Source organism: Ranitomeya imitator, chromosome 2 (genome assembly GCF_032444005.1).
Source record: "Ranitomeya imitator isolate aRanImi1 chromosome 2, aRanImi1.pri, whole genome shotgun sequence".
NCBI lineage: Eukaryota > Metazoa > Chordata > Amphibia > Anura > Dendrobatidae > Ranitomeya > Ranitomeya imitator.
In genome coordinates this window covers 312,366,745-312,438,833 of record NC_091283.1, presented here as the reverse complement: position 1 = coordinate 312,438,833, position 72,089 = coordinate 312,366,745, and the positions used below count along the sequence as shown (strand labels likewise).

General features: G+C 46.2%; 1 protein-coding gene across 2 annotated transcripts; it reads right to left on the bottom strand.

Annotated features, from left to right (window-relative positions):
• Window positions 1-31,856: 31,856 nt before the first annotated feature.
• LOC138663400 (uncharacterized) lies at window positions 31,857-69,688 on the bottom strand. 2 transcript variants are annotated; one of them, XM_069749582.1, is made up of 14 exons: window positions 69,593-69,688; window positions 62,181-62,236; window positions 49,972-50,121; window positions 49,663-49,842; window positions 49,456-49,579; window positions 49,275-49,372; window positions 48,984-49,074; window positions 34,155-34,213; window positions 34,009-34,083; window positions 33,855-33,929; window positions 33,651-33,722; window positions 33,356-33,563; window positions 33,112-33,268; window positions 31,857-32,997 (listed from the first exon to the last, which is right to left on the bottom strand). In XM_069749582.1, the coding sequence occupies exons 3-14, from the start codon at window positions 50,041-50,043 to the stop codon at window positions 32,124-32,126; spliced, it is 2,085 nt and encodes a 694-aa protein (XP_069605683.1). In that variant the 5' UTR covers window positions 50,044-50,121; window positions 62,181-62,236; window positions 69,593-69,688; the 3' UTR covers window positions 31,857-32,123. The 2 variants fall into 2 exon arrangements, with proteins under 2 accessions (XP_069605683.1, XP_069605682.1); XM_069749581.1 differs by lacking the exon at window positions 62,181-62,236 and having other exon boundaries at window positions 31,907-32,997; window positions 69,593-69,662.
• Window positions 69,689-72,089: the final 2,401 nt, after the last annotated feature.

Below are 72,089 nucleotides of genomic sequence, written 5' to 3'. Positions count from 1 at the left end.
GGGCCCTGTGGGAGGCTCTTGGGGGCTGTGTATCTCTCTAGGGCCCTGTGGGAGGCTCCAGGGCTGTAGTGGACTTTAGGGGCGGATTTTCTCTGGAATGTTGTAAGAGGCTCTATGGGCCCCGGGGGTCTCTCTAGGGCCCTGTGGGAGGTTGGAGTAGACAGTAGGGGGCCGTGCATCTCTCTAGGGCCCTGTGGGAGGTTCTAGGCATCAGTGCGTCTCTCTAGAAACATAAGGATGAATGACCTCGGGGAGATCAAAACATCCAGCACTGTGGAGACACCATCACGTGTTTCTCAACACAGTGATCCAGAACGCTGCCCCCATCACTTATGGGAAATATGCAAATGCAAGTAGAAAAGCCGCGGAGACACCATCACTTGTTTCTCAATGCAAGCAATAAATAGCCAGGTCTTTCACCGGGAAGGAAAAACCACAGGAAGGGCAGCATCCAAAAAAGGAAAACCACCTATGCCAAAACATGGTATCCATCCACAGACAACTGTTTCGGGGTATTTGCCCCTCATCAGTGTGGAGTAGGAAACTGGCTATTAGGAGCAGTGCTTAGTAAAAGGACTATAAACATAAGGATGAATGACCTCGGGGAGATCAAAACATCCAACACCACGGAGACACCATCACGTGTTTCTCAATGCAGTGATCCAGAACACTGCCCCCTCCCTTATGGGAAATATGCAAATGCATGTAGAAAATCCACAGAGACACCATCACGTGTTTCTCAACGCAAGCAATAAATAGCCAGGTCTTTCACCGGGAAGGAACAACCACGGGAAGGGCAGCATCCAAAAAGGAAAACCACCTATGCCAAAACATGGTATCCATCCACAGACAACTGTTTCGGGGTATTTGCCCCTCATCAGTGTGGAGTAGGAAACTGGCTATTAGGAGCAGTGCCTAGTAAAAGGACTATAAACATAAGGATGAATGACCTCGGGGAGATCAAAACATCCAACACCGCGGAGACACCATCACGTGTTTCTCAATGCAGTGATCCAGAACACTGTCCCTATCCCTTATGGGAAATATGCAAATGCATGTAGAAAAGCCACGTAGACACCATTATGTGTTTCTCAACGCAAGCAATAAATAGCCAGGTCTTTCACCGGGAAGGAACAACCCCGGGAAGGGCAGCATCCAAAAAGGAAAACCACCTATGCCAAAACATGGTATCCATCCACAGACAACTGTTTCGGGGTATTTGCCCCTCATCAGTGTGGAGTAGGAAACTGGCTATTAGGAGAAGTGCCTAGTAAAAGGACTATAAACATAAGGATGAATGACCTCGGGGAGATCAAAGCATCCAACACCGCGGAGACACCATCACGTGTTCCTCCATCTTGTGCCAGTCATTACACTGGCTACCCATTCGCTACAGGGTCCAGTATAAACTCATCTCTCTCACCCAAAAGCTCTCCGCAGTTCTGCACCGCCTTATATCTCCTCTCTCATCTCCGTCTATCGCCCTACACGTGCCCTCCGTTCTACAAATGACCTAAGACTAACATCCCCCGTAATCCGAACCTCGCACCTCCGTCTCCAAGACTTCTCTCGAGCTGCGCCAGCTCTCTGGAATGCACTTCCCCAGACGATCAGACTGATACCTAGCCCCGACCTATTCAAGCACGCTTTAAAAACCCATCTCTTCAAACAAGCCTTCCACATCAACTACTCAGTAAACTAACTTTGTCCTGTTCCCTCCTTCCAAATATTATCTGCATGTGAATCTGCACCCTACTATTCATCTGTCTCCACACCCTCCATGCACACGATAACTGCACTTGATACTTGACTATTGCACTTAAACACACGGACTGATGACCGGATGATGCAGCTTCATATGAAAATCCCTATTTATTATAATTGCCAGACCTGAAATAACAAGCACTTTTCACCTATTGTGTCCCCCCATTTCCTTGTAGATTGTAAGCTTGCGAGCAGGGACCTCACCCCTAATGTCACTGTTTAAATTGTCTTAACTTATACTGAATTTATTGTCTGTACATGTCCCCGCTTAATTGTAAAGTGCTGCAGAATATGTTGGCGCTATATAAATAAAAATTATTATTATTATTATTATTATTCTCAACGCAGTGATCCAGAACACTGCCCCCATCCCTTATGGGAAATATGCAAATGCATGTAGAAAAGCCGTGGAGACACCATCACGTGTTTCTCAACGCAAGCAATAAATAGCCAGGTCTTTCACCGGGAAGGATCACTGCGTTGAAAAACACATGATGGTGTCTCCACGGTGTTGGATGTTTTGATCTCCCCGAGGTCATTCATCCTTATGTTTATAGTCCTTTTACTAGGCACTGCTCCTAATAGCCAGTTTCTTACTCCACACTGATGAGGGGCAAATACCCTAAAACAGTTGTCTGTGGATGGCTACCATGTTTTGGCATAGGTGGTTTTCCATTTTGGATATACCCTTCCCGTGTTTGTTCCTTGCATCACCAAGAACAAACCCAATTCATCATTTCAGCCAGTGCATATGTCATAATATGCTCACAGGATTTTCTCTTCATATCAACTATTAAAACAAAAACAAACATCATTAGACATCAACAAATGGCAAAACTGTTCAATCACACTTCTCATGGAATGTTCCAAACCTTTTATCTAATTAGTCCATGAGGGAATACAGGCATGGTATTGGAGGAGACAAAGGGGCGGGTACAGTAGGGACTTTGTTATCAGGTGTCACTTCTATCCTTCCAACCTCTTATTTCATTTGTTGACACCCTCCTGGGCCTGGTGGTTTTCAGTGTGCCTTTTCTGCTCAAATCTTGCCATCTTCTGAACAAATCACATGTAGAAATGCCATCTATGTCCTGAAATGGAACTCCACTAGCTATCAGGTCACAAAACAGCTCCTTTCTGCTTTTTCTAATTTGGAAATTATCGTCTTTCCTCCTCTCTTGATCTACTCTGTCTACTGTGTAATTTCTTGACACTTTTGCCTTCTCTAGAGCAGATAACTGAGAAATTAAACTGCATGCTGTATATGGTGAATAATGGGGATTTGTAAGCAGCTAGGGCACATTCTATGAACTTATTTTTCATCATTACTGTCATCACTGCAGCATCTGGCCCCTTCCAATCCTCGACAACAGCAAAGTGATCCTTCATATCCGGCAAAGGATTGCGAGTTATACCACCTATACATGCGATTTCTCTCAGTCTCTGCACTCCATCTGCAAGAGATTCCCATCGTGTTTGTGGTATTAATTCAATAAGAGAATCATAAACTTGTGCCACAGAATCCCTCACCAAATGCAATAGGGAAAAATTCTCTGCAGTGTCCCCTGCACATCTCATTTTTAGACACACCATGGGATCAATACAAATACTACCAATTCCTATGCCCTCAAGACAGTTCAAGATTATCGTATCGGCTCCAAAATCCCATAACCTGAGAATCAATGTTAATAAATTCTCTCCTGCTTGCTGCCTATACCTGGTGGCTAATTCTGTTAGTTCCCCTGCTGTATAATTTCTAGTTTCCTCTGTCATGGCGGACTCTGCACCAACAGCTGCATCTCCTGCATCCATCCTATCTCCCCTACGCTGAGTGACTTCTCTCTTGGTCTTTGTTACTACAATAGGTCTGGCATGTAATTCTACCTCATTTTCTAAGTCATCACATTCTAACAAATCTGACCATTTCCCATGTGTAATCATGGTTCTATCATGTACAGTATGACTATCTGACACTGGCTGCTGTCTCCTCCTGCGCTTATTCTTATTCATATTTTTTATCACATATTCTTCAAAACTCTTTTGCATTTTATTATGCTGTTTCACTTGATCTCTCAAAGCTGATCCTTTGCACTATAGCTGTATGCAGCTCTAAACGCAAGTGATCAATCTCCTCCTGCAAAAAAACCACGACCACTAAGAAAAAAACCACGACCAAGAACTCTAAAATATGATTTAAATAATCCACATTACATTTATTAAATAGCCAGGTAAAGGTGACAAAAAGGAAAAGAAGGGGTTACAACCACTAGCACATGCCAGAAAATAGAACGCTCACAGGATATACAAACATAACACCTCTAATAAAATACGCTTTATAACTAATTATCATGCCCAATTCTCGCGCATGAAAGAATGCCTCCAAAAAGCATGGCCCATCCTACAAACGGATTCCATTCTTAAACAGATCCTCCCTGAAAAACCCAGTGTGACTATCCAACGCTCAAAAAATCTGAGAGACTATCTTGTTAGGAGCCACTACAAGGCGGGCTCAGGACCGAGATTTATTGATGGTGTGGGTCTGAGGTGTGGATGCGTTCCTTGTGGCCAGTGTGTCGCCTGTTCCAATGTAGATCGCACGGACACATTTACAAATTCCTCTGGATCAAGGACATATGCAATTAGGAAGCATATCACATGTACCACCAGAAATGTAATTTATTTTGCTATGTGTCCGTGCGGTCTTATATACATTGGACTCACTATACGCCAACTTAAAGTACGCGTACGTGAACATGTTCCTGGAATTGAGGCGGCCGCCGGCCGACAACGCATCCACGTTTAGGACATTACCTCGCTATTTTAAGTTGTATCATGACTGTGATAGTTCTGCACTTAGGGTCAGGGGGATAGACATGGTTGACCCGGGAATTCGCGGTAGGAGAATCCGTTCCAGACTGGCACAACAAGAGACCAGATGGATCTGGACTTTAGATACTGTCCACCCAAAAGGACTAAACGAGAATATTAGCTTTGTACCATTTTTTTAAAGTGCTGTTGGTTAGAATATATACACATGCCTTGGTTTTATATTTACTTGTTTTGTCTTTTTATCTTCAGTCCCACCAATTATTATCCTTTTGCGATGAATTGATTGACCTATTATGGACATATACGGACTCTACTATGTACAGGGACTCTGTTCATCTATATATGCTGTGAAGCTTCTACATCCATGGATGCGGGATATTGAATTTTAAACAATCCTCGGCTGCTTTCTGTGATATACGTTGTCCTGTATGGCATTATATGTTGTGGAATATGTACATATTATAATTTGTATTTTCTTTATATTCTGTATCATGTTATAGTGTTATTAGTTTAGATCAGACCTGGGCAAGATGCGGCCCGCGGGCCGCATGCGGCCCGCCTGACTATTGTAAACGGCCCGCCGCCACCGCTCAGCCAGCCGCCAGAGACAGTGCAGCAGCTGCTGCGCGTCGCTGGTTCCCCTTCCCTTCAGCCACTCCAGCGCCTGTGCGCCCTGCATTCCAACCCCTGTCCGTGCGCCTGCACCTGTGCGCCCTGCATTCTAACGCGCTGACACTTCTGCATCAGGGAAGCGCCAGCAGCGGCGGCGTCACTAAGCGTGACACAGGCTGCTGCGCTGCTCCGTTGCGCGCCAGACACCGGTGTTCTATGCGTGCGGCTGTACTGTGGACACTTGTACCGGTGGTCGGTGGTAAGTGCTCCATGCCGCGGGGACCGGGTGATGGAGCTGCCTGGTGCCTGCCTGCATGCATGATAGGGAGGGGGAGGGAGCAGCGGCCAGCCCTGGGGGGAATGCGGATGAGGGCAGCACAAACAGGACATTATGGACCTGTGGGGGACATTTATCAGGAGTCAGGACAGTATGATGGGGGCACAAGTGACAAATCAGGACAGTATGGGGGCACAAGTGACAAATCAGGACAGTATGGGGGCACAAGTGACAAATCAGGACAGTATGGGGGCCCAAGTGACAAATCAGGACAGTATGGGGGCACAAGTGACAAATCAGGGCAGTATGGGCCCCATACTGTCCTTATTTGTCACTTGTGCCCCCATAGTAAGATAGCATATGTATACTGCAGTATTGGGTAAAAATTAGTTAATTATATTAGTCCGGCCCTCTAAAACCATCCAGATTTCTCATGCGGCCCCATGGCAAAATTAATTGCCCACCCCTGGTTTAGATGGTAATATTCTATTGGACTGAGATCCTGGGGTAGGAATTATGTCCTTTTATTCCGTATTACCTAGCGATTCATTTACCATTGCTATATCGTGAATGTGTTATCCACACTAATTCAATCTTACAGCGCCTTATCATACTGACAATTTATGTATCCAGTTACCATCAGCTGTAATTCCTTTAAAAGATTACCATACTCACCAGTCACGGCACGCATGCGCGCCATGGTCCTGGCTCGCCCGTCGGCTTGCGGCATCTCCCTGTGTCTCAGTGGTGATCATGTGCCATGACGTCACTCGACACATGACGCCGCCGAGCGTCCTGTCACCATGACAGCGCATGCATCACAGGAAGTGAAGGTGATATCCTGGATCTCACATATCGGCCGTTTCTATGTAGCGTGGTCTCCACAGCAACAGGTCGCTTTACGTCCCCGGACATTTGCCCATTAGTGAAATCGCGATGTGATTGGTTCCTGGGGCTTTTTAACTGGTGCACTTCCCCTTCCCTCCTCACCCCTTGAGAAAGGCTACACCACCGAAACGCGCGTCGGGGAGGATGCTCGCAGACATATTCCTGGCACCTTACGGGTAATGATATCAGCTCTTGTAGCGGTTTCCTCTTTCCCCCTCACTTTTGATATATATCTTATGGGCTAGGCTCTATATATACATCAGGCTATATGGGAAATGTGCAATATATATATGTGACAATACTGCAAACTATGATACATGTCCCTGTAAGCCTATATTACTGACATGTTTGTATGTCCTGTGAGCGTTCTATTTTCTGGCATGTGCTAGTGGTTGTAACCCCTTCTTTTCCTTTTTGTCACCTTTACCTGGCTATTTAATAAATGCAATGTGGATTATTTAAATCACATTTGGGAGTTTTTGGTCGTGGTTTTTTTTCTTAGTATTTATCGCCTGTGCGACTTTTTCCTTTATTATGTCCATAGCAATATTATCACAGTATCTTTACATTGTAATCTAGTTGATACAGTTTCTGTGATTTTTCTCTGCTCTTATGAGGTATTTTGTCCTGCAAACTTTGCAGTGCCTGGACACATACCCATCCAACGGCCACTGCTGTTTTTTGCTCCTTTGCATCATAACTTGAGAGATCAAATTTTGCAGCCAAATCCTGGGGATTTGCTAAACGATGTCCCACCATATACTTATTACATTCCTATGCTATTGGGGTCCACGGTCCTGACAACACCCATTCCAGCAAGGATCTAACACTACTCTCACCTGCTTTCCCAGTCTTAACAAACTTATTCAATTGTGCAAACATTTTTATTCAAGACAAAATCCCACTTCTGACACCACATGTTTTGTTAAGGTTAAAAGAATTGTGATGAATAAATGCTCACATGACAATTGAATAAACTAAAATGAATTTACTTAATAAAAGGTAATAAATATAAACAGTCACTCAAAATAACACATAATCAATAAAGTCATAAGTCATACATTACATTAGCATAGTAGGAGTTCATCACTGATCGTCCAGGAAGCAAGAGACCGGGCCCAAGCACATATCCTCTGTTATATCTCTCCAGCTACCCGAGGTCTGTCCAGCTCCCACATGTGGGGAATGATGTCACCAGTCTATTGTCCACTGGCAAAGTTAAGATACCTTCACACATAACGATATCGTTAACGATATCGTTGCTTTTTGTGACGTAGCAACGATATCGTTAAGGAAATCGTTATGTGTGACAGCGACCAACGATCAGGCCCCTGCTGGGAGATCGTTGGTCGCTGAACAAAGTCCAGAACTTTATTTCGTCGCTGGATCTCCCGTGGACATCGCTGGATCGGCGTGTGTGACACCGATCCAGCGATGTCTTCACTGGTAACCAGGGTAAACATCGGGTAACTAAGCGCAGGGCCGCGCTTAGTAACCCGATGTTTACCCTGGTTACCAGCGTAAAAGTAAAAAAAAACAAACACTACATACTTACCTACCGCTGTCTGTCCCCGGCGCTGTGCTCTGCACTCCTCCTGTACTGGCTGTGAGCGTCGGTCAGCCGGAAAGCAGAGCGGTGACGTCACCGCTCTGCTTTCCGGCCGCTGTGCTCACAGCCAGTGCAGGAGGAGTGCAGAGAAGCAGAGCGCCGGGGACAGACAGCGGTAGGTAAGTATGTGGTGTTTTTTTTTTTTACTTTTACGCTGGTAACCAGGGTAAACATCGGGTTACTAAGCGCGGCCCTGCGCTTAGTAACCCGATGTTTACCCTGGTTACCCGGGGACTTCGGGATCGTTGGTCGCTGGAGAGCTGTCTGTGTGACAGCTCTCCAGCGACCAAACAGCGACGCTGCAGCGATCCGGATCGTTGTCGGTATCGCTGCAGCGTCGCTTAATGTGAAGGGGCCTTTACATCCCCTCAATCCCCAATGAAACCTGATTTACCAGCTTTTTGCAACTGGAGGAGGGGGCTTCATGTAGGACACATGGCAGTAATTCAGCAACTGGGGGATGGGCCTCTGAACACATGTGGGGGAATTATATATATATATATATATATTCATATATATATATATATATATATATATATATATATATATATATATATAATTGAAACCATATCAATAGCTCTATAATTTGCATTAATTAATTGGAGTGTTGAAATCATTTAAAATATATAACATACTAAACAACATATCATTATGTTATTGAGTATGTATAACAATATTATTATTTATATTATTATGAGCATTAAATTATTTTGCCAAACAATATGAAAAGAAGAAAGAAGATCTTATTAATATGTTTACTTTGAGGGTTCCAATCAATGTCTGTCACCCTCAAAAGGGGGAATTGTTAAATATTAATTATTCTTAGTCTCAATTCTGTACTGAACACATTATCGATCGCTGACATTACAAAAGCTATTTATGTATACAGTATATAGCTCAGAGTATAAGTTAACACCATATAGAGAGAACACGTGGTTTTGTGGGACATATATAATTATATCTCTTTGGAGGGAGGGGGCTGTCACGTGGGGGCTGTCAAGTCACAGAAGGAAGGAATAACTGGTAGCCATGATGACTTCAGACTTCACACTGACAGACTGCTTTTACCATTCAGAACTTTGGCAAAGATGTGGAACAAATGCTGATAGGAACAAATGGACAATCTGTTCGTAACTATTTCATCTATTTCATGTTTTGCTGCAATGTGGTTTTTCTGTGGACAATTCAATAAACCACATTTTTTATGAAAAAATCATGACATTTTTCTTTAAGAGTAAGCACCTGGTGAATAGTCCTGTTTAAATAAATGTGCAAAATAAGCATATTTAACACTATTTACCTACCCATAGCCTGTTACTATTCCACTCCACCACTCTTACTTGCTTCAGTATTTTCCTCTTATTCATCTCCTCCTACATGTTTCATGCTACTTTTTGATTCATGATGTTTTACTATGTGTATTAAACCCTTGAATAAAATTATATATTTTTTAATATACCTCTTTTCAGTGGTATGCTTGGTTACTTGGTATCCATTTTCTAGGCTCTACAAAGGGAAAGTAGAAAATGGCTTGAGAAAGTCCGGATGAACGGTCCAAACACGGGTTATGTTTACAAAAACAAGCATACAATATCTGTTCACTTAATCCTTTTAGGGCAAGTGAATCCATTCTGAAAATCCACTCACTTTCTCTTCTCAGCATATTCCTACCATGATCTCCCACCTGGGACTAGGTTTGACCACTTCTATCACAGAGAAGCAGATTGTATTCATCTCCCATAGTGTGTCTCTCTCAATAGTCTCGCTAGTGGGGTATCATGATCATTTATGTCTCCCAAAGGTTCACTCTCCCTCCTAAACTCTCTCCATTTTCCCCAGATAATCCAAGGGACAGAGATATGTGGCTACGTAGACGACGCCCGCAGTCTTACAATTTGAGAAGCCCCTCTGTTCTCCCAGTGGATGACCTTGTGAAAGATTTGTTGGATCTCATCCATTTACATAAATGAGTCTCCACACTTATAGAATCCACAAGTCTTCCTATCCAGCTATGTACCCCCATATGTAGTTTTATTGTGGAGACTGTGTACAAAATGATCTCTCATAGATTGCCCTCTCCTATAGGTGATTATGGAGGTAGTCCCCACCATCTCCCTAGGGTCCGGATCCATTCTTAGGATGTCCTAATGTCTCCTAAGTACATTCTGGACATAGTAACATAGTAACATAGTTAGTAAGGCCGAAAAAAGACATTTGTCCATCCAGTTCAGCCTATATTCCATCATAATAAATCCCCAGATCTACTTCTACAGAACCTAATTGTATGATACAATATTGTTCTGCTCCAGGAAGACATCCAGGCCTCTCTTGAACCCCTCGACTGAGTTCGCCATCACCACCTCCTCAGGCAAGCAATTCCAGATTCTCACTGCCCTAACAGTAAAGAATCCTCTTCTATGTTGGTGGAAAAACCTTCTCTCCTCCAGACGCAAAGAATGCCCCCTTGTGCCCGTCACCTTCCTTGGTATAAACAGATCCTCAGCGAGATATTTGTATTGTCCCCTTATATACTTATACATGGTTATTAGATCGCCCCTCAGTCGTCTTTTTTCTAGACTAAATAATCCTAATTTCGCTAATCTATCTGGGTATTGTAGTTCTCCCATCCCCTTTATTAATTTTGTTGCCCTCCTTTGTACTCTCTCTAGTTCCATTATATCCTTCCTGAGCACCGGTGCCCAAAACTGGACACAGTACTCCATGTGCGGTCTAACTAGGGATTTGTACAGAGGCAGTATAATGCTCTCATCATGTGTATCCAGACCTCTTTTAATGCACCCCATGATCCTGTTTGCCTTGGCAGCTGCTGCCTGGCACTGGCTGCTCCAGGTAAGTTTATCATTAACTAGGATCCCCAAGTCCTTCTCCCTGTCAGATTTACCCAGTGGTTTCCCATTCAGTGTGTAATGGTGACATTGATTCCTTCTTCCCATGTGTATAACCTTACATTTATCATTGTTAAACCTCATCTGCCACCTTTCAGCCCAAGTTTCCAACTTATCCAGATCCATCTGTAGCAGAATACTATCTTCTCTTGTATTAACTGCTTTACATAGTTTTGTATCATCTGCAAATATCGATATTTTACTGTGTAAACCTTCTACCAGATCATTAATGAATATGTTGAAGAGAACAGGTCCCAATACTGACCCCTGCGGTACCCCACTGGTCACAGCGACCCAGTTAGAGACTATACCATTTATAACCACCCTCTGCTTTCTATCACTAAGCCAGTTACTAACCCATTTACACACAATTTCCCCCAGACCAAGCATTCTCATTTTGTGTACCAACCTCTTGTGCGGCACGGTATCAAACGCTTTGGAAAAATCGAGATATACCACGTCCAATGACTCACCGTGGTCCAGCCTATAGCTTACCTCTTCATAAAAACTGATTAGATTGGTTTGACAGGAGCGATTTCTCATAAACCCATGCTGATATGGAGTTAAACAGTTATTCTCATTGAGATAATCCAGAATAACATCCCTCAGAAACCCTTCAAATATTTTACCAACAATAGAGGTTAGACTTACTGGCCTATAATTTCCAGGTTCACTTTTAGAGCCCTTTTTGAATATTGGCACCACATTTGCTATGCGCCAATCCTGCGGAACAGACCCTGTCTCTATAGAGTCCCTAAAAATAAGAAATAATGGTTTATCTATTACATTACTTAGTTCTCTTAGTACTCGTGGGTGTATGCCATCCGGACCCGGAGATTTATCTATTTTAATCTTATTTAGCCGGTTTCGCACCTCTTCTTGGGTTAGATTGGTGACCCTTAATATAGGGTTTTCATTGTTTCTTGGGATTTCACCTAGCATTTCATTTTCCACCGTGAATACCGTGGAGAAGAAGGTGTTTAATATGTTAGCTTTTTCCTCGTCATCTACAACCATTCTTTCCTCACTATTTTTTAAGGGGCCTACATTTTCAGTTTTTATTCTTTTACTATTGATATAGTTGAAGAACAGTTTGGGATTAGTTTTACTCTCCTTAGCAATGTGCTTTTCTGTTTCCTTTTTGGCAGCTTTAATTAGTTTTTTAGATAAAGTATTTTTCTCCCTATAGTTTTTTAGAGCTTCAATGGTGCCATCCTGCTTTAGTAGTGCAAATGCTTTCTTTTTACTGTTAATTGCCTGTCTTACTTCTTTGTTTAGCCACATTGGGTTTTTCCTATTTCTAGTCCTTTTATTCCCACAAGGTATAAACCGCTTACAGTGCCTATTTAGGATGTTCTTAAACATTTCCCATTTATTATCTGTATTATTAGTTCTGAGGATATTGTCCCAGTCTACCAGATTAAGGGCATCTCTAAGCTGGTCAAACTTTGCCTTCCTAAAGTTCAGTGTTTTTGTGACTCCCTGACAAGTCCCCCTAGTGAAAGACAGGTGAAACTGTACAATATTGTGGTCGCTATTTCCTAGATGCCCGACCACCTGCAGATTTGTTATTCTGTCAGGTCTATTAGATTGTATTAGGTCTAAAAGTGCTGCTCCTCTGGTTGGATTCTGCACCAATTGTGAAAGATAATTTTTCTTGGTTATTAGCAGAAACCTGTTGCCTTTATGGGTTTCACAGGTTTCTGTTTCCCAGTTAATATCCGGGTAGTTAAAGTCCCCCATAACCAGGACCTCATTATGGGTTGCAGCTTCATCTATCTGCTTTAGAAGTAGACTTTCCATGGTTTCTGTTATATTTGGGGGTTTGTAACAGACCCCAATGAGAATTTTGTTACCATTTTTCCCTCCATGAATTTCGACCCATATGGACTCGACATCCTCATTTCCTTCGCTAATATCCTCCCTTAAAGTGGACTTTAGACAAGACTTTACATAGAGACAAACCCCTCCTCCTCTCCGATTTTTACGATCCTTTCTAAACAGACTGTAACCCTGTAAGTTAACTGCCCAGTCATAGCTTTCATCTAACCATGTCTCGGTTATTCCCACTATGTCAAAGTTACCTGTAGATATTTCTGCTTCTAGTTCTTCCATCTTGTTTGTCAGGCTTCTGGCGTTTGCAAGCATGCAGTTTAGAGGATTTTGTTTTGTTCCAATCTCCTCGCTGTGGATTGTTTTAGAAATGTTCTTACCTCCCTTCTGAGTATGTTTTCCTGGATCTTCTTTGTTCAAGTCTAATGTTTTTCTTCCCGTCCCCTCTTCTTCTAGTTTAACGCCCTCCTGATGAGTGTAGCGAGTCTTCTGGCGAATGTGTGTTTCCCAGGTTTGTTGAGGAAACACATGGACGTGGTCATGTTTTCTATCAAACGTGCCAATAAGCCTTATAATGTCATTTTGGGAGCTGCCTTCTTTTTCCTTTTTTTTATTCAGTAAAAGGGACTGTCTATTCTTATTTTCTCCAAAAGTGTGGACTGAATCTAGAATATATTGGGGATAACCTTTATCCCTTATCTGGCCATACATCTCACCTGCTTGTCTATGAAATTCCCGGATACTAGAGCAGCTCCTCATGAATCCGAGGAATTGCCCTTTAGGTATACCTTTCTGAGGGGGCTGGGTGGTGACTGTCCCACTTTAGGAAGCTGTTGGTACTTTTCCAGCTCTGGAGTATCACACGAAACGGAGGATGCGCGTCACTTCTGGCCCGGGCGCTCCAGCACTTCGCATCATTTCCGGGCATGTTCTATGGAACTTGGCGCGCCTTCCAGTATGCTTCTATCTATGAGTCCCAGTGTGGAACACATGTTGTGGTGCGGAGCATGTGCAGTATGATTGAATCTTTGTGTTCATTCAACAGATAGTGAGGGACTGTTTGAGGAGTGGTCTGGACAAGTGGGCTACTGAAAAGGACCCTCCGATACATGACACATGTTTATCATATATCATGAGCTGACATCATTATATTGGGCCTCCTGATGATGTGGCAGGGCGAAACACGTTGAGGCACACTTTGATGGATGAGTGCTAATCTTGTTGTTACCCTGCTCACATTGCTCCATATTTAATACGTTATCGGTGTGTCATAATGGGGTGGTGCTAGTTGTGGATACTAAGGATCCATTTAATAACGGAGCCTCCAAACAAATGGGGTTTATTATATTTTTAAACCTTTTGAGCTGGCAAAGTGTTGGGCTTTAATATATTTATAGGATATTAGAGGGACAGCGGCCGAGCAGTGGGGGCGCCAATGTCGAATTAATAGGGTGTCGAGCTCCTCTGACGGGCAGAATTCAGTGAGTAGGGCTGGATTCTGTTCATCTTATGTTATCAGTAGATGTGCGAGAGACGAGAGGCCGATGACCGCAGTGTTACCGCGTGTGTCCGGGGTCAGTTCTACAGGGGGATAGAGAGCTGGGGGGGTCTGTGAGCGAAGCTGGAGGTACACGGGTGTATACAGCGTACACAGAGGGGGTCTGCGACCGAAGCTGGGGGTATACAGGTGTATACAGTTTACACAGGGGGGTCTGTGACTGAAGCTGGGGGTATACGGGTGTATACAGCGTACACAGAGGGGTCTGCGACTGAAGCTGGGGGTATACGGGTGTATACAGCGTACACAGAGGGGTCTGCGACTGAAGCTGGGGGTATACGGGTGTATACAGCGTACACAGAGGGGTCTCCGACTGAAGCTGGATGTATGAGTGCATACAGTGTACACAGAGGGGTCTGTGACCGAAGCTGGGGTATACGGGTGTATACAGCGGACACAAGGAGGTCATTGACAGAAGCTCGGGGTATACAAGTGTATTCAGTGTACACAGGGGGATCTGCGACCGAAGCTCGGGGTATACAGGTGTATACAGCGTACATGGTGGGGTCTGTGACCAAAGCTGGGGGTATACGGGTGTATACAGTGTACAGAGGGATCTGCGACTGAAGCTGGGGGTATACGGGTGTATACAGCGTACAGAGGGGTGTGCGGCCGAAGCTGGGGGTATACGGGTGTATATAGCGTACACAGAGGAGCCTGTGACCGTAGCTGGGGGTATACGGTTGGTCAGTATACAGGACCCCATACTAACAGAGCTCCGCTCAGTTCATGCCTTGCTCTGCTCCGTACAGACATGGCTCCGCTCCGTCCACCTCATACACACACGGCTCCGCTCCGTACACACACGGCTCTGCTCTATCCACCTTATACACACACGGCTCCACTCCGTACACCTCGTACACACGGCTCCGCTCCGTACACCTCGTACACACATGGCTCCGCTACATCCACACTGTAAACCCCTCCTGACCCCACACATAATGATCTTCCCCTCATCCAGCACCATGACGAGCACAGAAGAGTCCAGCATACACTGAGGCCCCCTGATCATGTGACCCCTGACTCCTCCCCTACTGTGACCTCATCACAGGTCCTGTGCGCACAGAACAGCCATAGAAATCTCAGGCCACGGTGGGCCTAAACTGTATGGTCTCCTTCCAGGTCCTGACTGCAGCCCATACAGTCTAGCCGACTCAGTAGCCTCACTCCTCCCCTCCTATGACCTCAACCCATGTATAGCTAGCTGCTCTGAGCGCACAGGACCTGTAATGAGGTCACAGGAGGGGAGGAGTCAGGGGTCACATGATCAGGGGCCTCAGTGTATGCAGGACTCTGCTGTGCTGGTTGTCATGGTGCTGGATGAGGGGAAGTTTATGTGTGGGGTCAGGAGGGGTTTACAGTGTGGATGTAGCAGAGCCGTGTGTACGAGGTGTATGGAGCAGAGCCATGTGTGTACAAGGTGTACGGAGCAGAGCCATGTGTGTACGAGGTGTACGGAGCAGAGCCATGTGTGTACGAGGTGTACAGAGCGGAGCCGCGTGTGTACGAGGTGTACAGAGCAGAGCCATGTGTGTACGACGTGTATAGAGCAGAGCCGTGTGTGTACGAGGTGTATGGAGCGGAGCCATGTGTGTGTGAGGTGTACGGAGCGGAGCCGTGTGTGTACGGAGCAGAGCCATGTTTGTATGGAGCAGAGCCGTGTGCGTACGAGGTGTAAGGAGCAGAGCCGCATGTGTACGAGGTGTATGGAGCAGAGCCGCATGTGTACGAGGTGTATGGAGCGGAGCCGTGTGTGTACGAGGTGTAAGGAGCAGAGCCGCATGTGTACGAGGTGTATGGAGCAGAGCCGTGTGCGTACGAGGTGTAAGGAGCAGAGCCGCATGTGTACGAGGTGTATGGAGCAGAGCCGTGTGTGTACGAGGTGTAAGAAGCAGAGCCTCATGTGTACGAGGTGTATGGAGCGGAGCCGTGTGTGTACGAGGTGTAAGGAGCAGAGCCGCATGTGTACGAGGTGTATGGAGCAGAGCCGTGTGTGTACGAGGTGTATGGAGCAGAGCCGCATGTGTACGAGGTGTATGGAGCGGAGCCGTGTGTGTACGAGGTGTAAGGAGCAGAGCCTCATGTGTACGAGGTGTATGGAGCGGAGCCGTGTGTGTACGAGGTGTATGGAGCAGAGCCGTGTGTGTACGAGGTGTATGGAGCGGAGCCGTGTGTGTACGAGGTGTAAGGAGCAGAGCCTCATGTGTACGAGGTGTATGGAGCGGAGCCGTGTGTGTACGAGGTGTATGGAGCAGAGCCGTGTGTGTACGAGGTGTATGGAGCGGAGCCGTGTGTGTACGAGGTGTAAGGAGCAGAGCCGTGTGTGTACGAGGTGTATGGAGCAGAGCCGTGTGTGTACGAGGTGTATGGAGCAGAGCCTCATGTGTACGAGGTGTATGGAGCGGAGCCGTGTGTGTACGAGGTGTATGGAGCAGAGCCGTGTGTGTACGAGGTGTATGGAGCAGAGCCGTGTGTGTACGAGGTGTATGGAGCAGAGCCGCATGTGTACGAGGTGTATGGAGCGGAGCCGTGTGTGTACGAGGTGTAAGGAGCAGAGCCGCATGTGTACGAGGTGTATGGAGCGGAGCCGTGTGTGTACGAGGTGTACGGAGCAGAGCCGTGTGTGTACGAGGTGTAAGGAGCAGAGCCTCATGTGTACGAGGTGTATGGAGCGGAGCCGTGTGTGTACGAGGTGTAAGGAGCAGAGCCGCATGTGTACGAGGTGTATGGAGCAGAGCCGTGTGTGTACGGAGTGGAGCCGCATGTGTACGAGGTGTATGGATCGGAGCCGTGATTATAATCAGCCTTTGGGGGCTAAATGGTTTTCTATCCTTGACCTTAGAGGGACTTATAATTTGATACGCATCTACAAGGTTGATGTGTGGTGATGGGAGAGCGTGCTCAGTACTTGATCCGGGTATTTGGGGGTCACACTCACGTGTTTACCGCCTATTAGACGGCCAGTAAGCACTCGGGGATTGCCCGCCATACACAGTAATGACATAAACATGTTGGCTACTGGCATTACTCTGACCGCCCGCCGCATAGTACCATCAAGTCTGTATAAGACCTGGTGACGCCATGTTTGGAGCATTGTACACGGACATAGTGTAGGGAGAGATTCTGCTGGTGTTACATTAACCCCTTAGTGACAGAGCCAATTTGGTACTAAGACTAGGTTCACATTGCGTTAGGGCAGTCCGTTTAGCGCATATGCTAACGGACTGCGCTAACGCAATATCCCAAAAGGGATCGCATTTGCCGATCCCGTTAGCGCAGATGCCCGATCTGCGCGAGGAAAGGACCGAACGCTGCAAGCAGCATTCGAGGTCCGTCACTCAAATGGACGGCACATCGCTAGTGCACGCCCAATGTGGGCGTGCGCTAGTGATGCGTTCACCATTACAAGCAATGGCGGCATTAACGGACTACGTTACACGGCGTTATGCCGCAGTGTAACGTAGTCCGTTAAATGGGTTCACACAACGCAGTGTGAACCTAGCCTTAATGACCGAGCCAATTTTTACAATTCTGACCACTGTCACTTTATGAAGTTATAACTCTGGAACTCTTTAACGGATCCCGCTGATTCTGAGATTGTTTTTTCGTGACATATTGTACTTCATGTTAGTGGTAACATTTCTTCGATATTACTTGCGATTATTTATGAAAAATGGAAATATGGCGAATATTTTTAAAATTTTGTAATTTTCAAACTTTGTATTTTTATCAAAGTAGACACTCCAGCTCCAGCAAGATGGATAAAAAGTTGCAAATTTTATTAATCCAAAGTGGCAATAAAAGCAGAAAAATTCCTTACAAGTGGACCAGACAGGTGATTGTAAGAAAACGGCTACGCGTTTCGGCCTATAGCGGTCTTACTCATGCCCATGCAGCTCCAGGAATGAGCGCGCTATATCTCCCATACAGGCTTAAGACACGCCCCCCATATCACATGACAGATTCGTAAGGTCCTAGAGCTACAAATGTCTGAACATATTAAAAATAGACTATAACATACACAACATACTAAAACACTAACAATAGTGATACATAATTTCACTTTTCTTGTTCATGCCTGCAGGATAACGAGTATTTAGATTGTAGATCCAAAAAGCCGCTCTAGTGAGCAGGCGTCTCCTTGAATCTCCTCCGCGATGTGACATATACACTTTCTCAATACCCTGCACCCTTAGAGCGGTGATATCCCCATTATGTTGTAAATTAAAATGTCTCGATACCATAGAGACATTTTTATTTGTATTTCTTATATTAGGGTTAATAGCGTCTCTAATGTGTTCAGTTATTCGAGTTTTTAATTTACGTGACGTACACCCTATATAAGAGATCTGGCATAATATGCAATCTACCTTATATACCACATTTTTCGTATGGCAATTTATAAAACTATTTATTTTATACTCTTTGGTATTATCCGAATTCTGGAAAATGTTACCTAATTGTATATGTGCACAGGTGCTACATGCAGAAGTCCCACATCTAAAAAAAAACCTTACATTCCAGCCATGTACTGGATCTGGTTTTATTAGAAACAGAGGGAGAGTTTGGGGCAATTGAATCACCAATAGTACGTGCCCTTCTCGCTACCACATTTATTCCATCCTTCAAAATATCCGACAATATTTCATCTTCATATAGGATAGATAATCTCCTGTTGATAATACCTTTGATTTGATTGAATTGGGAGGAGAATTGCAAACACACATAAGGTTTTTTGTCATACTTTTTCTTTCTTAATAGATTATCACTATTTGGAATTAATAAATCCTCCCTCCGTTTTCTATTGACTACGTTTGCGGCTCTTCTTAAAGTCCAACTAGGGTATTTACGGATTTTAAATTTGTTGTTTAATTTATTAAATTCCTTCTGTCTATCTTCCTCCCCACTGCAATTACGTTTAGACCTAATAAATTCTCCCACAGGTATGGATCTAATAGTGTGGGCTGGATGGCTACTCTGCGCGTGCAGCAATGTGTTCCCACTAATGGGTTTTGTATGCGTCTTACTTATAATTTTCTCCCCAACACATCCGCACAGATCCAGATCCAAAAAAGAAATATTAAACTGATCACAAACAAAAGTGAACTTGATACCGCAATCATTAGAATTAATGTATTCTACAAATCCCGGTATGGCAGACACATCGCCCCCCCAAATAATGAGGGTGTCATCAATGTATCTGCCATACCAGGAGATGCGTTCAACAAAAGGATTATCGGCAGAGAACATACATTTCTGCTCCCAATATGCCATAGTTAAATTGGCCAAAGACGGTGAGTATTTAGCTCCCATAGGGACTCCCGATTTCTGGACATATATTTCATTGTCAAACGAAAAAATATTATTCTGCATGAGGAAGGATAAAACCTGCAAAGAAAAATTTATCAAATCCTCAGAGTATTCGCCATAGTCTTTTAGATGAAACTCGACAGCTTGCATAGCTATATCATGCGGTATACTCGTGTAAAGAGACACGACATCGCAACTTAACCAGCTAAACTCTTTTTTCCAAGTCCAGTCCGAAAGCGTTTTTAGAACTGCCCTCGAGTCTTTGATATATCCCGGCATTCTCATGACAAGGGGTTGTAATAGTGAGTCCATCCACTCACATAAGTGCTCCGACATAGATCCAATTCCCGATATAATGGGACGCATTGCCGGAAAACCATCCCCTTTGTGTAATTTGGGGAGTCCATACATAATTGGTAATCTAGGGGACTCCACATATAAGTAGTCAGCCTGTTTTTTATTTGTGACCGCCAAACTAACCCCTTCCTCAATCAAAATGGCGATTCTGGCATTGATGTCTTTGGTTGGATTTCTTCCAAGTTTTTTATAAGTGGATGTATCAGACAGTAGTTCATATATTTTCTCCTTATAGTCCTTCTCATTCATAACCACTATTAATCCACCTTTATCACTTTTCTTGATGACAATATTATTTAAAGATTTCAGTTCATGCAATGCCTTCCGCTGATTTTGAGACAAGTTATTATGTTCTTTTTTATTATGAACATCATACAACATCTTCAGATCCCTTTCAATTACTTCTTGGAATTTGTCCATGCATTCGACTCTTGTCTGTAGAGGATAGAAAAAGGGGTTTTTTGTTTTGAATTTCTCAGATGTATTACGGGAACCAAAAGTGGATTCCCCCTGTTGCTCCTTTGAGAGTCTCATGAGGCAATTCAACGTCACCTGTTCTTTAAAGTTTAGATTTTCAAATTCATTCACTACAGGAGTGATATTAGTACCAGGTGTAATGTTTTCCTCTGAAAAAAAAAATGTTTTTTTATAGTCAGATTTCTAATGAACTTATTAATATCTAGAATAGTCATAAATAAATTGAAATCTGAATCAGGTACAAAATTTAAACCCAAAGCCAATAAATTTAATTGTTCTTGTGTTAGAATGTGGGAGGATAAATTCACCACATTACTTTTTTCTGCTGCTATTTCTGTCTCCTCTTGTATCGGGTCATAATTCCTGGCAGACTTTTTGTGCTTCCTTCCTCCCCGTCTTTTACGTTTTTTGACGACTTTCTGTGTTTCTTTTTATTTCCTGAGATATTACTCGTCATTGAGATGTCTGACGTGCTCGCATTTGTATCCGAGGAATCAAAGTCTGTGGATGAAAAATTCAGAGTTTAGCTGGTTAAGTTGCGATGTCGTGTCTCTTTACACGAGTATACCGCATGATATAGCTATGCAAGCTGTCGAGTTTCATCTAAAAGACTATGGCGAATACTCTGAGGATTTGATTAATTTTTCTTTGCAGGTTTTATCCTTCCTCATGCAGAATAATATTTTTTCGTTTGACAATGAAATATATGTCCAGAAGTCGGGAGTCCCTATGGGAGCTAAATACTCACCGTCTTTGGCCAATTTAACTATGGCATATTGGGAGCAGAAATGTATGTTCTCTGCCGATAATCCTTTTGTTGAACGCATCTCCTGGTATGGCAGATACATTGATGACACCCTCATTATTTGGGGGGGCGATGTGTCTGCCATACCGGGATTTGTAGAATACATTAATTCTAATGATTGCGGTATCAAGTTCACTTTTGTTTGTGATCAGTTTAACATTTCTTTTTTGGATCTGGATCTGTGCGGATGTGTTGGGGAGAAAATTATAAGTAAGACGCATACAAAACCTATTAGTGGGAACACATTGCTGCACGCACAGAGTAGCCATCCAGCCCACACTATTAGATCCATACCTGTGGGAGAATTTATTAGGTCTAAACGTAATTGCAGTGGGGAGGAAGATAGACAGAAGGAATTTAATAAATTAAACAACAAATTTAAAATCCGTAAATACCCTAGTTGGACTTTAAGAAGAGCCGCAAACGTAGTCAATAGAAAACGGAGGGAGGATTTATTAATTCCAAATAGTGATAATCTATTAAGAAAGAAAAAGTATGACAAAAAACCTTATGTGTGTTTGCAATTCTCCTCTCAATTCAATCAAATCAAAGGTATTATCAACAGGAGATTATCTATCCTATATGAGGATGAAATATTGTCGGATATTTTGAAGGATGGAATAAATGTGGTAGCGAGAAGGGCACGTACTATTGGTGATTCAATTGCCCCAAACTCTTCCGTTTCTAATAAAACCAGATCCAGTACATGGCTGGAATGTAAGGGTTTTTTTAGATGTGGGACTTCTGCATGTAGCACCTGTGCACATATACAATTAGGTAACATTTTCCAGAATTCGGATAATACCAAAGAGTATAAAATAAATAGTTTTATAAATTGCCATACGAAAAATGTGGTATATAAGGTAGATTGCATATTATGCCAGATCTCTTATATAGGGTGTACGTCACGTAAATTAAAAACTCGAATAACTGAACACATTAGAGACGCTATTAACCCCAATATAAGAAATACAAATAAAAATGTCTCTATGATATCGAGACATTTTAATTTACAACATAATGGGGATATCACCGCTCTAAGGGTGCAGGGTATTGAGAAAGTGTATATGTCACATCGCGGAGGAGATTCAAGGAGACGCCTGCTCACTAGAGAGGCTTTTTGGATCTACAATCTAAATACTCGTTATCCTGCAGGCATGAACAAGAAAAGTGAAATTATGTATCACTATTGTTAGTGTTTTAGTATGTTGTGTATGTTATAGTCTATTTTTAATATGTTCAGACATCTGTAGCTCTAGGACCTTACGAACCTGTCATGTGATATGGGGGGCGTGTCTTAAGCCTGTATGGGAGATATAGCGCGCTCATTCCTGGAGCTGCATGGGCATGAGTAAGACCGCTATAGGCCGAAACGCGTAGCCGTTTTCTTACAATCACCTGTCTGGTCCACTTGTTGTAAGGAATTTTTCTGCTTTTATTGCCACTTTGGATTAATAAAATTTGCAACTTTTTATCCATCTTGCTGGAGCTGGAGTGTCTACTTTGTTGGAAGTGCTGCTGCTGGACGTCTGGATCAGGACGGGCTCCTGTGCTCCGCTTTCGATGGTCTGGTTGGTGAGCTGGCTGCGACTTTTTTAGTCGCTTTTTTTTTCTTGTTTTTGTATTTTTATGCCCTTAAATCAGAGAGATATGTCACGAAAAATAGTTAATAAATAACATTTCCCACATGTCTACTTTACATCAGCACAATTTTGGAAACAATTTTTTTTTTGTTAGAGAGTTATAAGGGTTAAAAGTTGACCAGCAAGTTCTCATTTTTACAACACCATTTTTTTAGGGACCACATCACATTTGAAGTCATTTTGAAGGGTCTATATGATAGAAAATACCCAAGTGTGACACCATTCTAAAAACTGCACCCCTCAAGGTGCTCAAAACCACATTCAAGAAGTTTATTGACCCTTTACGTGCTTCACAGGAACTGAAACAATGTGGAAGGAAAAAATTAACATTTTACTTTTTTTTGCAAACATTTTACTTCAGAACCATTTTTTTTTATTTTCACAAGTGTAAAAACAGAAATTTAACTATAAATTTTGTTGGGCAATTTCTCCTGAATACGCTGATATCACATATGTGGGGGTAAACCACTGTTTGGGCGCACCGCAGAGCTTGGAAGAGGAGGAGCGCCGTTTGACTTTTTCAATGCAGAATTGGCTGGAATCGAGATCGGATGCCATGTCACGTTTAATAATAATAATAATAATAATTTTTATTTATATAGCGCCAACATATTCCGCAGCGCTTTACAAATTATAGAGGGGACTTGTACATACAATAGACATTACAGCATAACAGAAATACAGTTCAAAACAGATACCAAGAGGAGTGAGGGCCCTGCTCGTAAGCTTACAAACTATGAGGAAAAGGGGAGACACGAGAGGTGGATGGTAACAATTGCTATAGTTATTCGGACCAGCCATAGTGTAAGGCTTGGGTGTTCATGTAAAGCTGCATGAACCAGTTAATTAATTTTTTTTATTTTTTTAATATAGGCCACACAGGGATCGTTAGGTTAATGCATTGAGGCGGTAGGCCAGTCTGAACAAATGAGTTTTTAGGGCACGCTTAAAACTGTGGGGATTGGGGATTAATCGTATTATCCTAGGTAGTGCATTCCAAAGAATCGGCGCAGCACGTGTAAAGTCTTGGAGACGGGAGTGGGAGGTTCTGATTATTGAGGATGCTAACCTGAGGTCATCAGCGGAGCGGAGGGCACGGGTAGGGTGGTAGAGAGCCCCTGATGTACCTAAACAGTGGAAACCCCCACAAGTGACACCATTTTGGAAACTAGACCCCTTAACCCCCAAGGGTGGTTTGCACGTTAATAACCAGGCCATTTTTTACAATTCTGACCACTGTCCCTTTATGAGGTTCTGGAACACTTCAACGGATCCTGGTGATTCTGACATTGTTTTCTCGTGACATATTGTACTTCATGATAGTGGTAAAATTTATTTGATATTACCTGCGTTTATTTGTGAAAAAAATGGAAATTTGCCGAAAATTTAGAAAATTTTGCAATTTTCCAACTTTGAATTTTTATGCAATTAAATCACAGAGATATGTCACACAAAATACTTAATAAGTAACATTTCCCACATGTCTACTTTACACCAGCAGAATTTTGGAACCAAAATTTTTTTTGTTAGGGAGCTATAAGGGTTAAAAGTTGACCAGCAATTTCTCATTTTTACAACACCATTTTTTTTTAGGGACCACATCTCATTTGAAGTCATTTTGAGGGGTCTATATGATAGAAAATACCCAAATGTGACACCATTCTAAACACTGCACCCCTCAAGGTGCTCAAAACCACATTCAATAAGTTTATTAAGCCGTCAGGTATTTCACAGGAATTTTTTGAATGTTTAAATAAAAATGAACATTTAACTTTTTTTCACTAAAAATTTACTTCAGCTCCAATTTGTTTTATTTTACCAAGGGTAACAGGAGAAAATGGACCCCAAAAGTTGTTGTACAATTTGTCCTGAGTACACTGATACCCCATATGTAAGGGTAAACCACTCTTTGGGCGCATGGCAGAGCTCAGAAGCGAAGGAGCACCGTCTGACTTTTCAATGCAAATTTGACAGGAATTGAGATAGGACACAATGTTGCGCTTGGAGAGTCACTGATGTGCCTAAACATTGAAAGCCCCCACAACTGACACCATTTTGGAAAGTAGACCCCCTAAGGAACTTATCTAGATGTGTGGTGAGCATTTTGACATACCAAGTGCTTTACAGAAGTTTATAATGCAGAGCCGTAAAAATAAAAAATCATATTTTTCACAAAAATGATTTTTTGCCCCCAATTTTTTATTTTCCCAAGGGTAAGAGAAGAAATTGGACTCCAAAAGTTGTTGTACAATTTGTCCTGAGTACGCGGATACCCCATATGTAGGGGTAAACCACTGTTTGGGCGCATGGCAGACCTCGGAAGGGAAGGAGCGCCATTTGACTTTTCAATGCAAAATTGACTGGAATTGAGATGAGACGCCATGTTGCGTTTGGAGAGCCACTGATGCGCCTAAACATTGAAACCCCCTACAAGTGACACCATTTTGGAAAGCAGACCCCCTAAGGAACTTATCTAGATGTGTGGTGAGCACTTTGACCCACCTAGGGCTTCACAGAAGTTTATAATGCAAAGCCGTAAAAAAAAAAAAAAATTTCCCACAAAAATTATATTTTAGCCCCCAGTTTTGTATTTTCCCAAGGGTAACAGGAGAAATTGGACCCCAAAAGTTGTCCTGAGTACGCTGATATCCCATATGTGGGGGGGAACCGTTTGGGCGCATGGGAGAGCTCGGAAGGGAAGAGGCGCCATTTGGAATGCAGACTTAGATGGAATGGTCTGCAGGCGTCACATTGCGTTTACAGAGCCCCTAATGTACCTAAACAGTAGAAACCCCCAAGTGACACCATTTTGGAAAGTAGACCCCCTAAGGAACTCATCTAGATGTGTTGAGAGAGCTTTGAACCTCAAGTGTTTCACTACAGTTTATAACGCAGAGCCGTGCAAACATAAAATATTTTTTTTCCACAAAAATTATTTTTAGCCCCCAGTTTTGTATTTTTCCAAGGGTAACAGTTGAAATTGGACCCTAAAAGTTGTTGTCCAATTTGTCCTGAGTGCGCTGATACCCCATATGTGGGGGGGAACCACCATTTGGGCGCATGGGAGGGCTCGTAAGGGAAGGAGCGCCATTTGGAATGCAGACTTAGATGGAATGGTCTGCAGGCGTCACATTGCATTTGCAGAGCCGCTAATGTACCTAAACAGTAGAAACCCCCCACAAGTGACCCCATATTGGAAACTAGACCCCCAAGGAACTTATCTAGATGTGTTGTGAGAACTTTGAACCGCCAAGTGTTCCACTACAGTTTATAACGCAGAGCCGTGAAAATAAAAAAAATTTCCCACAAAAATTATTTTTTAGCCCCCAGTTTTGTATTTTCCCAAGGGTAACAGGAGAAATTGGACCCCAAAAGTTGTTGTCCAATTTGTCCTGAGTACACTGATACCCCATATGTTGTGGTATACCCGTTTGGATACACAGGAGAGCTCGGAAGGGAAGGAGCACTGTTTTACTTTTTCAATGCAGAATTGGCTGGAATTGAGATCGGATGCCATGTCGCGTTTGGAGAGCCCCTGATGTGCCTAAACAGTGGAAACCCCCAATTCTAACTGAATCCCTAATCCCAACGGTAACCCTAACCACACCCCTAACCCTAATCCCAACCGTAAATGTAGCCCCAACCCTAACCCTAACTTTAGCCCCAACCCTAATGGGAAAATGGAAATAAATACATTTGTTTAATTTTTTTTATTTTTCCCTAACAAAGGGGGTGCTGAAGAGGGGTTTGATTTACTTTTATAGCGGGTTGTTTAGCGGATTTTTATGATTGGCAGCCGTCACACACTGAAAGACGCTTTTTATTGCAAAAAATATTTTTTGTGTTACACATTTTGAGAGCTATAATTTTTCCATATTTGGGTCCACAGAGTCATGTGAGGTCTTGTTTTTTGTGGGACGAGTTGACGTTTTATTGGTAACATTTTCAGGCACGTGACATTTTTTGATCGCTTTTTATTCCGATTCTTGTGAGGCAGAATGACCAAAAACCAGCTATTCATGAATTTCTTTTGGGGGAGGCGTTTATACCGTTCCGCGTTTGGTAAAATTGATAAAGCCGTTTTATTCTTCGGGTCAGTACTATTACAGCGATACCTCATTTATATCATTTTTTTTTGTTTTGGCGCTTTTATATGATAAAAACTATTTTATAGAAAAAATAATTATTTTTGCATCGCTTTATTCTGAGGACTATAACTTTTTAATTTTTTCACTGATGATGCTGTATGGTGGATCGTTTTTTGCGGGAGATGGCGTTTTCAGCGGTACCATGGTTATTTATATCAGTCTTTTTGATCGCATTCCACTTTTTGTTTGGCGGTATGAGAATAAAGCGTTTTTTTTACGGTGTTCACTGAAGGGGTTAACTAGTGATACAGTTTTAAAGGTGGGGTCGTTACGGACGCGTCGATACTAAATATGTGTACTTTTATTGGTTTTTTTTTTTATTTAGATAAATGTATTTATAGGAAGAATATTTTTTTGGGGGGAACTTTTTTAATTTTTTTTTTACACTATAACATTGCCCCAGGGGGGGCAGCATGTTATAGTGTAAGATCGCTGATCTGACACTTTGCTGTGCACTGTGTCAGATCAGCGATCTGACGTGCACTTTTCTTATGCTTCCCGGCGCCTGCTCTGAGCAGGCGCAGTGAAGCCACATCCCTGCAGGACTCGGATGCCACGGCCATCTTGGATCCGGGCCTGCAAGGAGGAGGTAAGAGACCCTCGCAGCAACGCGATCACATCGTGTTGCTCCGGGGGTCTCAGGGAAGCCCCCAGGGAGCCCCCTCCCTGCACGATGCTTCCCTATACCGCCGGCACACTGCGATCATGTTTGATCGCGGTGTGCCTGGGGTTATCGTGCCGGGGGCGGTCTGCGACCGCTCCTGGCACATAGTGCCGGATGTCAGCTGCGATAGTCAGCTGACACCCGGCCGCGCTCCCGTGAGCGCGGCCGATCGCGTATGACGTACTATCCAGTCGGTGGTCATACGGGCCCACCCCACCTCGACGGGATAGTACGTCATGTCAGAAAGGGGTTAAGGAACTTATCTAGATGTGTGATGAGTAATGTAAACCCCCAAGTGCTTCACAGAAATTTATAAAGTAGAGCCGTGAAAATAAAAAATCCTTTTCCTGAGTATGCTGATACCCCATATGTGGGGAGGGGGCACTGTTTCAGCACCCATCGGGGTTCGGAAGGGAAGGAGCGCCGCTTGGAATGCAGACTTTGATGGGATGGTCTGCGGGCATCATGTTGCATTTGCAGAGCTCCTGATGTACCTAAACAGTAGAAACCCCCCCACAAGTGACCCCATTTTGGAAACTAGACCCCCCCCAAAGAGCTTATCTAGATGTGTGGTGAGCACTATGAACCCCCAACTGCTTCACAGACGTTTATAATGTAGAGCCATGAAAATAAAAAAATCATTTTTTGCACAAAAATGATCTTTTTACCCCAAAATTTTTACTTTACCAAGGGTAACAGGAGAAATTGGACCACAAAATTTGGCAGAGCTCGGAAGGGAAGAAGCGCCGTTTTGGAATGCAGACTTTGATAGAATGACCACGAACAGTGCTCCCAATACATTGTGTCTGCAAACTATTCCAGCAAGATCTACATTCAAGTGGTTACATGGTGGGCCTTCCCTTCCGAACACTGCAATGTGCCAGACAGTAGTGTACAATTGTATATAGGGTATTGTGCGAAGTTCGAAAATAATTTGTAAGATCCATCTGTTTTCTATTATCCTTTGTGAATAATTCCAAAGTTATCACCACAAAGTGACACACATCAGATTTTAAAAATGGGGCATGATTAGGAACACAAAACTGGCTGCAGGAGGAGATTAAATCAGAGTATCTTGGACACTAAAGGCCCCTTCACATTAAGCGACGCTGCAGCGATACCGACAACGATCCGGATCGCTGCAGCGTCGCTGTTTGGTCGCTGGAGAGCTGTCACACAGACCGCTCTCCAGCGACCAACGATGCCGGTAACCAGGGTAAACATCGGGTAACTAAGCGCAGGGCCGCGCTTAGTAACCCGATGTTTACCCTGGTTACCATCCTAAAAGTAAAAAAAACAAACAGTACATACTTACCTAACGCTGTCTGTCCTCCAGCGCTGTGCTCTGCACTCCTCCTGTACTGTCTGTGTGAGCACAGCGGCCGGAAAGCAGAGCGGTGACGTCACCGCTCTGCTTTCCGGCTGACCGACGCTCACAGCCAGTACAGGAGTGCAGAGCACAGCGCTGGAGGACAGACAGCGTTAGGTAAGTATGTACTGTTTTTTTTTTTTACTTTTAGGATGGTAACCAGGGTAAACATCGGGTTACTAAGCGCGGCCCTGCGCTTAGTTACCCAATGTTTACCCTGGTTACCAGTGAAGACATCGCTGGATCGGTGTCACACACGCCGATCCAACGATGTCCACGGGAGATCCAGCGACGAAATAAAGTTCTGGACTTTCTTCAGCGACCAACGATCTCCCAGCAGGGGCCTGATCGTTGGTCGCTGTCACACATAACGATTTTATTAACGATATCGTTGCTACGTCACAAAAAGCAACGATATCGTTAACAATATCGTTATGTGTGAAGGTACCTTAAGTACTGTAATCAAAACTGTGACTATAGACAATAACAAATCTACTGAAATGATCAAGCACAACAGTCTTTTGTAATAAATGAGTAGCTAGTGGTGAAACCTCTCTGGGGTAATTAGATTATGGGGATCAGTGACTTCACAATCTAAACTATTGTAAGGTCCAATGTTTTCTGTCAGATGAGTTTCAAAAATAAATATTACATATTTAAAGACCTGTGTATAATAGGGCAGAGCTGAGAAGTCTTAGGCCTCTTTCACACTTGCGTCTTTTCAGATGCGTCGCAACGCGTCGGCGCAACGTATCGATGGATGCATCAAAAAGAGTGAAAAATGGATGCAACGTATCCAGTATTTCGACGGATCCGCTAGACAGTTCCGTCGAAAAACTGTATCCCTTGCATCCGTTTTTACCATCTGTTTCATCTGTTTTTATGACGGATCCGTTTTCCATGCCTAAAAATGGGAGTCTCCCAAATGTGATTGGCTACTGGAAAATAGGGAAAACTATACATTGACTGTTTTTACACCCCCTCTTTGGCAGAGTTTAGAGAAAGTGGCAGATGGAAAAGGTGCATGTGAAGATTGTGAACGTAGTAACTGATGTTATTTTTGAGACCAATAGGCTGGAAATAATAGTTCGGGAGGAGGAGGCAGCAGCAAGACGGAGGATTCTTCAACAGCGACGTCGCCGGCGACGCCTATGGATACATCCCATACACGCACAGTGGATAACCCGGGGCGTGTATTCAACTCTCTACATGGAGTTGCGGCAGAACCCGGATAAATTTTTTAATTATGTTCGGATGAGGCAGGAACACTTTGATGTTTTGGTGGAACTTGTTGGGGATGTCATCTGAAGGCAGGACACATATATGAAGTTTTCCATCTCACCGGCGGAGCGCCTGATGGTGACACTGCGGTAAGCCTACTTGTTATTTTATTTTTTTTTTACCATTGTTCATATTTGAGGCTATGTAAACATGTTTTAACCAATGGAAAACCACATCAGCAGTGAACATGCTGCAGAAAAAACTGCGCTGAAACACTGCGTTGCATTTTCTGCAGCATGTCAATTATTTTATTGTTTGTGCCCATTCCACAGTGTTTAACACTAGCTCCATAACAGGAATGCATAGATGTAAAAATGCTGGTTTAAATGTGCACTAAAACAGAACAAAAACTTCCGCAGTGCCGTTTATCAAAACTGTAAAAAAAAAATTAAAAAATATAATATTTTTGAAAATTTCTTCAAAATGTAATGTTGGTGTTTGTAATTTTTAATAACATTTTTATTTGTTTTTCACAGATTCCTTGCTACCGGAGAATTCCTAACTGCACTGCATTACCAGTTCCGCCTTGAAATATCAACAATTTCCGGAATTGTGAAAGTGACCTGCCGCGCACTCTGGGATACTTTGCATCAGGAATACATTCCAAATCCTACTATGGACATCCGGCTGCAGAGTGCTGAAAATTTAGAGAAACTGTGCCATTTCCCAAATTGCTTGGGTACCGTAGATGGCAAACAAATCCATATTTCAAAACCTGCAGGATCTGGCTCAGAGTACTTTAATTACAAAAAGTACTTTTCAATAGTACTCATGGCCATAGCGGATGCCAACTGTCAAACGACTCACAAGTCTTCAAAACTTCTCCGATGGGGCGTCGTCTATATGGAGACAGCTATCATTTTCCACCAGCAAGACCACTCCCGGGAACATCTGGACCACCTATGCCATTTGTGTGTGTTGGTGATGAGGCATTCCAGCTGTCACCACACCTACTAAAACCTTATTCAAGTAGAGATTTGACCCAAACCAAACGAGTATTTAATTACCGCTTAACGAGAGCAAGATGAGTGGTCGAGTGCACGTTTGGCATTTTAACCGCAAAGTGGCGAGTACTGCTAACCGCCATAAAACTGCACACAGAGACTGTGGATGAGGTTGTCAAGGCCTGTGTGGTGCTGCACAATTATGTTATTTCCCAGGAGCCAGTTTCCATGGATGATGAAGACTCAGACAACCTTGTGGGATTACCAAAGCAACTCTGTTCGGACCCCAGGTTCGGTTTCCAGAATGAAGGACCACTTTGCTGAGTATTTCATGTCACCTGAAGGCAGCGTTCCATGGCAAGACAACATAGTTTGAGATCTTTCTTTGATGTCTCTGTGAATAGTGTTAATGTACAAAGTGTTATGATGTTATTTACACCAAGTTTTATTACTTAGTTCCCTAAAGTTTGGTATGTTTTCTAATAAACCTAATATGTTATACCTTTTAAACGTGTGTTATGTTTTTGTACCTTTTGTTTCTTATCATAATTAAATCAAGACACTTAACAATAAAATAGTTTTGAAACAAAACAAAATTTTATTTAACATATTTGTATTATAATTTTTTTAAAACTTTTTTGGTAAAACCAAATTCTTTTTACCCCTTTTTGGGGTAAACACTTTTTTTTTTTTAAAAGAATTTTTTAGAAAAGATTCAACAGGTTTATTTTTAGGCAAAAAACATTTAAAATTTTTATAACTCTGTAAAATGTGGGGTGGAGATACTACTGGAGGGGCTTAAAGGCTGGACCACGTCGATAGGGGGGGGGGAAGCCTACTGGGTTGGGGTTAATGTGAAGTGGAAGGGGGGGCAAAAACATGGGGCTGAGCAGGGAGGACAGGTTGGACAGGGGGTGGTGTTGGTGTAGGTGGCAAAGTAAATGGGGAAGGAAAGTTTGACAGGGAAGAAAACGCTGGGGAGGACATTTGATATTGGGCCTGGGTTGGGATTTGGGTCTGGGTTGCGATTTGGGCCTGGGTTGGGAATTGGGCCTGAGTTGGGAATTGGGCCTGGGTTGGGAAATGGCAAGTGGCTTGGAAAGGGATGGTAGGAGGGACAGTGGCTGTGTGGGGAGTTGTGTGAGTTGGAGTGGCTTGGGTGATGACCTGCACTAGAGCAGCATGGCAGCCTTGCATTACCTGCATCTGCTGGTCAAGAGTCAGCTTTTCCATGCTCCTGAGCATTGATTTGAAAAACAGGTTGTTTGGAGAACCCCTTGCATCTGAATGCAGCCTATCCAAGCGACTGCTGTGTTCACTGATGCGTGTTAGCACCATGTTGAACCCAGCAGCCACTTGCTCTCCCAAAATTTTGAAAGAGCTCTGGAAGGATGCATTCAGATGCAAGAGCTCAGGAGCATAGCTCCTTTCCGGACCCCTCTGTCGCTGCCGCCACGAACCTAATGGTGGTCTAGAGGTGGCAGGATCAGAGGGGTGGGGTAAAGGGAACGCTAACTCTTCACCAGCAGCTTCAAGTAACGAAGGCTGCAATGATACTCCAGTGCTGGCGGCGGGTATAGTGGATGGGGCAGAGGTCTCGGAAGGGCCAGACGAGGGGTAAGAGGGGTGGGGTCTAACGACGTGGCCCACGGTGGCGGACTCCTGAGAGATCGCTCCAGAGGGGTCCAAGGTAGCAGCAGGCTCCCGATGGCTACAGAAGGTGCTGTGAAATAGGAAAAAAACAATTAATATATTGATAGGAAAAAGCCCTGCCTGAAAGCAAAAAAGTTAGACAGGTAAACATGGTGAATTATTCAATGGGCTGTTAAATATTTACCTTCTTCTCAGCATCATTGCCCGGAGGAATGAGAGGGCGCGACTGTATTTGTATTGAGACTGGCGTCCTCTTGAGCCACTCGGGGCCTGCATCTCCTTGTTAAACTCCCTCTTGAAGCGATCCCTGAGTGACCGCCACCGCTTCATAACCCTTTCACCTGTAAAGAGAAGAATGACATTAAAAAATGGGTTAAGTACAACATATTCCGACGTGCTCCAGAAATTACTAAAATGTGACTACTTACGATCTCGAGTCTGCTGCCTTGGATCAAGGTCCTCCCAGTTGCCTACAACGTTGTGACATACTTCCAACCAGAGCCGACGTGTGACAAACAGATCTGCATGCCTGCGGTCAGCCATATTCCACAGCGGCTCCCGCTCGCGGACCTCCTTGATGAGGCGGTCCACATCTAGTCCGACTTCATCATCCGAGTCGGGAGCACGCTGTGAATCCTGTGAAAAGATTAAAAAAAACAAAAAACATTAGTACACTGAAACACAAAAGTACCAAGAGAAAAAAAATAAATAAAACTCACCCACCTCTGGCTGACCGCTGCGGCGATTACGAAGCCGACTCTGGGAGCTGCTGGGAGGACCTTCATGTGCAACAGTCTAAAAAAAAAAGGAAAAAGAATTATGTTGGATGTAGGCATGTCTTGTATGTGTACTGTGATGTATGATGAACTGTTTTGTATGTGTTAGGTGCATTGTGATGTGTGAAGCGACTGTTTCGGCACAACTTACACTCTGTGCGCCCGCTCCTGGCATTTCTCCACCCATCCCGTCTCCTTCTGAGAGGCCCTTGGCTGCTTCAGCTTCCTGTGAAAACATAATGCATATAGTGGTTTACAGAAATTTTAACTAGAACACCAAAAACAAAATTTTTTTTTTTATTTACCTCACTAAGCTGACGCTGTGGAGGAGGGCTCCCAGAAGAAGACATTTTCGGCCGGCTCGGTGGTCCCCGATGTATCTGCAAGTATAAAGACACTTGTAAGCTACTATACAAATGATACTCCAAGGTTTGGGGTCTGTAATACTTACATCAGGAAACTGGCTGGCTGGCTCAGTGGTCCCTGGTGTCTGGGTGGTCTCTGGTGTATCTGCAAAAATAAGGACACTTGTAAGCTACTATACATCAGGAAACTGTCTTGATGGCTCAGTGTCCCTGGTGCCAGGGGCGGATTATCAGAGGGTCAATATGGGCGGTAGCCCAGGGCCCAGTGGTCTGGGGGGGCCCTGGGCTACCGCACAGATTGACCCTCCACTAAGTGTCTGAATGCCCGCCGGCATTTGTGTGCCCCCGGACCCGGTGGGCAGAGAGAGGGGGCCCGCATTGGTTGGGAGGTGCGTGTATCAGCCGGTCAGCTGAGAGCTCCGAGTCCCTGCACCAGGCCTGCACAGCAGCACACCACATAATGGCTGCTCTGTGCACAGGACCTGTGATGAGGTCACAGGATGGGAGGAGTCAGGGGTCACATGATCGGGAGGATGACCTCTGTGTACAGGAATTTGCTGGTTGCCATGGCGCCGGAGGAGGGTAAGGCAGCGTATGTGTGAGGTCAGGAGGTGTTTACAGGGTGGATGTAGCAGAGCTGTGTGTGTACGAGGTGTATGGATCAGAGCAGCGTGTGAAAGGTCTATGGAGCGGAGTCGTGTGTGTACGATGTGTACGGAGCCGTGTGCATGAGGTGTACGGAGCGCAGCCGCGTGTGTACGAGGTGTACGGAGCAGAGCAGCGTGTGTATGAGGTGTACGGAGCGGAGTCGTGTGTACAAGGTGTACGGAGCACAGCCGCGTGTGTACGAGGTGTACGGAGCACAGCCGCGTGTGTACGAGGTGTACGGAGCGCAGCCGCGTGCGTACGAGGTGTACGGAGCGGAGTCGTGTGTAAGAGGTGTACGGAGTCGTGTGTACAAGGTGTACGGAGCACAGCCGCGTGTGTACGAGGTGTACAGAGCAGAGCCGCATGTGTACGAGGTGTACGGAGCACAGCCGCGTGTGTACGAAGTGTACGGAGCGGAGCCGTGTGTACGAGGTGTACGGAGCACAGCCGCGTGTGTACGAGGTGTACGGAGCACAGCCGCGTGTGTACGAGGTGTACGGAGCGGAGCAGCATGTGGAAGGTGTACGGAGTGGAGTCGTGTGTACGAGGTGTACGGAGCACAGCCGCGTGTGTACGAGGTGTACGGAGCGCATCCGCGTGTGTACGAGGTGTACGGAGCGGAGTTGTGTGTAAGAGGTGTACGGAGCCATGTGTACAAGGTGTACGGAGCACAGCCGCATGTGTACAAGGTGTACGGAGCGGAGTCATGTGTAAGAGGTGTACGGAGCCATGTGTACGAGGTGTACGGAGCACAGCCGCGTGTGTACAAGGTGTACGGAGCACAGCCGCATGTGTACAAGGTGTACGGAGCGGAGTCGTGTGTAAGAGGTGTACGGAGCCATGTGTACGAGGTGTACGGAGCACAGCCGCGTGTGTACGAGGTGTACGGAGCGGAGCCGTGTGTACGAGGTGTACGGAGCACTGCCGCGTGTGTACGAGGTGTACGGAGCACAACCGCGTGTGTATGAGGTGTACGGAGCACAGCCACGTGTGTATGAGGTGTACGGAGTAGTGCCGTGTGTGTACGAGATGTATGGAGTGGAGCCGTATGTGTATGAGGTGTACGCAGCGGAGCTGTGTGTGTGCAAGGTATGTGGAGCAGTGTGTGCAATGTGTATGGAGCGGAGCGGTGTGTGTATGAGGTGTACGGAGTAGTGCCGTGTGTACGAGATGTATGGAGCGGAGCCGTGTGAGTATGAGGTGTATGGAGCGGAGCCGTGTATGAGGTGTATGGAGCAGAGCCGTGTATGAGGTGTATGGAGCGGAGCTGAATATGTACGGAGCAGAGCCGTGTGTGTATGAGATGTACGGAGCGGAGCCGTGTATGCAAAGTTTACGGAGCGCAGCCGCGTGTGTAGGAGTAGCTATGTGTGGCCATTATCATGTGCGGCCAATATACAGTAAGGAGCATCATGTGTGGCCATTATAAAGTATGGAGCATCATGTGCGGTCATTATACAGTATTATTGAGCATCATGTGCGGTCATTATACAGTATGGAGAATCATGTGTGGCCATTATACAGTATGGAGCATCATGTGCGGTCATTATACAGTATGGAGCATCATGTGCGGTCATTATACACTATGGAGCATCATGTGGGGCTATTATACAGTATTGAGCATCACGTGGGGTCATTATACAGTATTGAGCATCATGTGGGGCCATTATACAGTATGGAGCATCATGTGTGGCCATTATACAGTATGGAGCATCATGTGTGGCCATTATACAGTATTGAGCATCATGTGGGGTCATTATACAGTATTGAACATCATGTGTGGCCATTATACAGTATTGAGCATCATGTGGTCATGTGGGGTCGTTATACAGTATGGAGCACTGTGTGGCCATTATACAGTATCGAGCACTGTGTGGCCATATTTTTTTTTATAATTATTCTTTATGAACAGTGTGATCAGCAGTGCTAAATGGGTGTGGTTGAGACATGGATATGGGTGTGACTAGTGAATGGGTGTGGTCAGAGGTGTGTCCCAAAATTTGCTGCGGCGCGCAACGCGCGCCGCAAACTTTGTCCCTCTTTCCCAACTTCAAAAGTTGGGAGGTATGGTAATATGTGGTCTGGAAATGGTGCGGTGGTATTTGTCCCTTGTATGTGCTATTATTCGATCACTGTGGTTGTAATTTGTGGTCTGGTCATGGTGCGGTGGTATTTGTTCCTTGTATGTGATATTATTGGTCAAGATATACCTAAATTGTATTGCAGATTTTAACAAATATTTCCTAGGTTACAGTAGAGTAGGGCCCGGCCCTTTTTCTGGAATAATCTGGTTCGGGTATATCATGACCCCCGTCACGTGACCCCCGTCACATGACCGGGGGGGGGCCCACAGTGTGTGAACAGCCCGGGGCCCTGGCTACCCTTAATCCACCCCTGCCTGGTGCCCTGGTGGTCCCTGCTGGATCTGTAAGTATAAAGAATTTATAATTAGACCCACAAACCCCTCAAAGTAGCTAAAGTTAAAGATTTAAAAACCACCCTGCTCAAATGATCTGAGCAATGTTCAAGCAGACCAACAAACGTTTTGAGAAACAACCCCCCAAAAATATACCCAAGGAAGACCTGTCTGAGCTGGTTGACCTAGTTTAATAATATGTGCCAGCTGTAAAACCATTTCCCCCCACCCAAAAAAAAAAAATACCCTCTTGTAAAATTGAAATGCCTTCACACCAGATGAAAATGTATTGACCACTTATGTGATCTGAAAAGATCCCTAAAAATAACTTAAAAAAAAAATACACATTAAAAATTTGCTATAAACTTTTATATAAAAAAATAAACACTCAACCAACTGTGTATTGCCTGTGTGGACATTTGTACATACAACATCTTAAAGTTTACCTTTGTGAAATTATACTATGGACATTTTGAATAAAAAAAATGTTTATGTTTCTTTTTTTTTCTTCTTTTTTACCATCACAATTAGGAGCTACAATGCGCTTTATTTTAAATACAAGCACATAACTTGTAAATGTTTTCAACAATACAATAAAAAAAAAAAATTAAAAAACAAACACACATGCAAGACACACACAAAAGAGCACTAATGCTGCACAAGGAAAAGGTGGCTCTTTTAGTTATGCTCCTTGCACACGCTGAACTAAACACTTATTATTATTTATTGTTATAGCTCCATTTATTCCATGGCGCTTTACATGTGAGGAGGGGTATACATAATAAAAACAAGTACAATAATCTTAAACAATACAAGGCATAACTGGTACAGGAGGAGTGAGGACCCTGCCCGCGAGGGCTCACAATCTACAAGGGATGGGTGAGGATACAGTATATGAGGGTAGAGCTGGTCATGCAGCGGTTTGGTTGATCGGTGGTTACTGCAGGTTGTAGGCTTGTCGGAAGAGATGGGTCTTCAGGTTCTTTTTGAAGGTTTCGATGCTAGGTGAGAGTCTGATATGTTGTGGTAGAGGGTTCCAGAGTAGGGGTGATACGCGAGAGAAATCTTGTATACGATTGTGGGAAGAGGAAATAAGAGGGGAGTAGAGAAGGAGATCTTATGAGGATCGGAGGTTGCGTGCAGGTAAGTACCGGGAGATGAGGTCACAGATGTATGAAGGAGACAGGTTGTGGATGGCTTTGTACGTCATGGTTAGGGTTTGTAGTAGAGTCTCTGGGAAATGGGGAGCCAGTGAAGGGATTGACAGAGGGGAGAGGCCGGGGAATAGCGGGGGGACAGGTGGATTAGTTGGGCAGCAGAGCTTAGAATAGATTGGAGGGGTGCGAGAGAGTGTTAGAGGGGAGGCCACAGAGCAGGAGGTTGCAGTATTTATCACATCTAAAAATTGTATATTATAATGCGGGCTACAGTTGCAGACCTATGGCCGTCTGAGGTTTAGCGACAGGCACAAGAGGTTATGCTCTCCCTGCAGCTGGTATCAAGGCAGTAGTGGAACCATAAGTGAGTTGTGTAGTAATTTATCCTGACAAATGGCATAGGAGGCTCAGTGATAAGGTGGATGTGAGGAGAATTGCAGATACACATTATAAAATCTGTCCCCTGATACCGTGAAACCGTCCCGGAGGTGGGACTTTCCTTCGTAATGAGACACAGCACAGCCGACATTCATACCCCCTTGGCGCCGCCTCCTCAGCGTTGTTTGAATCTGTCCCGGAGCCTGCGCTGTTATGTTAAACCTTGGGCAAGTGCAGTTAGCGCTGCCTGTCTTCTGACATCATTTGATGTCAGGCTGACTGCGCCTGTGCGGCCGCGCTGCCCGAGATCACGCCCCGCAGGGTCTTCTGATTTGTTCACACTGCGGGGCTGGGATTCATGGGCATGCGCAGTGCATATCTTCGCCTCTCACTCATCTCCTTCCACCTTCTTCAGACTGTGCGGCGTCACGGCCGTGGCATGTGATTAGGGATCAGCTGACGGTGCACAGTCTGAAGAAGGCGAAGGGAGATGAGTGAGAGCCTGAGGCGAAGATATGCACTGCGCATGCCCATGAATCCCAGCCCCGCAGTGTGAATAAATCAGAAGACACTGCGGGGCGGGATCTCGGGCAGCGCGACCGCACAGGCGCAGTCAGCCTGACATCAAATGATGTCAGAAGACGGGCAGCGCTAACTGCGCATGCCCACGATTTAACATAACAGCGCAGGCTGCGGGACAGATTCAAACATCGCTGAGGAAGCGGCACCCGGCGCCAAAGGGGTATGAGTGATGGCTGTGCTGCGTCTCATTACGAAGGAAAGTCCCACCTCCGGGACGGTTTCACGGTATGAGGGGACACATTTTATAAGTGTTTAGTTCAGCATGTGCAAGGAGCATAACTAAAAGAGCCACCTTTTCCTGGTGCAGCATTAGTGCTGCACAAGGTGACTCTTTCAGTTGCAAACACCTGTGGGGGGGGGGGGGACAGGTTCCCTTTAATTTCTGTAGTAGTGTCAGTGTGGAGGTAGCAGGAGCAATTGCCGGATACACAGCTGGGGATCAGCTGACGTTACTGAAACCCAATAACACGGCAGCAAGTGTTGACTGTGCAGACAGCACTTCCGAGCACCAACTGGCGGTGTTGGAGCCCAGGGATTACAGGAGAAACAGAGTGTAGGCCGAGGCCTAATTGGAGCAGGTTTAATATCTGATGTTATGTGAATGGGGAGGGAGCAGGAGATATTGCCGCACACACAACAGGGGAGCAGCTGACGTTGCTGAACCCCACTAACACAGGAGCTAGTGTTTTTCTCTGTGTAGACAGCACTTCCGAGAACCAATTGGCGGTGTTGGAGCCCAGGGTCAATCAGGGTGTAGGCCGAGGCCTAATTGGAGCAAGTTTAATATCTGAAGTAGTGTGAGTGTGGACGGAGCAGGAGAAATTGCCGGATACACAGCAGGGGATCAGCTGACATTACTGAAACCCAATAACACTGGGTCATATGTTGACTGTGCACACGGCACTTCTGAGCAGGAACTGGAGGTGTTGGAGCCCAGGGATTACAGTTCAGGTGGTAGAAACCTGGATACTGTTGCGAACCAATTATTTTATCTGGAAGAGGAGTGGCAAATTCCTGCGAGATCCAGGCCTTGTTCATTTTCAGAAAAGTAAGCCAGTCAACGTTATCGGAGGATAGTCACATGCGACAGTCTGTTAGTACACCACCTGCGGCACTAAAGACGCGTTCCAATAATACACCAGCAGCAGGGCAAGCCAGCACCTCCAATGCATACTGGCTAAGCTCTGGCCATGTATCCAGCTTAGAGACCAAAAACTTGAAGGGGGAAGAGCCGTGTAGGAGTACACGGAGAGGGCGAGACATGTAGTCTGTCACCATCTGACGGAAACGTTGCCTCCTGCTGACTGGAGCCGTCTGTGATGGTGTAGACATTTGTGGCGTGCACACAAAAGTTTGCCACAGTTGGGCCATACTGGTCTTGCCTTGTGCTGAGGCACTGCTTCTGCTCCATCTTTGTGCTGAGCTTCCTCCACTGCCACGACGCACTGAGCTGCTTTGTAAAGCACTGGCAGCACTGCTCTCAGTTGGACTGGAGAAGATGATGGAATGCACCAGTGTGTCTTGGTACTCCCGCATTTTACGCTCCCGCTTCAACGGTGTTAAAAGGCTTTGTAAGTTGTCCCGGTAGCGCGGATCTAGGAGGGTGTACACCCAATAACCAGCCGTGTTGAGAATAAGAATTGAGTTGTTGAGAACAACCTCTTCCACAAGCTCATCCCTTAGCGCTTGCAGTGTTCTTTCAAGCACGCAGATAAGGGGGACAGTCATGCTGACTAGAGCATCATCTGCACTCGCCATCCGCGTGGAATCATCGAAGGCACGCAAAACCTGGCAGATGTCCTTCATAGTGGTCCACTCAGTGGTTGTGAAGTCTGAACGGCGCGCAGTGCGACTTCTTTGCGCCTGATGCAGCTGGTACTCCATTACTGCTGGCTGCTGCTCACACAACCGCTCCAATATATGTAACGTTGAATTCCACCTGGTGGGTAGGTCACATATGATGCGATGTTCTGGAATGCGGAATCGGCGCTGCAGAGCTGCAATGCGCGATCTTGCCATGCTGGAACGCCGCAAGTGAGCGCACTCTAGGCGGACCTTGTGCAGCAGTGCATCAAGATCTGGATAGTCCCTCAAAAAACTCTGCACGACCAAGTTGAGCACATGTGCCAGACATGGGATGTGAGTGAGGTTGCCTAAGCCCAGAGCTGCCACCAGATTTCGGCCATTGTCACACACTACCATGCCTGACTGGAGATTCGCTGGCACAAACCACACGTCGCTCTCCTGCTTGATGGCATTCCAGAGCTCCTGCGCTGTGTGGCTTCAATTCCCCAAAGAAATTAATTTCAGTACGGCCTGTTGACGTTTGGCCACGGCTGTGCTCAGATCGGTCGTAACAGGTAAGCGTTCACGAGTCAAGATGGAGGTAGACTGTGACGGCTCCTGCAGCGATGATTCAGAAGAACTGGAGTATGAGGAGGAGGCAATGTGTACAGACTGGATTCCTGCAATCTTTGGAGTTGGCATAACACTTACAGCGCCACTCGCAAGATCTGTACCCGGCTCCACAACATTGACCCAATGGGCAGTGAGGGAAAGGTATCGTCACTGTCCATGGTGACTGGTCCACGCATCGGTGGTGAGGTGGACCTTGCTACTGACGGTGTTTAGTAGCGCATATTGAATGTTTCCCTCCACATGCTTTTGCAGGACAGGGACGGCTTGCCTGCTGAAATAAAAGCGGCTGGGCACGTTGTATTGTGGGACTGCCAATGCCATCAAGTTACGGAAGGTGTCAGTCTCCACCAGCCTGAATGACAGCATTTCAAGGGACAGTAGTTTTGCAATGCCAGCATTCAGAGCCTGTGCTCGGGGGTGGTTTGCGGAGAATGGCCGCCTTTTCTCCCATGCCTGTGCTACCGATGGCTGTAGACTGGGCTGTGAGTGTGAGGATGACTGGGAACGTGGTGCTGTGGGTGGAATTACACTGGGTCTCTGGACAACAGTGCCAGAGGTTCTTCCATGGCGATCCTGTGAGGAAGCCGAACCAGCTGTGTGTGAGCTGGAGGAAGAGGCTACAACACGAGCTGAAGAGTTGGTAGGTCCCGCTGTAGGTTGGCCTAGGTCTTCAGTGTGTTTTTGTAACTCCACCACGTGCTTGGTCAGCACGTTTCCACATATTTGTGGTATTTAGGTTGCTGACACTTTTCCCTCTTTTGACTTTCTGATGACAAAGCTTGCATTTGACAAAGCAAATGTCATCTGCAACAGTGTCAAAAAAGGACCAGGCACTGCAAGTCTTGGGAGCGCCCGTTTTGGCTTTTGGAAGAGGCATGCTCCTAATGGGTGCCGAAGTGGAGGCTACAGGCAACGCAGTCTTCCCCTTCCCTCTCCCTCTTTGGGCCGTTCGGGGAATCTCTTCCTCAGAGCTGCTCTCACCACCTTCTAGTACCTCACGCCATGATGGGTCAAGGACCTCATCATCTACACAACCCTCCTCCACCAACTGCTTCTCCTGGGTAGTCTCGGCAGCACAGTACGCACCAGAAAGTGGCACCTGAGTCTCATCATCAGATGCGTACCGAGGTGTGCAGACCGGAGGCACTGGCCCACCCGCCTCTTCAGATTCAGAGAGACAAAGCTGTTGGGCATCACTGCATACTGCCTCTTCTTCCATTTCTCGAATGGTGCTTGGCTGGCCCCCTCTTTCCAAGCCAAGAGATTCAGAGAACAGAAGTAGAGGTGGCTCCTGTCCTGGGCTCTCTGACTGCCTGGGCAATTTTGCAGGTGATGAAGAGACAGATGGGTGCTCTTCAGTGCTCTGTGCCTGAGAGGATGTGCCACTAATTGAAGTCGATGCGTTAGCTGCCATCCATCAGACAATGGCTTCAATTTGTTCGTCCCGCAGCAGCGGGGTATGGCGAGCTCCTACAAAGCTGCGCATAAAGGACTGTTCCCTGCTAAAACTGGGGGATGAGTCACCGGTGCCCGCAGCAGGCACAGAATCCCCACGTCCTCTCCCTGATCCACCTCCACGACCACGTGCCTTACTCCCTGCCTTCTTCATCTTGGTAGACTGATAAAGATAGGCAGAAAAGTTCTAAGGGCTTAGTGTGCTTATTCCTGAACAGCTGCTAACAGGTATAAGAAACACTAATTTTATAAAGTGTGAACTAGACTTTAATAAGAGCTAATATGGCCTACACAACTGTAAAGTGGTGTGTTTGGTGAACTTTATTAACTTTTTATTTTTTTCGCAGAACAGACTACAGAGTGAGCTGCACTCAAACAGAGACCATGCAGACAGCCGTGACCGGCGCTTCAAGGCAAAAAACAGCTCCTCTACGTACTCCTATATAGTGTTTTTCCACAATCTAGCAAGATACGGATGGAAACCCACTAATAGGATAAATTTGAAAAAATGTGCAGCGGGCTGCACTAATTGAAAAACGGACAATGGAACAGTATGAGGCAGTGACGCACCCTGAGCTGACTACAACCAGCTGTGGCGGCAGAACAGAGTACAGAGTGAGCTGCACACACACAGAGACCTTGCAGACAGCCGTGAACAGCGCTGCAAGGCAAAAACAAGGTTCTCACACAGCGGTTGCTAAATTAGCCTGGGTAAAGCACAATGAAGCAAATCGCTATCTCAAAACTGGCCCTCAGTCAGAACACAGCGTCCTGTCCCTAACTGAATTCACAGTAGAGTGAACCCAAAATGGCGGCGGCGGCGACTTTTATAGTGCATCATGACATCATTTCGGCAGCCAATCACAGCCATGCCAGTAGTTACATGCCTAACATGCATGCATTTTTTTGTTAGGGAGTTATAAGGGTTAAAAGTTGACCAGCTATTTCTCATTTTTACAACACCCTTTTTTTCTAGGGACTACATCACATTTGAAGTCATTTTAAGGGGTATATATGATAGAAAATGCCCAAAAGTGACACCATTCTAAAAACTGCACCCCTCAAGGTGCTCAAAACCATATTCAACAAGTTTATTAACCCTTCATGTGCTTCACAGGAATATTTGGAATGTTTAAAAAAAAAAAAAAAAAAAAACTTTTTTACACAAAAAATTTACTTCAGATCCAATTTGTTTTATTTTACCAAGGGTAACAGAAGAAATTGGACCCAAAAAGTTGTACAATTTGTCCTGAGTATGCAGATACTCCAAATGTGGGGGTGAACCACTGTTTGGGCGCATGGAAGAGCTTGGAAGGGAAGGAGCGCCGACTTTTCAATGCAAAATTGGCTGGAATTAAGATAGGAAGCCATGTCGCGTTTGGAGAGCCCCTGATGTGCCTAAACATTGAAACCCCCCACAAGTGACCCCATTTTGGAAAGTAGACTCCCTAAGGAACTAATCTAGATGTGTGGTGAGCACTTTGAACCACCAAGTGCTTCACAGAAGTTTATAATGTAGAGCTGTAAAAATAAAAAATCATATTTTTTTTCACAAAAATTATCTTTTCGCCCCCAATTTTTTATTTTCCCAAGGGTAACAGAAGAAATTGGACCCCAAGTGTTGTCCAATTTGTCCTGAGTACGCCAATACCCCATATGGGGGGGGGGGGGGAACCACCGTTTGGGTGCATGGCAGAGCTCGGAAGGGAAGGAGCGACGTTTGGAATGCAGACTTAGATGGAATGGTCTGCGGGCGTCACGTTGCGTTTGCAGAGCCACTGATGTACCTAAACAGTAGAAACCCCCATAAGTGACCCCATATTGGAAACTAGACCCCCCCAAGGAACTTATCTAGATATGTTGTGAGAACTTTAAACCCCCAAGTGTTTCACTACAGTTTATAACGCAGAGCTGTGAAAATAAAAAAAAATTGTACAAAAATGTTTTAGCCCCCAGTTTTGCTTTTTCCCAAGGGTAACAGGAGAAATTGGACAGCAAAAGTAGTTGTCCAATTTGTCCTGAGTACGCTGATACCCCATATGTGGGGGTAAACCACTGTTTGGGCACACAGCCGAGCTCAGAAGGGAAGGAGCACTGTTTTACTTTTTCAACGCAGAATTGGCTGGAAATGAGATCGGACGCCATGTTGCGTTTGGAGAGCCAATGATGTGCCTAAACAGTGGAAACCCCCCAATTATAACTTCAACCCTAACCCCAACACACTCCTAACCCTGACACACCCCTAACCCTAATCCCAAAACTAATCCCTACAGTAAACTTAATCCAAACCCTAACCCCATCTCTAGCCCCCACCCTAACTTTAGCCCTAACCCTAGTAGGAAAACAGAAATAAATACATTTATTTTATTATTTTTCCCTAACTAAGGGGGTGATGAAGGGGTTTGATTTACTATTTATAGTGGGCTTTTGTTTGGCAGCTTTCACATACTAAAAGACGCTTTTTATTGCAAAAAATAGTTTTTGCGTCTCCACATTTTGAGAGCTATAATTTTTCCGTATTTTGGCCCACAGAGTCATGTGAGGACTTGCTTTTTGCGGGATGAGTTGACATTTTTATTGGTAACATTTTCAGGCACATAACATTTTTAGATCTCTTTTTATTACGATCTTTGGGAGGCAGAATGAACAAAAACTAGAAATTTATGAAATTATTTTGGGGGGGGCGTTTATACCGTTCCGCGTGTGGTAAAATTGATAAAGCAGTTTTATTCTTCGGGTCAGTACGATTACAGCGATACCTCATTTTTATCTTTTTTTTATTTTTTGGCGCTTTTATACAATAAAAACTATTTTATATAAAAAATAATTATTTTTGCATCGCTTAAGGCTACTTTCACACTTGCGTCGGTACGGGTCCGTCGCTATGCGTCGGGCCGACGTACTGACGCACGTTGTGAAATTTCTGCACGATGTGGGCAGCGGATACAGTTTTTTGACGCATTCGCTGCCCATTCTGAAGTCCGAGGAGGAGGGGCGGAGTTTCAGTCGCCCATGCGCGGTTGAAAATGGCGTACGTGACGGACAAAAAAATGTTCCCTTGAACGTTTTTTTGCGACGACGGTCCGCCAAAACACGACGGATCCGTCGCACGATGGATGGGACGTGTGGCCATCCGTCGCTAATACAAGTCTATGGGCAAAAAATGCATCCTGCGAGCACATTTGCAGGATCCGTTTTTTGCCAAAATGACGGATTGCGATGGATGCCAAACGACGGAAGTCTGAAAGAGGCCTTATTCTGAGGACTATAACTTTCTTATTTTTTTTGCTAATGACGCTGTACGGCGGCTCGTTTTTTGCGAGACAAGATGATGTTTTCAGCGGTACCATGGTTATTTATATGTGTCTTTCTGATCGTGTATTATTCCACTTTTTGTTCGGCGGTATGACGATAAAGCATTGTTTTTTGCCTCGTATTTTTTACCATGTGCACTGAAGGAGTTAACTAGTGGGACAGTTTTATAAGTTGGATAGTTAAGGATTCGGCTATACTAATTATGTGTACTTTTATTGTTTAGTTTTTTTAATTTAAATAAAGAAAATGTATTTTTTTTTCTTTATTTAGGATTTTTAAAAAAATATTTTTACACATGTCAATTTTTTTTTCTTTTTACTTTTTTAGGCTAAGTTCACATTTGCGTTGTGCGGTGCTGCGTCGGTGACGCAACGCACAATGCATGCAAAAACGCATGCAAAACGCAACTTTTTGTGACGCATGCGTTCATTTTTGCATGATTTTTGGGGCAGAAAAAAAATGCATCATGTAGCGTCCTCTGCGCCCTGACAGTTGCGCCAAAATGACGCATGCGTCACAAAACGCAAGACAACGCATGTCCATGCGCCCCCCATGTTAAATACAGGGCCGCATGACGCATGCGTCGCAGCTGCTGCGCCCGACGCAGCCCCGCACAACGCTAATGTGAATGTAGCCTTACATTGTCCTGGGGGGAGGGGGGGGGACATCATTGTATAGTTAGATCGCTGATCTGACACTTTGCAGAGCACTGCGTCAGATCAGCGATCTAACAGGCAGTGTAGGAGGCTTTCTGGTGCCTGCTCTCAACAGGAACTGACAAGCCACCTCCCTGGAGGACCTGGAATGACCCCGACGCCATTTTGGATCCAGGGCCTACAGAGAGGAGACCCTCGGAACAACGCAATCACATCGCGTTGTTCTGAGGGTCTCAGGGAAGCACGCAGGGAGCCCTCTCCCTGTGCAATGCTTCCCTATGCCACCGGACTGCTGCAATCTTGTTTGTTCCAGGGGTTAAAGTGCCGGGAGCGGTCCGTGACGGCTCCTGGCACATAGTGCCGAGTGTCAGCTGTGATAATCAGCTGAAACCCGGCAGCGATCCCCCCGTGAGTGCCGCTGATCGCGTATGACGTACTATCCCGTTCATGGGATTTAAGTCCCAGGTCACATTGATGGGATAGTACGTCCGATGGCAGAAAGGGGTTAAATTAAGATCTTAGGCATTTGGAAGAGACAATGGAGAGCTTTTTTCTTTTTTTGGGAGTTACAGACTCACATAAGTGAGGCAGGCAAATCCCACCACAATCAAACTATCACACAGAATGAACAGGCAAAAAAAGACAAAGAATAAAAAAATGCTACAATCCCAACAACAAGTTATGTATGAGGGGAGAACTCCAGCAGCAAACCGGAGTTGCACTCATGTATGGTGGACCTTTAGAGCTACTATGAGTCCTGTCCAGAAGATTAGAGAAAATAATATTGCTCCTATTTCGGGAGAGATTGTGCAGTGATCAGAATTCCTTAGGATCGAAAACATAATGTAATTTATAGCATGGAGTGAAGCCATGACACCAGGACTGGAGCCAACACATCTCCTGCAGACGTGAATAAATGTATATTACAGCCATCAGCCACCCACAACTTAGGCTAGTTTCACACTAGTGTTCGGCAGGGCTGTGGACTCCCTCCGTGAAGTCCCGCCCGCTGCCACGCCTCTTCATTCAGCTCCTCCTATGGATGAACGCATCCTGCGTACCCTGTCTTTAACATTGGGTACGCAGGTCATGCAGATGTATGCGGATGCCTCCGCATGCGTCGTTTTCAGGCTGCGCCGACTTGTGCAGTATGCAACATGTTGTATTTTGTTGCAGTCGGCGCAGCGTGAAGATGACGCATGAGGAGGATATATCTAGCTTAAACTAGCCTAGAGATATATCCTAGCACAGGTGTAATGGTTTTTATGTAGTTTATCACAATCATCCTTGAAATTAGTTAGTTTTAATACAAATTCAAAAGTCAGGATAAAGGGAAACTCTGTTGTTATTGTACAGAAATTCACACTTGGCCTCACTGCACATTTAATGTCGATCATAAAAGTGAAGTTTGTCCAGAAATACTGGACTTGGTCTTGTAGGGACCATATGAGCACATTCAGCAGCACAGAAGGGAGAGAAGGGAGATTCATCCAATAAGATATCAGGGTTCTAGGAAACCAACAGCATCATTACCCTCCGCTTTCTCTTACAGGACCATCATAATATTTTTCTTTAAGTGATTTTCTTTTCTAACTTATCAGCACATTCTATGTACGCTGTCATTTAGCTTTGTAGTTTACAGATCTGGGCAGGTAACGGTCACCGTCTTCTAATCCCAGGGGGTAGGTGAATCCTCCAGGTTGTAAGTGCTATATAAAAGAGCTTTCAATGCCCAAAGTCATTTGAACAGTTTTGATTGGAAGAAAATGTTTTGGTCTAGAGGAAAAATGGTGATCATGGTAATACAGCCGGACTACAAGACCGATAAAGCAGCCACAGCCGGTGACTAAGAAAAATCTGACTTCTCTGCATTTAGTGGTTACTACTCACCTGGGTAGTCAGATGTAGGAGTCTCCTCTTTACACCGCTCATCACCCCTCACATATGTCTCTGTAGTATTAATATGGGTCAGATCTTCACCCTGAAACAAATATTGTAAAAGTCACAGACAGATGGAGAAGTCACATCTATGATGAGCACTAATCTTGCCATCTCCACCGTTCTCATTACACAAGTATAAAATATATAATACTGGTGAAAAAAAACAAAGACTGAGCACAAGACCTTCACAGCCGTCTACACATCATAGGGGAGATCTCATGACACCTTCTCTCCATCTACCTGATGATCCTGAGGAACATTGGGATCTTCTTGTTTACAGTCCTGTGGCAGAAGAGGACAGGGACATCTCTCTGGTGTTGTCCTCTTTTTGGATAGATCTGGAGGAAACACATACAGGGACTGAATTCATTCTTCACATACAGATAATTATAGGCCGTGTGTATTTAGTCCTGTCTATTACCTGGTGATGTGAGGGGCTGGGGAACCTCCATCATGACGTCCTTGTACAGATCTTTGTGTCCTTCTAAATACTCCCACTCCTTCATGGAGAAATAGATGGCGACATCCTGACACCTTATAGGAACCTGGCACATACAATGATACCGTCATCCCCCCGATCCCTTCATAGTGTTACTGTATAATGTCCCAGCATTCCCAGCAGTGTCACCTCTCCAGTCAGCAGCTCCATCATCTTGTAGGCAAGTTCTAGGATCTTCTGGTCATTGAAGTCCTCATGTATCAGGGGGTGAGGTGGAGGCCCCGTGATTGGGCTCAGGGGTTTTGCCCATCCCTCAGACACAGGGTCCTGACAGCGCTCACTAGAGGTCTTCTTCACTACTGTGTAATCCTGGTTATGGAGAGACACATTAATAAATCTCACTACAGACATTTCCAGAGTCCTCACCTCTCCAGTTCTGTCCATCTGTTATTCCCATAGATAAGAATGATGTAATGTGACGTCATCAGAGTCTCTCACCTCTCCAGTAAGGTGGAAGAGGATCTCTAGGGTGAGGTGTAATATCCTCTTCCCCATCTTGTATCTGTCCATATCAGTCTTTGATGGGTAAATCAGGAAAATTCTCTTATATAGAAGATCTTCACTGAGAGGATCCGATATTGTAGAGACCTGAATGAGAAGAAGATGAGCCGATGTAACATCATAAAAATCCTGTGTAATAATACAATTACTGGAGATAATAAGGAGAACATATGAGGAGATTTGTTATTTTACAGTATTTAGTTTTCTTCTTTACATCTACTAATAAAACCTATATATTTAGGCCACAGACAACAAGCAGTTTCTTCCTCGGAGTCGGCAGCTGAATACGTTCCTCATAGACTCATCTTCCATAACACTAATTCTCTACTCATTTACCGACACTGGAATCGGCATTAGCAATACTGCAGGAGATATTCATTACACGTGACAGGAGAAATAACTACTTCATGGTGAGGACGACATCTTCATCTTCTACTATGGCTCTAGAAACATATTTGTCCAGAGTCCATCACTGACTCCATCCCCACCGGCCGTCTATATGAAGGTTTCCCGTCTTCCCCGCAATGTAATCTTCTATCACGTCAGATCTCAGGTCTGATTCACACACAGAAGTTTGAGGCTTTTATAAAAGATTTTTTGTTTCCACAAACACCTCAACAGAAATGATCTGATCCCAAATAGAGATGGACGAACCCGAACAGTAAAGTTCAGCGTCCGTACCGAACACATACTGTTCGGGCACAGACACCGTAAATGGACTTCACCAGGAAGTCCTCGTTACTGTTCGGGTTCGGCTGCCCAAACACCGGGTGTTTGCTGCGCTGTCATGCGCATGACAGCGAGGCAAACATCGCTTCTTATCGGCAGGGAAATCCTCCCCGCTGGTCAGAGAGCCGCGGTTCCCACGCTGTTAAAAGACCACAGAACATAGATGTACACCGCAGAGACAGCACAGGAGCGGCTGCAACAAAAACCCTGGCAGTTTAACCATTTTCTGCAAACAAGGCATCTAAGGTGTGACAGCTGAATGCCTCTCAGGCCCCTAAGTACTCGATAGTATGGGGCGGCCCAGTTACTACGATACTTACATGCCTAATAATGGGGTCTGTGATAAAGAAACTTGGCACTCAACTTTTGAAGATATGAGGTAATTTTAATGCAGTCACAACTGTAGTACAGTATCCAGACATTTCAGTCAAACAGTGACCTTCATCAGTGTACTAACAACAGAAACAAAGAATGCAAACAAAATAAATAATGAAATAAAAACAGCAATAAAGAGCATAAGAAAAAATGTGTGATCTTGTAAATCACATGGAGAGTGGTAATCCCTCAAACATCTCAATAATAGAGTGATAAACATAGAATAATCCTCCATATTTATATATGGAGAGCACACATTATTCTGAAGAGGAAGTAGTACAGTAAAGAACCTACCCGACTGCTGTTTGGTGCGGTGTATTAATTAAGGGGAATGAGACACTGTCTCTACATCCTGTTAAACAAGTAAGGTGGTGTAAGTGGCAGATTGATTTTATTAGGAGTGATTATTCTGAGACACCCACCTATGATGTTATTACTGGCGTCACAGAATTAGGTGACCGTTTGAATTTTCTGAAAAAATTATGTGGTCTATGATATAATAGAGAGAATTAATGATATGATCTCATTACATGTTAGATAAGGAATATGACCATACCTGTACGGCAGAGAGGCACTGTATGCAGTGAGGTACCCGCCGTATTTCCTATGGTACCGTATATACTCGAGTATAAGCCGAGATTTTCAGCCCATTTTTTGGGGCTGAAAGTCCCCCTCTCGGCTTATACTCGAGTCATACCCGGGGTCGGCAGGTGAGAGGGAGCTGTCTAATTATACTTACCTACTCCTGGCGCGGTCCCTGCGCGTCCCTGCTTCTTCCAGCGCTGCATATTCTTCCTGTACTAAGCGGTCACATGGTACCGCTCATTACAGTAATGAATATGCGTCTCCACCTCCCATAGGGGTGGAGCCATATATTCATTACTGTAATGAGCGGTAACGGTGACCGCTCAGTACAGGAAGAATATGCGGCGCCGGGAGAAGCAGAGACTGCACCGCGCCAGGAGCAGGTAAGTATACGGGGAGGGGGAGCGCTGCGCAATATTTACCTCTCCTCGTTCCGGTGCGGCTCCGTCATCAGCGTCCTCTGGCAGTGACGCTCAGGTCAGAGGGCGCGATGACGTTGTCAGTGCGCGCCCTCTGCTGAACGTCAGTGCTGAGGATGAAGCCGCCCCCGAACGAGGAGCAGGTGAAAGTGCCGGGGTCCTGAGCGACAGAGAGGTGAGTATATGATTTTTTTTTTTATCGCAGCCACAGCATATGGGGCAAGTGACTGTATGGATCATCTTATGGGGCCATAACGATTGTGCAGCACCATAAGGGGGCAAGTGACTGTATAGACCATCTTATGGGGCCATAACGATTGTGCAGCACTATAATGGGCAGTGACTGTATGGAGCATCTTATATTTTAATATGGAGCATTTAATGGGGCCCATCAAACTTTATGGAGCATTATATGGGGCTCCTGATTCAATATGGATATTCAAAAACACTTAACCTACTGATTTCTCAATTAATTTTACTTTTATTGGTATCTATTTTTAATTTTGACATTTACCGGTAGCTGCTGCATTTTCCATCCTAGGCTTATACTCGAGTCATTAAGTTTTCCCAGTTTTTTGAGGCAAAATTAGGGGGGTCGGCTTATACTCGGGTCGGCTTATACTCGAGTATATACGGTAAATTGTATCTGTAATGCGCAGATAGAGTGAGTTACCGATGTGGCTAAGACAGAGGTATGAGTTGAGGTTGATTGTATGATCTTAAAAAAAGTGTGTCCGTACCTTTAAGTCAGAGAGGCGCTGTGTGCCATGGAGCATCCGCTGTGCTCCCTGTTACAAGATGTATCTGTGATATAAAGATAAGGTAAGTACCTGACGTATCCGCATTAATCATGTAGTGCTGGTGTCAAGAGGTTCAAAACATCCCGGTTTTAGTAGAGTGGAGCCTGGTGCGTGGTCTAACGACGTATACGCCGCTTGTGTGGACACATGTATGTCAGGAAGTGACCGTTATATCGGAGAGCGGCGGAGATAACTTCCATGTGGTGCCTATCACGTAGATAGGCTAAAACGGAAGTGAGGTAATCCGGAAGCGTCAGTGCGTTCCAATGGGAGGAAGTGCTCAGCGCGTTGCACGGGTATGGATTCGGCCACATATGCACCCCACAGCCCAATTTGGATGCGTGCCTCTTGTCAGAAGGTGAGACCGGAGTTGTTTTCCTTAGAGAAGAGTGAAAAACCAGGTTAAGGCATGTTCTATTCGGTGGAGGTGTGTCAGTCGAGCAGGAGAGGTGGGAAAATATGGAGGTGGGGAAATCCAGAGGGAAAAGGCCATGGAACAGGACATTTCATCAATAAAAGCGACTGGAGGACATACAGAATTAGTAAATGTAATGAGCCAGATTCATCAAAGGTAAGCGGTAACTCAGAATACAATCAATGCATCCATACAGCATGATGCAGGAATAAAAGAGTATATCTAATGAAAGGGTTTGTATCTCTTGGATCCAGAATTCCTCCTTTTGTTTCAGGATGCGTACGTGATCACCCCTGCTGGGGGAGGGGGGGTACATGCTTGATGACCTGAAAAGCCGGATTACTCACCGGTAATACTCTTTTAGTGAGTCCACGACAGCACCCTACAGGAGAGAGGGATCCGCCCCACAGGACACCTACAGAAAGATAAAGGGGGGCGGTCCACCTTTCCTCCTCAGTTTTGATTTCCGAGTACCCGGAGGACCGCCAGTATTAGGCAAAATATCATTATTTAAGTTTAAACTTATTTGCACTATATTTAGTAAGAGGAACTTTTTACTTTATTAGTATATACTATATTAACCTAGGGAGGGATGTAATAGGGTGCTGTCGTGGACTCACTAAAAGAGTATTACCGGTGAGTAATCCGGCTTTTTACCCCTCGCCACGACAGCACCCTACAGGAGATCTTTCAGAGACCATCACCTAGGGGGGGACCACCGTGCTGAGGACAGTCCTGCCAAAGTCTAGGTCAGAAGTAGATGATAGGTCAAGCCTATAGTGGTTATAGAAAGTAGAAGCATCTGACCAAGTTGCCGCCTTACATATGGTTTCTATTGGGACGTCTCCTCTTTCAGCCCAGGAGGATGCCATAGCTCTGGTAGAGTGTGCCGTTATGCCTTCCGGAGGGTTTTCTTTCCTCGCGGAGTAAGCCAGTGTGATAGACTCCCTGATCCACCGGGATAAGGTGCTTTTCGTGACTGCATGACCCTTCTTGTGACCCTGAAAGGATATAAACAGAGCCCTACACTGTCGCCAGCTCCTAGTCCTTTCAATGTATTTTAAAACTACTCTTTTAACGTCTAGAGTGTGATATTTACATTCCTCAGGAGTGGAAGGGTTACTGAAAAAGGTGGGCAGGACTATTTCTTGTGACCTATGAAATTTCTTCGCTACCTTGGGGAGGTAGGAAGGGTCTGATTTAAGAATCAACTTATCCTGAAAAGTTAGCAGGAAAGGTGGATCTATAGAAAGAGCTTGGATGTCACCGATTCTCCTAGCTGAAGTCAGTGCTACCAAGAGGACCGTTTTTAGTGATAGGTATTTAATGGATATTGAATCTATTGGTTCAAATGGAGAGTCTGTTAGGGCTTGTAAAACTAAATTTAGATCCCAGGGTGGAATTCTAGGTATATTAACAGGATTTATCCTTTCACAAGCCGTGATAAATCGGGATACCCATCTATTTTCTGCAATATTGTGGCCATAGAGGGCTCCTAGTGCTGATACGTGAACTTTTTACGTATTTACAGCTAAACCTAGTTCCCTCCCTTTTTGAAGGAATTCCAGTATAGATTGTATTGGAATTTCTGATGTGTTGGGAGATTTATGGAACTGTAGGAATTTTTTCCAAATTTTTGTATAAATTTTTGTGGTAGAACGTTTTCTACTTTGGAGGAGTGTGTCAATTAGTCCCTCGGAAAATCCCCTTAGTTTTAGCATCTGCCTCTCAAATTCCAGGCCGTCAGATGGAGATTGTCCACCTGGGGGTGGAGAAACGGACCCTGGAAGAGAAGGTTGGGTGTCGAGGGGAGGACCCAAGGGTCCGAAACCGACATGGCTTGTAGGCATGAGAACCATGGCCTTTTGGGCCAGAATGGTGCTATTAGTATAACTCTCGCTCCATCCTCCCTGATCTTCCGAATAACCTGTGGTAACAATATTATCGGAGGGAAGGCGTATGCTAGACTGTATTGCCAAGGGGTTTGGAGAGCGTCTAGAATGTCCGGATGATCTGCTAACGATAGGGAGGCAAATTTCCGGACTTGCCTGTTTTTTCTCGTGGCGAAGAGGTCTATTTGTGGACAACCCCATAGGGATACGATCCGTTGGAAGATATGATGGTTTAAGCACCACTCTCCCTGCCTTAGGGTATGTCGACTTAAGAAGTCTGCCTGCTGGTTGTTTTTCCCCTTTATGTGAACTGCAGTGAGGGATAATAGATGTTTTTCTGCCAAATCCAGAATTTTCCCAGCGGAAGACATCAGAGTCTCTGATTGAGTACCTCCTTGTCTGTTTATATAAGCCACTGTGGTGGTGTTGTCGGAAAGGATTCGGACGTCTTTTCCCCGGAGCTGTGGGAGAAAATGACATAAGGCGTATCTTACTGCATTTAGTTCTTTCAGATTAGATGAGTTGTGGCATTCTTCCGTGTCCCATAACCCTTGGCAAAAATCATTTCCCATATGAGCGCCCCATCCATGAGGACTGGCGTCAGTGGTTATAATATGAGATGGTGTTATTACCCATGGAACACCATTCATCAAATGGTTAGAATCCAGCCACCACGTTAAAGAAGATAAAACTTCCTGGGACAACGTTATCTTTGCATTTAAGCTAAGTAGCCGTCTTTCCTCTTGGAGGATTTGGTGCTGCAGTTTCCCGGTATGGTATTGTGCCCATTGGACTGCAGGGATACAGGAAATAAGAGATCCCAGTAATGACATGGCTTTTCTTAGGGTCATGTGAGGATTATTTATTGCTGTTATGACTTTATGTCTGATGAGTGAAATTTTTACCTGAGGGAGCAGACATTTTTGAATTATGGAGTTTAGATGGAACCCCAGAAACGCTTGGAGTGACAGTGGAGCCAGTCTGGATTTGTCGATATTGATTATCCAACCTAGATCCTGTAGAGATGAATATGCATGAGCTAAACGGTCAACACACTGAGAAACTGAATTTCCGATGACTAAAAAGTCATCTAAGTAGGGCACAATTAATGTCTCTTTTTGGCGAAGATAAGCCATCACCTCTAGAATCACTTTGGTGCAAATCCTTGGCGCTGTAGAAAGGCCGAAGGGCATGGCTGCATACTGGAAATGACAAATCTTGCCTTTGATTGCCACTGCTACCCTGAAGAACTTCTGGTATCTGTCATGAATAGGGAGATGGTAATAAGCATCTTTTAGATCAATGCCCCCCATCATACAGTTTGGAAAGAGTAGCTTTATAGTGGATTTTTAGACTCCATTTTAAACGTATTATTTTTAATAAATGAATTAAGCTTTTTGAGGTTAATGATTGTTCTGAATGAACCATCGGGTTTGGAAATTAAGAATAGAGGAGAATAGAATCCTCTAGTTTCCTGTCCTTTCGGAACTTGGACTAAAACCCGTTTTGATAATAGAGTTTGAATTTCACTCTCAAGGGCCTCTTGTTGTATAGGCGAGCTGAGTGATGTTATAATGTATGATTCGTGGGGAAAGCGAGAGAATTGTAATTTTATTCCATCTCCGATTATATTTAAAATCCACGAACTAGTTGTAATTTTTTCCCACTGGGTGGTGAAAAATTTTAATCTGCCCCCTACTGGAATGGTTATATCCTCAGTATTTGCTTTCTTTTGGGGGGTTGGGTCTTCTGAACATGGTACCTCTTTGTTTATCTTCTTTAGGGAACCATGTTGCCGACCTGTCCGTCTGCCTTCTCTTGCCGAATGGCCTTCTCTTAAAGGCTCTCCTATAAAAGGGAATAGAGGTATCAGGAAAAGCTTTTTTCTTGTCTTTTGCCTTCTGGAGTATGTCGTCTAAGGTTTTGCCAAAGAGGAACTCACCCTCACATGGGATTGCGCATATCTTAGATTTTGATTGTGCGTCCCCTCTCCAGCTCTTCATCCATAACGCCCATCTTGCATTGTTTACAAGACCTGAGGATCTAGCCCCTAGGCGGAGAGAATATGCGGACGCATCCGCCATAAGGGCTGCTGCACCTTGTATTAAGGGAATAGCAGCTCGTAATTTTTCCCGTGAAATTTTATTCTCAATAATTTGGTCTAGCTGGTCAATCCAGATGAGCATTGACCTGGCGGTACAAGTGCTCGCTATTGCTGGCTTAAATATGCCTGTAGTTGCCTCCCAGGATCTTTTAAGGGACGACTCGGCTTTGCGATCTAGAGGGTCTGAGAGTAATCCCGCGTCTTCAACAGGCAATGTGGATGGCTTAGAGGTAGAGGCAACAGCTGCGTCAACCTTAGGGATTTTGGTCCACGTAAGTAACTCATGATCACTAAACGGGTATTTCCGTTTTGACGCAGAGGGCAAAAAACTTCTCTGATCTTGTTTCTCCCACTCTCTTTTTATTAATGCTTTCACTGCTGGAATGACTGGAAAGCATTTCCTTTTTCTCTCCGCCAAACCTGCAAACATTATATCCTGCGTGGTTTGTGCGCCCTTTGTCTCCTCACACCCCATAGTGTCTCTTATTGATTTCACTAGATTATCCACACTATCTAAGGGGAAACATGAACGTCCCTCAATTTCTGAAGATGATGATGATGAAGAGGCTATAGAGAAAGCTGAGAGTACGGCTTGTTCACTATCAGAGTTTGATGAAGGCGTTGGCCTTTTGGATTTACTTTTTTGTGGTTTATCCTGTGACATAGCCTTTAACTCCTCTCTTATAATGGCGCGTAAGTCCGTAATAGACCTCGCTGCTCCTTGTGTGCTTTCTGCTATACAATCTTTGCAGAGTCTTTTGGGGTATGAGTCTGGTAGGGGCTAGCTGCATAAGGCGCATTCCTTATGTTTAGTTTTTTGTCGTTTTTTGGCCGGATCAGACGGCCGAGATCCTTTGGTTTTATCCACCGTGTCGCTCTTTCGACCGTCATCTGATGATCCTCTGCTGGAACGGTCCTTGGTGGGAACTGGGTCTCCTGCTGCAGGATCCATGGCACCTGGAGATGACATCTTGCATCGCAGGTAACAGTGGTTAGCTGGTTTAAATAGAGCGCCTTTTTTTTTTTTGCGGTACTGCGCATGCGCGAACTCGCGCTTCCCCCACCGCTGATCTCGGCCTGCTTACCCCGGAAGTTTAACATCTACTTCCGGGGTGAACTCACTTATGGCGGTCAGCGCACGCGCGGTGTGGCCTTCCAGCCCCGGACCGCCATGCCGGAAGCTCCTCTCACTCACCCCTTCTGCCAGGAGAGGATTTCCAACGCTGAAGCCGCCGCATAATGCAGATGCCGGGCGGCTTTCTCCGGACCCGGCCATCTGTATGCCTCCCAGACGAGGAGGGAGCCGTCTAGCGGAACTCCCCCGACGCTGCTTCCAGGCTGCAGCCCCTGCCGTTCCGAAGAGACTGCACAGGCGGCGTGCATGCCCAGGTGCATCTGTAGCTTCCAGAGTCCTGTCGTTCCCGCAGGAACAGGAAACCAAAACCGAGGAGGAAAGGCGGACCGCCCCCCTTTATCTTTCTGTAGGTTTCCTGTTCCTGTGGGGCGGATCCCTCTCTCCTGTAGGGGGCTGTCGTGGCGAGGGGTAAAATCTTAATTTTGAGACATTGTGCCCTTCTAGCTTTGACAGATTGTGAAGTTTCTCCTATATATAGCAGGCATGGATATTTAATCAAATAAATCAATAAATCACAAAAGATGTGTCACGGGTAGAGGAATCTTTAATGGGGTATCTCTTGCCAGAGTGTGGATGGTGAATGACATTACCCTTAAAGTTGGCCAGTCAGCAGTTTTGGCCGATATAAGATGCAGCCACCGCCTTTCAGGGCTTATCTACAGCATTCTGTAATAGCTATAAAGCAGACACCATGTCACATTTGGAGAGCACCTGTGTGACTAAACATTGGAGCTCCCCTACAACTGACCCCATTTTGCAAACTAGACCCCCAAGGAACTTATCTAGATATGTGGTGAGCACTGTTTACCCCCAAGTGCTTCACAGAAGTATATAACGCAGAGCCGTGAAAATAAAAAATCCTTTTTTTTCCTCAAAAATGATTTTTTAGCCCGCAATTTTTTATTTTCACAAGGGTAAGGCTAGGTTCCCATTGCGTTAGGGCAATCCGTTAAGCGTATAGCGCTAACGCAATGTTTATTTTGTGGCCACGTTCGCCGTCCCCGCTAGCGTAGATCGCCGATTTGCGGTAGCGAGGGACGCGCCTCGGACGCTGCAACCAGCGTCCGAGGTCCGTCACAAAAGAATGGCACATCGCTAGCGCGTGCCGAAAATAGCACGCGCTAGCGATGCGCTACAGGCAGAAATAACTTTGCTGTCAATGGGTGCGTCAAGGGACCCGTTGCACAGCGTTAATTGCGACATTTTCGCCATGCAACCCTGTCCGTTAGCGTTAACCCATTAACGCAATGTGAACTTAGCCTTACAGGAGAAATTGGACCCAAAAAATTGTCCAGTTTGTTCTGAGTACGCTGGTACCCAATATGTGGGGGGAACAACTGTTTGGGTGCACGTCGGGGCTCGGAAGGGAAATAGTGACGTTTTGGAATGCAGACTTTGATGGAATGGTCTGCAGGCGTCATGTCAAGTTTGGAGAGCCCCTGATGTGCCTAAACAGTGCAAACCCCCCAATTCTAACTCCAACACACCCCTAACCCAAAACCTAACCCTACCCCATCCCTAATCCTACCCCTAATTCCAACCCTAACTTTAGCCCCAACCCTAACCCTAACTTTAGCCAAACTCACATTAGCCCAACTCTAACCCTAATTGCAAAACTTGGGCGAGAGGGGGTGATCACTGGGGCCGGGGGAGATCAGCAGGGAAGATCAGCGGGGCGGGTGGGAATCACTGGGGCAGGGGGCGATCACCGAGGCAGGGGGGCTGTCAGGCGCGGGGGGCTGAGGAGATGCAGGAGCCGGCAGCAGGGGGGTGATCAGGGGTGGCAGGCGGTAATCAGGATGATCACAGGGGCGGGGGGAATCACCGTGGGCAGAAGGGGGCTGTCAGGAGCAGGAGGGGGCTGAGGAGATGTAGGAGCCTGCAGCAGCAGGGAAGGGTGATCACTCGGGCAGGGGGGTGATTACCGGGGTGGGGGGAAGGGAGCAGAGTGGATCTGATGGCGGGGGGGAGTGGGGGACAGCAGGGGGGAGTACCGGATGGCGGACAGGCGGCGGCAGAGGTCAGGCGGCAGCAGCAGATAGGAACCTCACTCTCCAGCTTCCACGGAAGGGATGAAGTTGGAGAATAATGGCAGCCAAGATTCACTACGCCCCTCCACATCTGATTGGAGGGATAGCATCACATGGACGCTAGCTCCAATCAGAGCAGGGGGTAAAGCAGAGGTCACGGGAGCAATTGTGGCCATGGGGGGGGTGGGAGGGGGGTGGCAAAGTCACCTCCATTTGGGTCAACTAGAGGTCCTCACGTACCTGCGGGTTGGATGACATTTCAGTGGAACGCAATCCAACCATGACGAATATGCTGCGTCATAAGTCGGATTGGCACCGACTTTCATGACGCAGCGTATGGGTCATAGGTCGGGAAGGGGATAAAGACCAAAATGTTGCACTATCCACTGACCTATACACCAAACAAACTGACAGGGATAGTTATTACATTTTCAGAGTCTTCATCCACCATCTGTCAAAAGATCAATTTCAAAATCATAGTTCAAACGTGTTCAAAGGATTGTATCTGATATCACGCTACACTCAGACAAAATGAAATGCACCATAAATTTGAAGAACGCAGTTATCCTCCTCACGTGCTAAACATCTCAACAAACTCCACAAATGGTATATGATCTACAACTACGAGCCGTGTACCATTTGTATATACGTATCACCTCTTTTCATATATAGTGCACCAAACCATTAGGAGACATTGGGGCATATTACGCACTGCTTACCCTGATGTGGCAGAATTCCAACACCCCTTCTTACCCTGCTTTAAACGAGCCCCCAACATCAGAGACACGTTAGTCAGGGCTGACATAGGCACCTCACGGTCTAGACCGACACAAAGATTCCTCCAGAACCCCAAAACTGGCACATTCCCTGCATGCAATGCAATCAATGCAACAATGTTATTAAAGGGAATCTGTCACCCCATTTTTGGCCTATAAGCTGCGGCCACTGCCATCAGGGGCTTCTTTATCACAATATTTGGATTGGGACCCTACCTGAGCACCATACCAGTAGTGCCACGTTACAACACTGCTTAATAATGATGTCTGGGCCTGCAATGTACAAAGGTCTATTAGGCCGGGCCAGAGGCAGCATCCAATAAATTACCTTTCATCACCCCCATACACATTAGACTAAAGTTACATGAATGCACTGATTTGGGGGGTTCGGGCAACTATAATGTATTTGGGGGCCTCCCTACAGATGATGTCAGGGCAGAGAAGGATCTGGCATCCTGAATTTCAGAGGATAATCCGTTTGTTCTTCCTGTAGATAATCCTCCTCTAGAGGAGTCTGGAGGTGACTCTCTCATACAGACCACAAGAAAGCTGGAACATTTGTGTGTATGGGGGAGTCGGGAGAGATAGCCGTCTGCTAAATGACCGTTCAGCCAACACTTACCTCATGTGTATTGGGCCGTTAGTATTACACTGACAGGCAGTGATGATACACGGCACTACAGCAGTACAGGGCATCACCGGAGCCATCAGAGGCTTGTATGTTGTATGAACGCACTGATCAGAGGGGCTTAAAAAAGGTTTAAAAAATATTTAAAGTGAAAGAAATCATAGTTTTAACAACCAGAAATATCCATCACTATAGGGAAAACAGAGTCACTGCACAATGTTAGTTACGTCACGTCCATAACTACTTTATTATACTCACAGTGGAGTAGATAGAAATCACAGGTCCGACAGCAATAACTGGAATTGGGCCTCAACCTCAATAAGAAAAAAAAAAAAAACAATTGTAATGTCACCTATGTGCCCCCATATATTAGTAATGTCACCTATGTGACCACATGTACTGTATTAGTAATGTCATCTGCAGGTGCTGCTCACAAAATTAGAATATCATCAAAAAGTTAAGTTATTTTAGCTCTTCAATGCAAAAAGTGAAACTCATTATCTAGAGTCATTACAAACAGAGTGATCTATTTCAAGTGTTTATTTCTACTAATGTTGATGACTATGGCTTTCATCCAATGAAAACACAAAAGTCATTATCTCAGTCAATCAGAATAATTAACAAAGAACACCTGCAAAGGCTTACTAAGCATTTCAAAAGTTCTCTTAAGGTACCGTCACATTAAGCGACGCTGCAGCGATATAGACAACGAAGCTGCAGTGTCGCTGTTTAGTCGTTGTGTGGTCGCTGGAGAGCTGTCACACAGACAGCTCTCCAGCGACCAACGATGCCGAAGTCCCCGAGTAACCAGGGTAAACATTGGGTTACTAAGCGCAGTGCCGCGCTTAGTAACCCGATGTTTACCCTGGTTACCATTCTAAATGTAAAAAAAAATGTAAAAAAAAAAAAACACTACATACTTACATTCAAGTGTCTGTCGCGTCCCCCGACGTCAGCTTCCCTGCACTGTGTAAGCGCCGGACGTAAAGCAGAGCGGTGACGTCACCGCTGTGCTCTGCTTTATGGCCGGCTGGCGCTGACAGTGAAGGGAAGCTGACGCCGGGGGACGCGACAGACACCGGAATGTAAGTATGTAGTGTTTTTTTTTTTACATTTACAATGGTAACCAGGGTAAACATCGGGTTACTAAGCGCGGCCCTGCGCTTAGTAACCCGATGTTTACCCTGGTTACAAGTGAACACATCGCTGGATCGGCATCACACACGCAGATTCAGCGATGTCAGCGGGTGATCCAGCGACGAAATAAAGTTCTGGCCTTCTAGCTCCGACCAGCGATGTCACAGCAGGATCCAGATCGCTGCTGCGTGTCAAACACACCGATATCGCTATCCAGGACGCTGCAACGTCACGGATCGTTATCGTTCCAACGAGAACGACAACGATCCGTGACGTTGCAGCGTCCTGGATAGCGATCTTGTTGTGTTTGACACGCAGCAGCGATCTGGATCCTGCTGTGACATCGCTGGTTGGAGCTAGAAGTCCAGAACTTTATTTGGTCGTCAGTTCGGAGTGATTCGTCATGTTTGACAGCAAAAGCAACGATGTCAGCAATGTTTTAAAGGGACTCTGTCACCTGAATTTGGAGGGAACAATTTTCAGCCATGGAGGCGGGGTTTTTTTTAGGTGTTTGATTCACCCTTTCCTTACCCGCTGGCTGCATGCTGGCTGCAATATTGGATTGAAGTTTATTCTCTGTCCTCCATAGTACACGCCTGCGCAAGGCATTGCCCTGCATCGCTCCTGCATCGTTCTGGTGTTTCCATGTTTGACGTCTCTAAAGCGACCTAAACAGTGACGCTGCAGTGATCGGCTCGTTGTCTATATCGCTGCAGCGTTGCTTAATGTGACGGTACCTTTAGTCTGTTACTGTAGCTCTACAATCATGGGGAAGACTGCTGACTTGACAGATGTCCAGAAGGCAGATACAGACACACTCCACAAGGAGGGTAAGCCACAAAAGGTCATTGCTAAAGAAGCTGGCTGCTCACAGAGTGCTGCATCCAAGCATATTAGTGGAAAGTTGAGTACTCGTAGAAGGAAAAAGTGTGGTATAAAAAGGTGCACAAGCAACAGGGATAACTGCAGCTTTGAGAGGATTGTTATGAAAAGGCCATTCAAAAACTTGGGGGAGATTCACAAGGAGTGGACTGCTGCTGGAGTCATTAATTCAAGATCCACCACACACAGACGTATCCATGACATGGGCTACAAATTCCTTGTGTCAAGCCACTTATGACTAATAGACAATGCCAGAAGCTAGTGATGAGCGAATATACTCGTTACTCGAGATTTCCCGAGCATGCTCGGGTAATCTCCGAGTATTTGGACGCGCTCGCAGATTTAGTTTCTGTACCAGTAGCCGCATTATTTGTGGCTGCTAGCCAGCCTGAGTACAAGTAGGGGTTGCCTGTTTGTTAGGGAATCCCCATATGTATTCAGGCTGTCTAGCAGCTGCAAATCATGCAGCTACGGAGACAGAAACAAAATCTCCGAGCACATCCAAATACTCTGAGACCACCAGAGCATGCTCAGAAAATCTCGAGTAACGAGTATACTCGCTCATCACTACCAGAAGCGTCTTACCTGGGCAAAGGCAAAAAAGAATTGGACTGTTGTTCAGTGGGCCAAGGTGTTGTTTTCAGTAAATTTTGCATTTAATTTGGAAATCAAGGTCCCAGAGTCTGGAGGAAGAGTGGAGAGGCCACAATGTAAGCTGCTTGAGGTCTAGTGTGAAGTTTCCTGTTGTGAATTCTGTGGCAGAGCTCCCTCCTGTGGTCACAAGTGGTACTTCGGCTGATTCTCTCTGTGAGCTTCCGTTGGTGGAGGAGAGTGGTACTGCGGCTTCTGAGTTTCCTTCCTCAGGTGATGTGGTGAAGTCGTTAGGTGCTGCTCTATTTAATTCCACCTAGTGCTTTGATCCTGGCCTTCAGTCAATGTTCTAGTATTGGAGCTGTTTCCTCCTGGATCGTTCCTGTGGCCTGCTGCTCTGCATAGCTAAGTTCCTCTTTTGCTATTTTGTTTGCTGTTTTTTCTGTCCAGCTTGCTTTTTTTGTTTTTTCTTGCTTGCTGGAAGCTCTGGGACGCAGAGGGTGTACCTCCGTGCCGTTAGTTCGGTACGGAGGGTCTTTTTGCCCCCTTTGCGTGGTTTTTTGTAGGGTTTTGTGTTGACCGCAAAGTTACCTTTCCTATCCTCGCTCTGTTCAGAAAGTCGGGCCTCACTTTGCTAAATCTATTTCATCTCTACGTTTGTCTTTTCATCTTACTCACAGTCATTATATGTGTGGGCTGCCTTTTCCTTTGGGGTATTTCTCTGAGGCAAGGTAGGCTTATTTTCTATCTTCAGGCTAGCTAGTTTCTCAGGCTGTGCCGAGTTGCATAGGGAGCGTTAGGCGCAATCCACGGCTGCCTCTAGTGTGGTTGGAGAGGATTAGGGATTGCGGTCAGCAGAGTTCCCACGTCTCAGAGCTCGTTCTATGTTTTTGGGTTATTGTCAGGTCACTGTATGTGCTCTGACTTCTATGTCCATTGTGGTATTGAATTACCTTATCATAACAGTTTCCACAATCAGTGACGGTTGGGGAGCCATGTCAACTGTTGGTGTAGGTCCACTGTGTTTTATCAAGACCGAAGTCAGAACAGCCGTCTACCAGGAAATTTTAGAGCACTTCCCGCTGCCGACAAGCTTTTGAGTTTTGAGAGATGGAAATTTCATTCTCCAGCAGGACTTGGCACCCGTCAACACTACCAAAAAGTACCAATACCTGGCTTAAAAACAACAGTATCACTGTGCTTGATTGGCAGCAAACTCACCCGACCTTAACCCCATAGAGATACAAAAATTGAAAGGAGCGGATGGCACTCACCGGTCACTGGTGACCAGAAGAAGTGCAACTGCAGCGCAAAACGACTGTCGTCCATTCCACTCCTGCTCCCATCCTCCCAACGCCGATGTTTTAAAGTATTGGAATAAAGACGTTTTTTAACCGGTGAGTGCCATCCATTCCTTTCAATTTTTGTATCCATTGTGGCTATTTTCTTTGGAGTGGCACCCCGGCTCACGGAGCACTTAGGCAGGGTTCACACTGCGTTAGTGTGACCCTTTAACGGACTACGTTACACCGCGGTGTAACGTAGTCCGTTAACGCTGCCATTAATTTCAATGGCGGACACATCACTAGCGCACGCCATCATTGAGTGACGGACCCGAGACGCGGGCTGCAGCGTTTCCGGGTCCGTCACTGCTAGCGCAGATGGAGCTAGCAGATGCTCCATCTGCGCTAGCGCTGTGCAGACGTCGGCACTTGCGTTAGTGCAGTCCGTTTAACGGATGTGTTGAATGGACTGCACTAAGGCAGTGTGAACTTAGCCTTACTGCTGTATATATGCTTGCAGCATCAGTTCATGAAATTACCTGTGCACTGAGTGGGCCTCCCTGCTGTGTGGATTAACACTTTGTTGGAGCTATTTTTAACCTCACAGAGAACCTATGGGTATTGTCAAGAGGAAGATGAGACACCAGACCCAACAATGCAGACGAGCTGAAGGCTACTATCAAATAAACTAATAATAATATACAGGGCACCTAGGTTACATTACTAATATATGGAGGCACATAGGAGACATTAATAATATATGGGGGCACAGAGGTGACATTACTAATATACGGGGGCACATAGTTGATATTACTAATATACCGGGGCACACAGGTGACATTACTAATATATGGGGGTACACAGGCGACATTACTAATATATGGGGGCACAGGCAACATTACTAATATATGGGGGCACAGATGACATTACTAATATATGGGGGCACACAGGCAACATTACTAATATATGGGGGCACAGATGACATTACTAATATATGGGGGCACACAGGCGACATTACTAATATATGGGGGCACAGGTGACATTACTAATATATGGGGGCACAGGTGACATTACTAATATATGGGGGCACAGGTGACATTACTAATATATGGGGGCACACAGGCGACATTACTAATATATGGGGCACAGAAATGACATTACTAATATATGGGGGCACAGGTAACATTACTAGTATATGGGTCACACAGGTGACATTACTAATATATGGGGGCGCACAGGTGACATTACTGATATATGGGGAACACAAGGGCCACTAATACTATTTAGGGGCTCATAAAAGGAATTATGGCCCCCCGCAGGTGAATAGGGGAATATTATCATGTGGGAGAAGAAGGGGGGGGATTATTAGGGGCTGTGTGGAGAAGGGGCGAGATCATGAGCTGAACAGAGAAGGGGGCATGAGTAGGGGCTGTGTAGAGAAAGGGGGATGATGAGAGGTTGTGAGAAGGAGTATGATGAGGGGCTCTACAGATAAAGAGGGATGATGAAGGGCTGTGCTGAGAAGGGGGGATAATGAGGAGCTGTACAGAGAAGGAGGGATGAAGAGGGGCTGTGCAGAGAAAGGGGGATTATGAGGGGTCGTGCGGAGAAGGGGGATGATGAGGGGCTGTGGGGGGAAGGGAGGATGATGAAGGGCTGTGCGGAGAAGGGGGGATGAGGAGGGGCTGTGTGGAGAAGGGGGGGATGATGAGGGGCTGTGGTGGAATGGAGGATGATGAAGGGCTGTGCGTAGAAGGGGGGATGCTGAGGGGCTGTGTGGAGAAGGGGGGATAATGATGATGAGGAGCTGTACAGAGAAGGAGGGATAATGAGGGACTGTGTGGAGAAGGGGCGATGATGAGGGGCTGTGCGGAGAAGGGGGGATGATGAGGGGCTGTGCAGAGAAGGGGGATGATGAGGGGATGTGCGGAGAAGGGGGGGATGATGAGGGGCTGTGCAGAGAAGGGGGGATGTTGAGGGGCTGTGCGGAGAAGGGGGGATGATGAGGGGCTGTGCGGAGAAGGGGGGATGATGAGGGGCTGTGCGGAGAAGGGGGGATGATGAGGGGCTGTGCAAAGAAGGGGGATGATGAGGGGATGTGCGGAGAAGGGGGGATGATGAGGGGCTGTGGGGGAAAGTGAGCATGATGAGGGGCTGTGCGGAGAAGGAAGATGATGAGGGGCTGTGCAGAGAAGGGGGGTGATAAGGGGCTGTGCAGAGAAGGAAGATGATGAGGGGCTGTGCAGAGAAGGGGGGTGATAAGGGGCTGTGTGGAGAAGGGGGGATGATGAGGGGCTGTGCGGAGAAGGGGGGATGATGAGGGGCTGTGGGGGAAAGTGAGGATGATGAGGGGATGTGTGGAGAAGGGGGGATGATGAGGGGCTGTGCAGAGAAGGGAGATGATGAGGGGATGTGCGGAGAAGGAGGGATGATGAGGGGCTGTGCAGAGAAGAGGGATGATGAGGGGCTGTGCGGAGAAGGGGGGATGTTGAGGGGCTGTGCGGAGAAGGGGGGATGATGAGGGGCTGTGCGGAGAAGGGAGGATGTTGAGGGGCTGTGCAGAGAAGGGGGGATGATGAGGGGCTGTGCGGAGAAGGGGGATGATGAGGGGCTGTGCGGAGAAGGGGGATGATGAGGGGCTGTGCGGAGAAGGGGGGATGAAGAGGGGCTGTGGGGGAAAGTGAGGATGATGAGGGGCTGTGCAGAGAATGGGGATGATGAGGGGCTGTGCAGAGAAGGGGGATGATGAGGGGCTGTGCGGAGAAGGGGGGATGATGAGGGGCTGTGGGGGAAAGTGAGGATGATGAGGGGCTGTGCGGAGAAGGGGGATGTTGAGGGGCTGTGCAGAGAAGGAAGATGATGAGGGGCTGTGTGGAGAAGAGGGGTGATGAGGGGCTGTGTGGAGAAGGGGGGATGATGAGGGGCTGTGCAGAGAAGGGGGGATGATGAGGGGCTGTGGGGGAAAGTGAGGATGATGAGGGGCTGTGCGGAGAAGGGGAATGTTGAGGGGCTGTGCAGAGAAGGAAGATGATGAGTGGCTGTGTGGAGAAGAGGGGTGATGAGGGGCTGTGTGGAGAAGGGGGGATGATGAGGGGCTGTGTGGAGAAGGGGGATGTTGAGGGGCTGTGTGGAGAAGGGGGATGTTGAGGGGCTGTGCAGAGAAGGAAGATGATGAGGGGCTGTGCAGAGAAGGGGGATGATGAGGGGATGTGCGGAGAAGGGGGGATGATGAGGGGCTGTGCAGAGAAGGGGGATGATGAGGGGCTGTGTGGAGGAGGGATGATGATGAGGAGGGGCTGTGCGGGGAAGATGAGGGGATGTGCGGAGAAGGGGGGATGATGAGGGGCTGTGCAGAGAAGGGGGATAATGAGGGGCTGTGTGGAGAAGGGGGGATGATGAGGGGCTGTGCAGAGAAGGGGGATGATGAGGGGCTGTGTGGAGGAGGGATGATGATGAGGAGGGGCTGTGCGGGGAAGATGAGGGGCTGTGCGCAGGATTAATACTATTTAGGGGCTCATAGAAGGAATTATGGCCGCCTGCAGGTGAATAGGGGAATCTTATCATGTCGGGAAAGAAAGGAGAATTATTACAGTGGCCGGTACACAGGAGAGGACATTACAGTCTCGAGGCAAAGAGGAAAACGCAACTACTGCACAGACAGGAATCCCAGGTGTGAATAAGGACTATAGTGAGTGTGAATAATATGTGTACAGCGCTGCGGAGTATGGAGGAGGGATAAATGACCCACATTTAGGATAACGAGGACTCTGTACAGACCTCCACCTGCAGAGCCGCGCACCGAAGCACAGCACAAGGAATGCACATGGGTGGGTAAAGAAGCTTCTTGCGCGGAGGTTCCTGGGAGATGACGTCACCGGAAGGGGCGGGGCCTAGCGCAGTCCTACGCTGCTGATGGCGGGAAGCAGGGCTGTGTGGAGTGGACCGGGGTTGGTTCCTGGAGCTCCTCATACAGACTCCGTTCTACAAGGCTGAGGTTGGTTTCTTAGTCAGCAGTTTGTAGTCGTTTTCTAATTGTATTCACATCAGGGCATCTCACTGCATTGGGTTTTATTATTGTGATGCTTCTTTGTTGTTAAACCTATAAAATACAGAAAAGAAAAAATTGCCGAATAGAAACCAACTTCAGCCTCGTCATAAACTTCCCCTCATCCAGCACCATGACGACCAGCACAGCAGAGTCCTGCATACACTGAGGCCCCTGATCATGTGACCCCTGACTCCTCCCCTCCTGTGACCTCATCACAGGTCCTGTGCGCACAGAACGGCAATATATGTGGTGTCCTGTGGCTCTGCGGGTGGAGGTCTGTGCTGGAGGCCCCATTATTCTCTATGTGGAGGGCGGCTCTGCGGGTGGAGGTCGGTGCTGGAGGCTCCATTATTCTCTATGTGGAGTGTGGCTCTGCGGGTGGAGGTCGGTGCTGGAGGCTCCATTATTCTCTATGTGGAGGGCGGCTCTGCGGGTGGAGGTCGGTGCTGGAGGCTCCATTATTCTCTATGTGGAGTGCGGTTCTGCGGGTGGAGGTCGGTGCTGGAGGCTCCATTATTCTCTATGTGCAGTGCGGCTCTGCGGGTGGAGGTCGGTGCTGGAGGCTCCATTATTCTCTATGAGGAGTGCGGCTCTGCGGGTGGAGGTCGGTGCTGGAGGCTCCATTATTCTCAATGTGGAGTGCGGCTCTGCGGGTGGAGGTCGGTGCTGGAGGCTCCATTATTCTCTATGTGGAGTGCGGCTCTGCGGGTGGAGGTCGGTGCTGGAGGCTCCATTATTCTCTATGTGGAGTGTGGCTCTGCGGGTGGAGGTCGGTGCTGGAGGCTCCATTATTCTCTATGTGGAGTGCGGCTCTGCGGGTGGAGGTCGGTGCTGGAGGCCCCATTATTCTCTATGTGGAGTGCGGGTGGAGGTCGGTGCTGGAGGCTCCATTATTCTCTATGTGGAGTGCGGCTCTGCGGGTGGAGGTCGGTGCTGGAGGCTCCATTATTCTCTATGTGGAGTGTGGCTGTGCGGGTGGAGGTCGGTGGTGGAGGCTCCATTATTCTCTATGTGGAGTGCGGCTCTGCGGGTGGAGGTCGGTGCTGGAGGCTCCATTATTCTCTATGAGGAGTGCGGCTCTGCGGGTGGAGGTTGGTGCTGGAGGCTCCATTATTCTCTATGTGCAGTGCGGCTCTGCGGGTGGAGGTCGGTGCTGGAGGCTCCATTATTCTCTATGTGGAGTGTGGCTCTGCGGGTGGAGGTCGGTGCTGGAGGCTCCATTATTCTCTATGTGGAGTGCGGCTCTGCGGGTGGAGGTCGGTGCTGGAGGCTCCATTATTCTCTGTGGAGTGCGGCTCTGCGGGTGGAGGTCGGTGCTGGAGGTTCCATTATTCTCTATGTGGAGTGCGGCTCTGCGGGTGGAGGTCGGTGCTGGAGGCTCCATTATTCTCTATGTGCAGTGCGGCTCTGCGGGTGGAGGTCGGTGCTGGAGGCTCCATTATTCTCTATGAGGAGTGCGGCTCTGCGGGTGGAGGTCGGTGCTGGAGGCTCCATTATTCTCTATGAGGAGTGCGGCTCTGCGGGTGGAGGTCGGTGCTGGAGGCTCCATTATTCTCTATGTGGAGTGCGGCTCTGCGGGTGGAGGTCGGTGCTGGAGGCTCCATTATTCTCTATGTGGAGTGCGGCTCTGCGGGTGGAGGTCGGTGCTGGAGGCCCCATTATTTCCTATGTGGAGTGCGGCTCTGCGGGTGGAGGTCGCTGCTGGAGGCCCCATTATTCTCTATGTGGACTGCTCTGCGGGTGGAGGTGGGTGCTGGAGGCTCCATTATTCTCTATGTGGACTGCTGCTCTGCGGGTGGAGGCCGCTGCTGGAGGCCCCATTATTCTCTATGTGGAGTGCGGCTCTGCGGGTGGAGGTCGATGCTGGAGGCCCCATTATTCTATATGTGGAGTGCGGCTCTGCAGGTGCAGGTCGGTGCTGGAGGCTCCATTATTCTCTATGTGGAGTGCGGCTCTGCGGGTGGAGGTCGCTGCTGGAGGCCCCATTATTCTATATGTGGAGTGCGGCTCTGCAGGTGCAGGTCGGTGCTGGAGGCTCCATTATTCTCTATGTGGAGTGCGGCTCTGCGGGTGGAGGTCGGTGCTGGAGGCTCCATTATTCTCTATGTGGAGTGCGGTTCTGCGGGTGGAGGTCGGTGCTGGAGGCTCCATTATTCTCTGTGGAGTGCGGCTCTGCGGGTGGAGGTCGGTGCTGGAGGCTCCATTATTGTCTATGTGGAGTGCGGG

What these genes read in the sequence shown, in the direction of transcription:
- LOC138663400 (XM_069749581.1), bottom strand. Translation starts at nt 69,640, where the DNA reads ATGTGCATTCCTTGTGCTGTGCTTCGGTGCGCGGCTCTGCAGGTGGAG. An exon ending in CAGGAGCGGGCGCACAGAGT is followed by an intron (nt 33,723 to 33,854) that starts GTAAGTTGTGCC and finishes TTTTTTTTTTAG; the next exon opens with ACTGTTGCACATGAAGGTCC. An exon ending in GCCGCAGCGGTCAGCCAGAG is followed by an intron (nt 33,564 to 33,650) that starts GTGGGTGAGTTT and finishes ATCTTTTCACAG; the next exon opens with GATTCACAGCGTGCTCCCGA.